Source organism: Rhagoletis zephyria, unplaced genomic scaffold (genome assembly GCF_001687245.7).
Source record: "Rhagoletis zephyria isolate East Lansing unplaced genomic scaffold, Rhagoletis_zephyria_1.1 Rzeph_scaffold_00140, whole genome shotgun sequence".
NCBI classification, from domain to species: domain Eukaryota; kingdom Metazoa; phylum Arthropoda; class Insecta; order Diptera; family Tephritidae; genus Rhagoletis; species Rhagoletis zephyria.
Window position 1 is genome coordinate 279,177 of NW_016157224.1, and position 72,089 is coordinate 351,265.

The following is a 72,089-nucleotide window of genomic DNA, read 5'->3' on the forward strand; positions in this document are numbered from 1 at the left end:
TTCTCAAATTTCGTCTTTCTATCTTTATTAGCTTAAGGAAAATAATAGCTTTATTCATAAAAAATGAAGTAGCTTCACAAAAGTTTTATAAATTGAAAAATGTATAAAAACGTCACTTTATAAAGCTTTTTAAACCTACTTTATTTTTTATGAATAAGGCCATACAATTTTTAAATTTTTTATTTCTATAAGATTTTCTCTTTCATTTAGTACCCTACTGTTATTATACGAGTAATTTGGTTTCTTCCAAAAACTGTTGCAAAATGTTTTTGATGTTACACTCAACCCTGTAAAAGGGCATGTTTTTCCCTTCTTGTCCTTGTCTAGCTCACGCATTTCATAATATTGTCGTTTTAAACAACCATCTGATTTGCAGGGCAACCATCACCCTTGACAACGCTAGAAAAAGGTCAAAAAAATTGGCCTTTTTGAGTATCTTTTTACACTATAATGAAAAATTTAATCGTAATATTAACCTCAACCTGCCTTATCGATCACATGTTATATGCATAATGGTCAAAATATCGATAATGATGTTTAACTAGTAGGTAGCGATAACCAGACATTGAACAAAGTTAATATTAAGATTAAGATTATATTAACTTTAGCCTTAATCTAAATCATAAAATAATCTTAATCTTAATCTTAATCTTAATCTTATTCTTGAACGTAATCTTAATCTTAGTCGGCCGCTTTTTGGTTTCATTACAATTTTGAAAAATTTTTCAAATCGGTCCAGCTCACGTAAATCTTAATATTTTTCCGAAATATTTTGGCGGAGGTTTTAAAATATATCACGCTTAACAATTTCGATAGAAAAACAGTACCATTTTTTTTTCTTTTTTTTTCTTTTTTTTTGTGTATGGTGAGCGATGCACCCTAATGTACAGATGCATGTATTTATATCACCACCAAAGTTTTGATTGCATGCAATGTGCTATGAAATGTTAATGCCTTATAAGGAGTTAATCCGCGAAATTTTTGGAAATCGTTTAAACTCGCTAGGTGGCGCTAAAGTCAAGTTGTTTTTAACACCCCTTTTAACATTTTTCTACTCACGGTAATTTTTTCAAAAAAACTTTCATTTTTTGCATACCCTATTCGCTTCTGCCCATTATGCATTTCCAGCATTGTAATTATTTGTTCCAGCATAGCAATTGTTGCGAAGGTCACGCCTCGCGCAATTCCAGACAGCGCAGCCATGAACATCAGCAGTCGAGTCAATTCAGTTACATAGTTGCGCTCGTACATAGTTAGTGTAACTTAAAATGCTCAGTGCTTTGATTTTTTACTGATGACCACCTACTGACAACACTAAAATCAATGTTCGCCTTTCATCACTGCGAATTCCCGCCTGTTGTTGGGTTTGTTGGACCCCTCAACGCCTCGGCGAGCGGTCTTCCACTGTGGCTTGATTGCATGATTGGCTTTTGAACACGTTTCGCGATGTTGGACATCAGTGTGGTGGTGTAGTGCATTTTCGGGTGGCACTATTGTTGTTGTCACTGCTGATAGAGTCGCAACACAAACGAAGCGTCAGTAATTGCTTAATTTGATTACGTGCCCACATATAAAAAGGAGCACAGGAAATTGCACCATACACGCATCCGCAGCGGTGCACCATGGTGAGAGTTAAACTATAACAATTTACCCAACGCGCGTCATCGAGGCTGATGGCGCCTAGCATGCGCCTAAACATTTCAAATGCTTCTTCCATTTAGTGGAGGTTGGGTTACATGCCAATTGACTGTTGGCCTATTGGGGTTTGAGAACAATTTCAACAACTTAATACATATTTTGTGTTATAACATTTTCGCACATGTCGCGCATGTAAAATACCGCGCTTGGCGGAAGTAGCACTGCGACCAAAAAGCAGCTGCATGTGCGTTTTCCATGGATATGAGTAGCATGCAAGATTTGCAAAAACACAATCACTATCGCTAGTAATAACTATGTTACGTTTAATTGCATGTCTGAGCTGCGCTCTACACAGTCCGACAGCGCCTGGCAGCGCTCGATTACAAGACGTTCAAATGCAATCACGCTCCAATTGGCAGCGCGACGAAGCGCGCATAAAATATCTTAATTAACCGAGGAAGTGCGGCCACAAACATATGCCAACAACATAAACTGACCGCGTGAGTGCCACCCACTGTAACGGCGAGCAGAGGAGAGGGAGAAATTTACGCGACATCGCTCTCCATGTGCCTCGCACACCCATAGCGGATTGTTGCATTCGCTTCGCAGCCAACTTTTCGACTTTGGCATTTAATAGACAGCGCGACTAACGAAATTACAAATTGCTGCAGCTCCACTGGCGGCCCAGACAAGCAACCAGACGAGCATTAAAGTGACGGTGGCAGTAGCGGACAGCAGCAACAGCGAAGTGCTACAAAATTGCATGTCTGGCGCTCGCCCAGAAGCCGGCGATAACAGCAAGAACATGAACAGCAAGAACAGCAAAAGCAGCAAAAGCAAGAACGCTGACAGGAGTCAAAGGGAATCGCGTAAAAATAGGAAAAAGTGTATGAAGTTGCGCTGCAGGGGAGGTATGGAATGCAACAATGTATTGCGCGACGTAAGTAAGTGGGGTGGCTACTTTTTCAACGCTGCCAGGCGCCATACAAATGCACATATCCTACGAATTTAGGGATAGATATGTACATATGTGTGAGCGCTATTGTTTTTTTTTTTTTTGCTCTTTTTTTATGACTACCCCTGATTGCTACTTTGCCACAGCGATGGTGTTGACGATGGCGACTGGCTGGTGATGCTTTTCCAAGCAGGCTTACATGTCACTTGGCCATAAAAGGTTTATGTCTGACATGAAGCGAAAAACAATTTGCATATTTTTTTCCTTCCCACAGAGTATAACAACTTAATTTGGTTGTATGAATTTCGAAAGTAAGCGAATGAATTACTGAATGAATGAGCAACTGAATGCGTTGGCAAACATTAATTTTGTCGTTCACGCGGCATGCTTGCATGCCAACTTTTATAGCAATATTTTTCGCGCCAGTGTGTATATTTGATGAGTCTTCAAAGGACCATGTATGTGCGAATGCACATTTTAGCAAATATGGTTAGTCTGCTGGCACTTATGTACATACAGTGTTGGAACAAATATTAGGAACAAGCCAAATTCATTACTTCTTACTTAATTACTTTTTTTCTAATCGTCAATTTTACTTTTTGCTTTAAAGTACCATTATTGTACCTTTGTGATGCCATGATATTTTGAACGTTAGCCGACAGTTGCCTGGGGTTGGATATAAATTACGAGCCAATATATTTCAGTCTTAACCACATGAAAGCTGGAATGTGTAGTAGGAGCAGCCGTGTGATTCCACCTCATTATCCCCCAGTCTTACCGCGTTAATTTTAATCGGACAGTATAAGAACCCTCACTAAATCCAAGACCTGTGGCTTTGCAAGCATCAGTAGCTCCTTTGTCTGCCCCCGATCTGCTCTGGCCTAAATTTACCTTGCAATTGCGCATGTCCTACTTTTCGTCTATCATTCGCTGAACGACAGATGGCGCTCCCACCCGCTTCCTGTTCTTCGAAATCATTTCAAGCTTACATTTTCTCGCAAACACGTCAGCCGTGCAGTTTTGCGCAATGTCACTAATGCCTGGAAACAATATGTATATCATCGCTTGGCTCGCAATACCCCGTATCCGCCAAATGCAATACCACGTATGACGTTGCATAGACAACAATTTGTTTTGGTTACCCTGTCTCAATGGGTGCCTCCTCCGTTAATTTAATGGTAAGTAATTATAGTAGAAGCCCTATTTAGTAAGTTCGGTTGGACATCCTTTGAAAAGTTTTTATGAAATTAAATTTTATTGCTATTTTGGGAAATTTTCGGACCGCTTCATACGTGGTATAGCATTTGGCGGATACGGGGTATTGCGCGCCAAGCGGCGATACATAAGTCTAATTAGAAAATATTCTCACGCAATTTCGAGGGAGTTCAACCAACCCCTGGTCAAATTTGAATGCACCAACAGGAAGCTCATGACCTTTATTCTCACATGGCTGTCGGAATAGATGTTTACCTTGCTTCTTAAAGTCACACTCTTTGGCAGTGCTTGCAGCCACTTATAGGTGTCGGGCAGCAATGTCGACAGGTATTGTTTTCAACATGGCGATAAGCGCTAGAGTGGTCCACAATGCAGCGTCAATACCAATAGGGTAGCCCGGCTCTAGCTGCCTTTAGCGAGTTCTACCAGAAGACAACTGCATAAAATTGTTTCATAGAGCCGAGAAATTATTTTAGGTAAGAGACCACTTCTCCTACCAATGGCTCCCCTGCAGTAATTTATGGCAACTAATGCCTCTCTTACTCTTTCCTAAATGAGGGATCTCCATACCCGTGGGACTGAATGGTGGTAGTAACCACTCCGTAGGACCTAGGTTCGATCCCGGGTTTCGTCAACTTCTAAATTAGAAAATAGTTGACTCTAACAGTGGCCGCTGGCATGGACACCGACACTCCAGCTCTGAATGTTTTCAACGCGGAACCCACTGGTGGTGGCAGAGGAAGAGGTTCCCACTGTGATGGAAAGACCAAGCTTCACTTGACATTTCCAATTGGCGTCAGTTAACATAGAGGAGAATCGACTGGCGTGCTTTGTTTAACTAGGCAAAATCGCAATGGCAAACGAGTATATCTTTAGCTAAAATCTCGTAGCAAAAGTCCCCCATCTAGGATTACGCTCAAGTAATTTACCCTATTGTAAAGCTGCAGGCGAACATCCTTTATCGCGGAAAGAGTTGCTTGTGGAGCTTATTTTCCCTAGTGAATAAACTAGCTCTGTCTGTACATAGGGTGTCCATAAAGTTATCCTTAATTTTATATAAGCGCCACGTAGTCCGCATCGCTAATACCTTAATCTATCTAATTAGCAATCGTATGCGGGGTGTTATCAACATTACTTTCCTTTGTGGGGTCACTTCTTATTGTTTTGTACGTGCTTTTGTCTTCTATTAATTTATTCATTTTGAGGCTAACATTGTTGGTAAATTTGTGAACAAGGAGACGACATCGAACGACACTAATATATCTTCATCACACACACATATATTGGCTAGTTTATCTTTTAGGGCTGAATAAATTACTTTCCTTTATTATAAGCACGGTAACCTTTAGATAAACGATCTCGGGGTAACCTGTTTTTTACTTACAGTTCCTTAATCACTGCATCCGTGGGCAGCTAAAATTTGTTAAGTACATATTTTATTCAATTCGAAACTAGTAATCATTCGATCACGGATTTTGTGATTCGGGACCTCGTCTATCTGCTTCTCCAGAATTTTCAGCAGCAGCAAAGACAGAAGTCCTTAAGTAGAACATGATACCTCTTTCAGGCCCAATTCCCAATGCCCAATACGAGTTTTTAGAAAGGACCGAGTTCTCTTCTGGTGCATCAGGGAGAGATATACGTAGATTCTTACAGTAACTACTTATCCTAGCTCGTAACTCTAAAGGGTCGCGCTTCGTTCAGAGTAAATTGTGTCCGATCTTATAACTTTCCAAGTACTCGCATCAGTTAAGGTTTTAAATCGATCTTAACAGCTATCTGACACTTTAGCCCTGTGGAAAAAATTATTGGAGAAAATAAATTTGCAGCCCTATTCTTGTGGCTTGGCATTACATTGAGTAAGGAAATGATTCGTTATGAATGGAATATTTGCGAATTGAACTTAAAATATTTGCGTAATTTCCATCGCAAGCCAGGGTAGAGAAGATGACACACCACGCTGGCGGGTGTCCGTATTGACTCTTCTTCTCTTCTATAAATTTGTTACCGTACATATTTTTGAACAAAAAGTAAATCTAAATAATTTGCAAAATTAGTCTTTGTTTCTATTATATTTTCCAACACTGTATGTATATAAGAGTGAATGAGCTTTCGTGTTATTTTGGTACGGCGCGCATTAAAAAAAAATGGAAAGGCGGCGAAAGTGTTAACATTAAAGACTACAATTTCCATTCCTGGCGCCATTGAACCTCACTACTTTTATACCAAAACTATGTACACACATTTGTATTGAAATTTATGTAAGCACTATGTTTTTCTCTTTGCACAGCCCATTTACATAATTGCAAGGAATATTTAATAGACGAGTATACGGTGCCTTTTCAAACTATTTTTATTCCTTCAAGGACCGTATGATAGCCAATTATGTGTATGGCTGCTGGCTCGCTTTGTTTTTCTTCTTGTATATTTTTTTCCATATCCTACAGTCTATCCTTTTTTCTTGCCAACCAATTTCAAAGAGTTATGTACTTAGTTTAGAGTGAGGTAGTTTGTTTATTGCATCAAGCATCTCAACTCTTTACGATAGCTTGTTAGTACTATTTTTTGGCTTAGCATTTCAATACAATGGTTGCGTGAGAGCTTTTAGCCTTCTAACCCACAGAGTTAACCCGTGAACTGGCCTCCTAAAAAAATTCTCAAAGGATCTTTGGATTCGCCTATGGATAAATATGAAAACGTAGTCGGGGAACGATTAGATAATCAGAGTGTAGCTGATATCTGCTTTTTAAGAGTTCAATCTCCTTCATATCGAAATGATGATAGAAGTGCTGAACACATTTTCAATGTATTTCCGTTTGAGATAGGGCATTCTTCATTCAAATTCTGAAGTAGGGTGTTCTTGAAAAATTTTATGAGATAGGGCGTTTTCGAACTGGCTAGTAGCAGTATATCGCTAAGACCTCCTCGTTATCAAAACTTTCCTTAGCCTTTCGAAATTCAGAAAATAGCTTTCAAGATAGTTGCCAGAACGAACAACATTTGTCTTTGGAAGACAGTTGCCAGAATTTCCTTGTCAGTAATTATGGACCAAAGCAAGAAAGAAAAATGTCGCTGTAAGACTCTAACTGTCAAAACAATTGCTATTTGTTCAAGTTTCCAATTTTCATGGTTTTTTTGATAGTCAAAAAAAAAATCTTCTATTAAAAAAAAAAATAATAATTATATTATAATGCGTCTAAGCCCACCAAAAGCGAGGTAAACTCTAAACCATTTACCTTAAATGTATGAAAATACATGCTAAATTAGCTATAGATAAATATACATACATACGCACCTGTAACATCCTCTTCAGCGACCTAGTTTAGTACTATTAGGCATTGCGAAAACATATATTTATGTAGGTATTTAGTTCCAACAACTTTTTCTCTAACCATCTGCCATTTAACTTAAACGCTTCAGCTAAATTACTCTCAGTCTCGAGAAAATGGCAAAAAAATAACTTTCTACGCCGCTTCAAATTACTACGTATTTCAGAACATCAACCACCTCGAAAACTAAAAAAAAAAATAAAAAAAAAATGGTATCAAAAAACCCGCCGAAATTCTCTAAAGTTTATGTAGCTTTTTGCGTTACGTGCGGCAGCCACAGCTTCACCTATGGCATACAAAATATTGCACTGGACCACTGGCATTATTTCCGCAACTCAATTTCCTCCTCTTCCTTCTTCATTTCCGCTAGCACAATTGTTGCATTTGACTTACTTCCAACCGAGCTGCTCACGCCATGTTAATCGCTCAAACAAGCTGAAAACTTAAAGCCGCAGCAAAAACTTTCTGGTCAACGTTGCGAGCTTTTTTTTGTTGGTGCTATTTCTATGGCGCTAGGATGATTGTGGCGCGCTATAGTTGCACATTGTGAAATGTGGTTGATTGAAACTCCTTGAAATGCAATTTATTTGCTGTCATTGCCGTTGCACGTGAACGAGCGATGGGACATCGTAGTATTGTCAAGTGCTGGAGAAGTGGTAGTTGGCTCAAACTTCAGGTGACTGATGTGGTAGCCTTTGACAAATGCCATATTTTCTTCAATATACCTGTATTAGCACCTATGTACATACAAGTAGCTGCGTTCAAAAGTGGCCCAAATGGAAAGCAGCTTGCCAACTTAACTTTCGCCACCACGAATTTGTAGCTTGCCGTGACTTCCCTTGCTTTCAATTCAAAAGTTGTTAAGCCGGAGAACAGATGCAAGCAGTGTACTAGTTAGTGGTAAAATGTGAAACACGTACTACCAGCAATCCTCTAACCCACCTTCGATGGCCTTTCACAGTGAATGCCGCTGAAAAAGCTTAGCATGCTGGCAACTTTACGCTTCATTGGTGAAAGTTTTGGTATGCGTGATTGGTTCAAGCGGCAAAACTAAATTTTCTTTCGCTTGTAACGGGTGATTTTTTTGAGGTTAGGATTTTCATGCATTAGTATTTGACAGATCACGTGGGATTTCAGACATGGTGTCAAAGAGAAAGATGCTCAGTATGCTTTGACATTTCATCATGAATAGACTTACTAACGAGCAACGCTTGCAAATCATTGAATTTTATTACCAAAATCAGTGTTCGGTTCGCTTTACGTCCGATTTATGGTCTACATAATCGACCAAGTGAGCAAACAATTAATGCGATTGTGACCAAGTTTCGCACTCAGTTTACTTTATTGGACATTAAACCAACCACACGAATGCGTACAGTGCGTACAGAAGAGAATATTGCGTCTGTTTCTGAGAGTGTTGCTGAAGACCGTGAAATGTCGATTCGTCGCCGTTCGCAGCAATTGGGTTTGCGAAACACATTTCGAACCGAACACTGATTTTGGTAATAAAATTCAATGATTTGCAAGCGTTGCTCGTTAGTAAGTCTATTCATGATGAAATGTCAAAGCATACTGAGCATCTTTCTCTTTGACACCATGTCTGAAATCCCACGTGATCTGTCAAATACTAATGCATGAAAATCCTAACCTCAAAAAAATCACCCGTTATATACGCACATAGCCACACACAAAGCGGAGAATGAATTGACTAACCGAGTTTGCTGTCAATAGTTATTAGTCAGTACTTGAAATTATTACATCGCCTTTTACTATTTATCAGCCATTCCTTCTCAAAATACATAGCTCTATAAAATCACTTTTATACTCACATTTAGTTATATAAATCGCACTTCATTTACTTGCAGAAAATTTAAACTTCAATCGAAGCTTGTTATCCTGATGAAAGTGTGTATGTAGTTGTGAACTATTCCTACCTCGAGTGAACTGCGTGTTTATACTCACTTAACCCTAATGGCTAGGAAAATTTTCGCATTCATGTGTACGCTCATACTCCTTCAAAAAAAACAACAGGCGCTCCAAAATACTTGTGCATACAGGTTTTGCACTGGATACAAATATGTATATGTTTGTAAGTTCATACGTTCGAAAGTGAAAATGCAACCGCAGGCGATTCCTTGCGAACATATTTACACATACTCGTACTTATATATGTACATTAGACTGCATCACCAAAAAAAGTTGCAGTTTTTCCGTCGGGACCGATTTGAAAACACCTCCAAAAATGGAGTTTTTTATGAATAAAAATGGTTTCTTAAAGAACTTTTTGAAAACAGTCCCCTCAGATGACAAAACAGATTAAGCTTAAAAAATCTCCATAAAAATATTTAAAAATCTTTTCAACGGAATCGTAAGAACGAGATTTTTGATGCTGTTTTTTTACTTTTTTCAAAGATTGATTTAGACTTAAGGGATCTCAGTGGAAACGTATTTTCACACTGTTTTTATTTCTGTCCAAAAAAAGTCATTCGTATCCCAATTTTTTATTTTTCAAATACCAACACATCTTAATTCAGCTTTGAATAACGTTCGTTCATCCTACCTTTCTCTGTCATCCTTTGAATGAGTTTATTAGCAAAGAAATAAAAACGATGAAAAAAAACCTTTCCAGTGACACCTCTTAAGTCTAAATTGGAAGAGTTTAGGCTGTGTCATTAAAGTTTTTCTTATACCAACCTTTGAAAAAAGTTAAAAAAACAGCGTCAAAAATCTCATTATTACGATTCCGTTAAAACTTTTTTTTAATTTTTTTTAGATATTTTTATGCAATTTTTTTAAGCTAAAACCGTTTTGACATTTGAGGGCATTTTTTCAAAAAAGAAATTTAAGAAATTATTTTTATTCATATAAAATTCAATATTTAGAGGTACTTTCAAATCGGTCCAGCTCACTTAAATCTTAATATTTTTCCGAAATATTTTGGTGGACGTCTTAAAATATAATACATTTTATAATTCCAATGGAAAAATAGCACCGATTTTTTTTTGTATGGGGAGTGATGCAGTCTAATGTACATACATAAATAATTCTGTATTTTTAAACAGCTCACCGTCACTATATGTTTTTTCCTAGCTTTTTTAGCTGACAGTTAGCTTGTGCAGCACATCCTGTACCAGGACGAATAGTTCATCCTTTTTCTCATCTTATTTTGTTAGTTTCCTTTATTATTTTCTTTACTTTTTTAATTTCTCTCCTTTTTTCTGACATTAACTTTGTACTTATCTTACATCCTTTGTGTAATGTTGCAACAATGCTTCGCTTAAGTTAACAAGCACCTCTATTCATTGAAGCGTCCTGCCATGATGATTCGTGTCTTTTGGCATCAAGTGGCTGAAAATGAGCTTTCAAGCTTATCGTTTGTCATATTTCACGGAACACTTAACTTAACTCCGGTTGAAGTTTCCAACAATGCAGCCCAGTAATAGTGTTTGCACAGTGTGGTCGAAAAGCAGAAATATTTATATTTTATTTTCAGAAAATCGTAAGTGAAACTGGTATTTAATATTACTGAAATAAAATAAATCTTGTTTTACGATAGTTCATTTGTATATCATTACAATGGTATATCATTACAACGGTATATCATTTATAGAAATTGGACATGAAATAAAAAAGTTATAGAAAAAAAGTGGTTAGTATCAGTATTTTTCTGCATGAACAGTTATTTAAATATCAATCTCTCGTAATCTTAATACTAATCTTAATCTTAATCTTGATGTTTATCTTAATCTCAATCGTTATCTTTATTAGTATCTTAATCTTAATATTATTCTTAATCTTAATCTTAGACTTCGTCTTAATCTTACTCTTAATATTAATCTTGTTCTTAATCGTAATCTTAACTTTTACCTTAATCTAAATCTTAATCTTATTCTTAATCTTAGTCTTTAACCTTATCTCAATCTTAATTTTAATCCTAATCTCAATGTTAATCTCAGTCGCAATCTTAATCTTCATCTTAATCTTAACCTTAACCTTAGTCTTATTATTATTTTTAATCTTAATCTTATTCTTAGCCGCAATCTTAATCTTACTCTTAATCTTTATTTTAATCTTAATCTTAATCGTGCGCAACCACCCCCGCCATCCTCACTCTTCTTCTGTAACTTTTTCGTTTCATTGGAGTGGGAATTAGACCCCAATGATTGTGTAGCTTTTTCGTTACATCGATGTTTTCAATTACACCTAACCGAGTGCAAAAATATTTCACTTCAAAAAATGATCTTCTAATTAGTGTTCAAATGTGTAATACATGAAAAAGTACAGATTAAGAAAAATTTAAGCCTGAATGATTAAATAAAAACAACTAATTTGGCGTTCATATACTTTGGCCGATTTATAATCAAAGATGGGTATAAGAATCAAAAATTGTGTATACTATATATTGTTTATCAATGAATTATATTCTTATAAATCATGTGTTTAGAGTCAACGGTTATTGGGAAAAATACACCAAAGTAATTTCAAAATTTCAAAATTACATTTCGCGACTGAAAAATAATGGCGTTTTCGTTTCTACAAAAAATTTTGCCTTTTCATTGCCCGGTTCTTAGTATTTGAGCGTAGAGGGTAATGAGAAGGTAACCAGGAAAATCCAGGCTTTATTCATAATTTGGTAATGAGCGATGAAGCCCATTTCCTATTAAATGGGTATGTCAACAAGCTAAACTGCAGGATTTTGGGCTACGGAAAATCCAAGAGCAGTGCATCAGCGAGAATTACACCCACTCAAGTGTACTGTTTGGTACGGAGTATCCTCCGAAAGGATAATTGACCCATATTTTTTTGAAAATGAAAGTGGTGTCTCGATCTCAATCAACGGTGCTGCACATCGGACGATGTTGGAAAATTTTATTAGGCCAGCTGTGGAAAACCATCCAAAGTTGTGGTTTCAACAAGATGGAGCCACAGCACATACTGCACGTGGCTCAATGGCTTTGTTAAGGGACATTTTCGGCGAACGCATTATTTCGCGAACAAGCGATTTTAACTGGTCTCCACGTTCACCAGATTTAACAGCTCGTGACAGTTTTCTTTGGGGATATTTGAAAGAAAGAGTGTACGTTAACAAACCAAGAACCATTCTCCAACTCCAAACCAACATTCGAAATGAAATCATGGTCAATTCTGCGAAAAGTTATGGAAAATATGCTAAAAACAGCACGTATGTGTGAAGCAGAAAATGCACATCACTTACAGGATATCATTTTTCAAAGCTAATTGCAAAAAATTCCCCAATAATATACTGTATTTAAAAATAAAAAATAAAAAATTATAATAATAATAATCGCATAAATAAAAAAGTTATAAACCATTTAAACCATATAGCTCATTCGGCGCCACCCTGTATATTGCCATTGAGCCATAATTACTCTTTGACCTTAAAAAATTTGGTCAAAAATAGTGTTGCTCGAAAAAGCATGCAAAATCCAACGGATATATTCCAAAAACAAAATTTTTTTTGTATTTTTTATTATACTAATATTATAGATTTTGAGACGACAAACACGATTCCTCTGTTTAAAAAACGATAAAAAGGTCAACCTATCAATTTTAAAAATGCATTGTATATTGCATTTTTTATGATTTGCATGCAGCTGTGCATCCTTCACACAATTTTATGTCCCTCGAACAACAAGTTTTAGTGCTATTCAAGGCCTTTAATTTAACCCTTTCACTACCATGGGGATCATGCATACCAAAGGAGATTTAAAAAATCGACAAAAATGCAATTCGCATTTTATTTGAATAAGATAATGTCTCATTGGTAGTTATAAGTATTTTCTTTTCATAATAAGCTATTTTCGGTTCGTTTAATGAACGCGTAATTTTTTGTAGGAATTAATTGGCATCAACCACTGTTGAATGTGCACGTGTTTTTGAAAAGTACATCGATTTACGAGTGAAAATAAATGTTTCGAGACCTCAAAGTAATGTTGTGTGTGGGGTTGAACTACGTGTCAATCAGTGGCGGACCCACGGGGGGGTATTTTAATACATAGCCGCCATATTATACATACATATGCGCCATATTAAAACCCACCCCGTGCGTCCGCCACTGACTGACACATAGTTTAACACCCAAAACACCCCCGATGGATCCGCCACTGGTAAAAATATAACTGTTTTATCAAGTTAGTACGCAACAATATGTAAAAAAATATGCTTATATGTGTGTTTTTTCAAATAGGGGTAATATATCCCAATGGTATGGTTTAAGCCGTATAAATGGGATATACATACATATTATCCCATTGGTGTACATTTAAAGTTTATTTTTAAATTTTTATGACGTCTGTTATAAGTGCGAATATTCTTTACCAGGAAAATATTCACAAAAAATCTCTACTAAACGAATACGTGGTTCCATTTGCAGAACAGTTCCTTGCGCAAGGTGGAGCTGACATAAAAGTCAAAAGAACACCTACAACAAAAGTTCCTTGGTCAAAAAGCACAAACAAAATTTTATGTGGGGGATCATGTGCCAATAAAATAATACCGACGTATATTCATATATGTTCAAGGTGCAAAGAGCCATTCATTTTTGAATGCTTTGGTAAATTTTATAAATAAAATACCAAAATTATCTTTCACTATTGTCAAATAAATATTACCGATGGGATATTTAGTCCCAATTAATATTATGTACACAGCCCAATGGGACATATGTATAATCCCAGGACATATTTTTCTTCTGAAGGACATTCAATTTATTTTTTTAATTTTTTTTTTTTCTTATTTGATATTAAATCTACCCGAAAAAATGCCTAAAATTGCGTAAGTACGCTGCTTATAGTATGGTAGTGAAAGGGTTAAGCCAAGGTAGAAGTCTCTAGGCCCTTTGAGAGTTAAACTATTATGATTCTGAAGTTAAACTTCGGAATTTCATTCGACATTTTACGCATTTTGTTCTAATTTCGGAGTAAAAACTAGTACAGAGCCATTCCATTATGACTGGTGGGGCATTTTATTCCACAATGTGATCAATTGTGAATTTTAGCTATGTCGTTGGAACTTATACAAAAGCGAAAGATATTTTTTAACATAGGACGATAACTAATGTATAAAATTGATTTAACAAAAATTCCAAATGATTTCTTAGTTTTATGAAACTATCATTTAAATGAATGTGACTGGTGGGACACTGAATACAACTCTAATTTACCCTTGTGCACTCAAAGATGAATTTTAGCCAAAACACACTTAAAAAAGTGGTTTTTGCGTTGTAGAATATGAACTATACGCTTTCATTTTCGACAAAATCTAGGCTTATAACGGGTGATTTTTTTGAGGTTAGGATTTTCATGCATTAGTATTTGACAGATCACGTGGGATTTCAGACATGGTGTCAAAGAGAAAGATGCTCAGTATGCTTTGACATTTCATCATGAATAGACTTACTAACGAGCAACGCTTGCAAATCATTGAATTTTATTACCAAAATCAGTGTTCGGTTCGAAATGTGTTTCGCAAACCCAATTGCTGCGAACGGCGACGAATCGACATTTCACGGTCTTCAGCAACACTCTCAGAAACAGACGCAATATTCTCTTCTGTACGCACTGTACGCATTCGTGTGGTTGGTTTAATGTCCAATAAAGTAAACTGAGTGCGAAACTTGGTCACAATCGCATTAATTGTTTGCTCACTTGGTCGATTATGTAGACCATAAATCGGACGTAAAGCGAACCGAACACTGATTTTGGTAATAAAATTCAATGATTTGCAAGCGTTGCTCGTTAGTAAGTCTATTCATGATGAAATGTCAAAGCATACTGAGCATCTTTCTCTTTGACACCATGTCTGAAATCCCACGTGATCTGTCAAATACTAATGCATGAAAATCCTAACCTCAAAAAAATCACCCGTTATAAACATCATAGAATTATTAAAAAATATTTAAATTTGTGACTGGTGGGACATCTCCTTGTGACTGGTGTAATGTAATTATGCATGAAATAAATGAAATGAAATTTCCCCTATTTCCCCCACCCCTCCCTATATCCGCCCTGCTAGGTGTTGATTCCATATGCAGACAGGTCTTACTGTATTTGGTCTCATATTGCGTTCGTGGGCGCTCTTACTTTCGTTGACCACCCAGGGGTGCCCAAACCAACGCAGTCTTTCTATTTTTATCCACGACCTCTAGTCGACTTTGTATTGACTGAGTATTACACAGCCTTTACCCAAGCCGGAAGTTACTGGTGGTATTTGTCCTTCACAGCTTTAAAGCTAAAACTGCCAAAAGTACCGAGTGTCCCAATTCGCGAGGATCTCTATGTGTTGCCAGGATATACTTAATTTTTCCGTCGTTCACCTATATACCAACCTCTTTTTCCAAGCTGCTGCTGTGCTCACGAGCCTGGTGCTGAGGCCGGCGGTGTCCGTTTTATCTGCATACGCCAGCGACAACTTGCTTTCGCTGTATACGGTATCGGAGCGATTTAAATTGGCAGCTCGTATTACATTTTCCACTATTAGTAGCGCCTGTATTAAATTTCCTTTGGTCTCTAGTATCTTTTCCAGAATTTGACGCGCATTAAAAATATGGTCAATAGTGGATTTTCCAGCACTGATTCATGAAGGTCTTAAGCCGTTTACACAATATCGTCGATATGACCTCATACGCAATGCTGAGAAGGCTTTGCCCGTGGCAATTGTGGTTTTGGGCAAAGTACACTGAGATTCCAATTTTCAGACTAAATTTCCTTTCACAGTTGGCATGTGCTTGGCTAACGAAATCTGCTTTATTTTAACTATGTAAGTACGTAAATCAGATATTTAAAAACAAATCATGCTATACATATGAACATTTTTCACTTGAAAATGTTTAATACATTTCGTCAAATTCACATTTAAATTTTTTTTATGTTATAGTTATTTATGTACCACACACCATCATCGCCATTTTAGCTTTTGCAAGCAAAATCAGAACACTTGCCATTTTTCCCAGGGTACTTTTTTGCTGTGACGAAATAACCATTTAATCCAATGGGTCTAACTTTATGTCTGACAATAAAATGCCCATTATGCGCGGCAGTATAGTATGTAGTACATTTACGAGTGCTTACAATTTATTATTGCAAGTCACAACATAAAAATTTATTGAATAATCATAGATTTAAACATTTCAATGAAGATGTAGGAAGCAAGTACTTCAGGGAGTGTGACAGGGAGTGAGAACTTGAAAGCGAAATGTGCACTTGTTTACAAACACACACACATTAACTTGAGCATTAATCATAAGTAAATAGCAACGCTTTCAAAAAATGTTGCATATATCAAGGCGCCTATGCTATAAACTCGCACTATAACTTTTGTTGCCATCGGCTAAACCCTGCCGGAAAGTCAACTACTTTAAAATCAACTTAATAACTTCTTTTTTATTAACTTATTTGGGAAAAAGGAAGATTTTTGTTTCTCGTAAGCAACTGACTTTATTCGCATTATAATATCCTAAGTTCAAGTCAATTGTCCGACTCTGCATATGATTAAGCCACTTTCAAATGCATTTTGCTTCAAAGTAATTTATTTCAAACTACTTTTTCTATTGGTTTATTTTTGAGGCTGCCAGCTTTATTTCGACAGAGTATCCCAGTGTGAAGTCGGCCGCTGTGGTGTAGTGGTAAGCAGTGCGCGCTTCCACTCCGCAACGCCTGGGTTCAAAGCAAAGTCGCAAAAAAAATATAGAAAAAAGGTTTTTTCTTAACAGCGGTCGTCCCTCGGCAGGCAATGGCAAACCTCCGAGTGTATTTCTGCCATGAAAAACAGCTTCTCATAAAAATACAATCGCCGTTCGGAGTCGGCGTAAATCTGTAAGTCCCTCCGCTTTGTGTGACAACATCAAGGCGCACACCACAAATCGGAGGAGAAGCTCGGCCAAACACTAACATATGTGTAAGCGCCAATCTATTATTATTATTATCCCAGTGGGAAAAGTAGTAATGCATTACATGCGTGATAAATAAAGTAATTATAAGCCTTAGATTCTATTGCTGTTTTATATGTAATCAGCATTCTAATGTGCAAAAAAATAAAAAAATAATCATATTAAGTTGTATGCATAGCTCGTTTACTAGGTAATGCATAATTTAATGCCCTACTTTTTAGGCATCGCCGCGTTGAAAAAAATTTATTTTCGAATGTGAAAACAGCTGTTCTACTGATAATACTTTCGATTACCATACCTTACATTTTCCCACTGGGATGGTACTTGTGCATGCATGTATGTATGTATGTGTATGGGTGATTCCCGTCACTCTGCGTCAAAGTAAACTAAAAAACAAACAAAACTTCCCTGGAAACGTTGAAAGAACAATAAGTGTATGTATGTATATTAGGGTGGTCCTTAAAAATATCAACATCCAAACATTTGTATTGTTCTACGTACAAAATAAAGGCGGTTGTTTCAAAAGTTTTAAAAAATGTTTGGTAATATATGCTTTTACGATGAACTTAGCGTCTCAAGTACATTAATACTTATGCAAAAATTTTAAATTTTTTTAATTCGCAAAATTTATTCTTGAAATCTGATAAAATTAACGTATTATTGAAACTTGTACATTATAGATTCATAAAATCGCTGATTTCCAGCTGGTGAAAGTCACAATTGTGTAAAATTTTTGCGATGTAAAAAATATACACATTTTTCACACCCCGGAAGCGACCCGATGGGACAAACATTTTAAAATTTTAAAATTTTTGTAATGTCTTTATTTTGTATTTAGAACAAAATAGAAAGGTGTTTCATGAGGTCACCCTTATGTGTGTATGAGCGCCCTCGTTTGTGTCCGCGTCTTTTGAAATTGGAATGTACTCGTAAATGTATGTGCGAAAATGGCCACCTGAGAAATCAGACGAAGTGACTATTGCAAATTATATAACGAAGAATTGATGATGTTGGCATTGGTGTTTCCCCTTGGAACACTAACGATTTCAATGATTTGGGCGGTAGTGTTGTTAAGCGTTCTGTAGCTGGCATTCACATTTTTTAAGTAAAGGAGCTAGCTTGCTTTTGTTGTCCCCATAAGAGCCATTGTCGGTGTTTTCGGTTATGCCGCATGATGTGCCAGCATTACTGCTGATTCACTGTTTCGGATTTCTATGGAAATGAACTGAAATTGAATACAATTTTGCAATCAAGCAAGGAACACAATATATAGCTATTCATAAATATCTATTGTTTGGAGCTTTTGAAACTGAATAGGTTTTCCACGATCCTTCATATATTAGTAGTTTGTTTGTTTACTATGGACACGTTTATTTTAGTGAGAAAGTCACCAGATGTGCAAATCGGACTGGAATGAATCCACTTCCGCCACTTTAACTTTAAAGCAACAGATGTGGACGCTCATTAGGAATAGCGAATTTAAATTCCATTTTATTTTAAACATATTGACACGCAAATACACATAGTAAAAATTAAGCAAATGCTTCCAATAACCATCCACACTGAATACCTGGGGCAGGAGCTATGTACAGCGTGGCGACGAATAAGTGTTACCTAGGTTTTTGAGAAATAAAAGGGTCCTTTATAGATTTTGCGAAAAAAGTATTTTATTGTTAATTTTCCGCAGATTTTACTTTAGTTGTATTAAATAGTTTTTAAATTTTAATACTTATTTATATTTGCCAGCAGTGTAAACTTTGAGAGAAAAGTTCATTTGGCACGCAGGTCTTCGTCAGTTAATTTATTCCATATCTTCTGTAACCATAGGCAAATTTTGTCCATTTTGAGTGCCTTATACTCCCCATTTTCTCCAACGTAAGGCCTCATACCCAAAAATCGAATAGACTCGGAACTGGTGACTAGGACGGCCATTCATTCGACCAACCTTATACAGTTTTTATCTTTTTTGTATTTTTTTATACAAAGCCTAAGAAAAAATACACCTGAAAATGACTTGCGTGCCAAATGAACTTTTCTCTCAAAGTTTAAACTGCTGGCAAATGTAAATAGGGATTAAAATTTAATAACTAATTAATACAACTAAAGTAAAATCTGTGGAAAANCTCGTGCAATAAGCGTTTTTGTGAAGTTCTAAAAATTACAACTACAACATTTGAACATAGCCCCCATACCTTAAGGTAAGACGTATTCTACGTCAAAACCGGGGTAACAGTTATTCGTCGCCACGCTGTATATACCGCCGCTAATAACACAAACAGCTATGCTTCCGAGTTGGCAATTCAGGGACAATGAAAAGTCCAAACCCTTTGCTGCGTTCATATCCTTGGTGTAAATATGCATACTTGTATAAATGTTTGTGTAATTCTACCTCTTTTACATACATACATACATTTGTATGTCATGTCCACTTCGCCCATTAAATTACGATAAGATTAATCTTTATTGCCGTTTTGCGGTCGACTTGGACATTGAGGGTTCATAGCAATTCACCCACACCTCTAGTGGTCATTTTTTATTCCATGTATGTGAACTTCCTCTCTTATAATGTATGCGCTGTAATCAGCTCCGAGGACAGTAACAAAGGCAGCAGTGTCGCTATAAATTTGCAAATTTGTGATAAAAAAATGTTTAAAAATGCATTTTAGTTGGGCAGAAAACTACAGAAATCTAAATTAAATAAAAAAAAACACACTTTAATTGGTGATATATGCTTTTACGATGACCTTAGCGTCCCACAGTGGGACAAAAAAGGTTGCTATGGACAAATCATTTTTGAAAGCCCAAATATGAACCGATTTCTAGTTTCTTTTTTTTTTTTAAAGAGATAATTAAATCTTGCGTCTATCTATCCGTGGCGATTTTTTGAAAAAGCTCTACATAGCTTTTTTTTATTAATATTGAAAAGTGAAAGAAAAAAAATTTTACGTTTGAATGCTTCCCATTGTTTGGAAAATACTTGAAATTAATTTCAAATGCCTGCAATTATTTAAAAAACTATTCATAAATATTTTTCCATAGGAAACATTTAATTAAAAAATATTTTTAATACTGATATATATTTTGAAAGCCGTTTTTTTCTAATCGAAAAACTCGAGAACAGCTGTACCGATATTTTTGAAATTTTGGACCTTGACTCTAGACCCTCAAAGGAGGATAATAGAAGAAGAATAATTTCGATACATCAAGGGGGCGTGGCACCTCCCATACACATTCTAATGTGAGAAATTCAGTTTTTATGGGAGGTGCCACGCCCCCCTTTTTAAATAACTACCATTTTTTCCATGAGTTTGGCGTTGATATTATATATCTCTATACTAAGTTCCAGCACTTTACGATGAATACTTCCAGAGATATGTTGTGTGAAAACTTCAGTTTGTATGGGAGGTGCTACGCCCTCTTGATATATCGAAATTGCTTTTGATCTATTACCATCCTTGGATAGTCTGGAGTCGATGCCTAAAATTTCAAGAATATCGGTACAGCTGTTTTCGAGTTTTTCGAACAGAAAAAACGAAATAAACCCGGCTTTCAAAATATGTATTTGTATAAATAACAAATGAAATACATTTTTTAATTAAATCTATCCTATGGACAAATTTTTATGAATAATTTTTTAAATAATTGCAGACATTTGAAATTAATTTCAAGTATTTTCCAAAAAAGGGGAAGCATTTAAACGTGAAATTTGTTTTCTTTCATTTTTGAACATAAATAAATAAAAAAACCCAGATCTTTTTTAAAAAATCGCCAGGAACAGATCGACACGAAATTCAATTATCTTTTATTAAAAAAAAAATTTAAATCGGTTCATATTTGGGCTCTCAAAATTAGTTTGTCCACAGCAACTTTTTTTGCCCCACTGTGCGTCCCAACTACATCAATACTGATGTTTAAACTTAGCAATAGTAATCAAAGTAAGTAGTTTTGATTAGAATTATTTTAGAGTGTTTTTGTTGCCCCAATGCTCAAAAGTACTTAGAAAAAGAAAGGCTATAATCAATCTCTGGAAAGTTTTTAGTTAATTTCATTCGCTGATTTCTGAGTACAGAACTGCAGTCGATTTCTGAAATAAAATCAGAAGCAAAATATTTCTAGATAAGGGCAAATAAAGTTGTCACCATACTAAAGAAAGATGCAAACATTTGAAAAGGGAATTTGTACCACTTCTTGTAACCGCAATTCTAGGTACCTTGGTACCGCTGTCAATACATTCAGCAATTCAACAATCCCGGCATTGCATATTTCACGGGACATTTTTTTATTATCAGCTTATAGAACGGTAACACATTTTTTTTTGGTTACAAGAGTGCGGGGAATGCAAAAATGGTTTAAAAATTGGCAGGAGATTTATTTACGCGGATTAGGCCTGTTCGCTTCTAACTAAGAAAGAAGATGGGCCGAAGCCCTATGATGTGCAAAAGTTCCAGATAAAAACTCTGTCAAGAACGAGTTAAATTGCCGAAACAAATTTTTTCCTTAGAAATTCGTATGCTGTATAATGGACGACGAAACGCATATTTTAGCGGGCGTCTCTCCTCTTACCGGCAAGGAATTTCATAAAAACGATTTTGGAGTAAATTTTGCTGAAAAATTCAGAGCAAAAAATATAACAAAATGTTCAAGGAAATCCTTTCCGAAGATACTACTTCCATTCTAAGGCTAACATACCTTATTCTTGTTCTTTCTTGGCGCTGTGATCGCCTAAGCGATTTTAATCGAGTCTTAAACTGACGCTAATTGAAAATACCAAATGAAGCCAAGTCATTCTCAGCCTGGTCTTTCCAACGCGGGGTGCCTTCCTCTTCCTCTGTTACCAGCATGGCGACCCGCATTAAATACTTTCAGATCTACAGCACTTCCGTACATTCGAACGACTGTTTTTTCCAAGATTTGGCGTATTGGGAATACCTGGTCTATGGTGGATTTGCCAGGTCTAAAGCCACACTGATAAGGTCCAATCAGTTCGTTGACAGGCTTCAGCTTTCACACAATACACTCGATAAGACCTTGTAACCTATGCTTAGAAGGCTGATTCCGCGGTAAATTTTCGCGTATGGTGGGATCGCCTATCTTGTGGATTGCGCAGAGCCTACTTATACTCCAGTCGGCGGGCATGCGATCATCTAACCATATTGTGCATAAGAGTTGATGCATGAACCTTATCAGCTCCACGCCATCGTACCTGAATAGCTCAGCTGGCAGGCTGTCAGCTCCAGCAGCTTTGTTGCTTTTCAGCCGCGTTACTGCTATTCGTACCTCGTCATAGTTTGGCGGTGGAACATCGACTCCGTCATCATCGGCTGGGAGCTCGGCTTCGTCTTCTCCACAACTTTCCGTGCTGCTACCATTCAGTAGGGGGGAAGTGTTCCCTCTATGATTTAAATACCCTCTGGACGGCAGTCACTAGTTCGCCGTTGGTTTTATCACAAGAGTTCGCCCTGGTCTTAAAACCTTCCTTAAGTCGCCTAACGGTCTGGTAAAATTTTCGGTCTTTTTTCCTGTCGGCCAGCATTTCAAGCTCTTCGCACTGACGTGTTTCGGCCTCTCTTTTCTTATTGTGGCAAATACGCCTCGCTTCATTCTTGAGCTCCCTATGATGGTGCCACGTGGCACCTTTTTTCTCTGCAGCTTCTTGACAATCCTCATCGTGGCAGTTGTTCTTTCAAGCTCGCTGAAATACGACTACTTCTTCGTCGGCGCTACTTAATAACCGGGAAATGTGGTTCCACTGCTCGTACATGTCGGTTTGTTGAAGAGTGTTCCCTGAGAGCAGGTATGAGAGTCGAGTAGCGAATGCATTGGCCGCCAGTTGTGGTTGCAGCTTTTCGACGTTAAGCTTTCCTTGCATTATTGGGCGCATATTTCTTGCTACACAGAGATGGGTGCGTATCTTGGCAGCAGCAAGATAGTGCTGCAAATCGATATTTGGGCCTCGGAGCCTACGTGCATCTAAAATACTGGAAGCGTGCCTTCCGTGTTTCATAACATGATCGATTTAGTTTCTCTTATCTTTTTATGCCGGAACATACTACCATGTTTCGGGCCCCGGCGAAGTCGATCAGCCAAAGGGGTGCCAAAGATCCCTTACTTTCTCACCTTGGCAATGAAATCGCCAAACACGATTTGGATATCGTGTCGGGGACAGCGCTCATATATACGCTCCAAGGGCTCATAGAAAAGACGCCTCGCCATTCTCTTCCGTCGGGCATGGGCGGATTGTGGCTGGACGTTCGTCCACCGGGGTGAACGCCAGAGCTCGGCGATGGAGTTTTTCTCTGACCACAAATGCAACACCAAATTTGCGCTCCTTTACGTGGCAACTGTAGTAGACGTCGCAAGACTCTACGCTTACCTTGCCTTGCCTCGTCCATTGCATTTCTTGGATGGCATCAACCAGCCGGTTAGAGGCACCTTCCTCATTAAGGGTCCAGATATTCTAGGTGCATAACCTCAAATCACAGTCACTTAAACGTTTGCCGTGGTCGTCGTCGGAAGGGGGTCTAATCTGGGGCTAGTTGTTCGTTTTCATTGGGTGGGGTTTTAACGTGGTGTGATCCAAACCCAGCGCACGCGAAATTTTACGCCTTCTCACTTTAGCTCGCTCCCAAACGGGTTTTTCGTCGCTACCTAGAGGATACGTGGTAATAAATATCCGGAACTACGATTTGAACCGTATGAAATTAAATTCATTTTCTTAGAACATTTCTTTCTCACTTTATATACTAGTTGTAAATGTTAGCTACGCGTTTGGAGATGCCAGAGTAGTTTTGCTTTCTAAGGTTCTCCCTAATGAATAAGGAGCTCATGGCAACTAATAATAATAATAATAACAAGTAAGAAAGTCTAAGTTCGGGCGGAGCCGAACATTAAATACCCGGCGCAAGTATTAAATATATGTTTTCCACCTTTCCGAAAGCTACCGCTACATGATAAGCTGGGGTGTATACATTTTTAGTAAATTAGCGTCCTTAAATTTCGAAATATTGAAATTTCAAGCATTTCTGAAATTTACCGTTATATGAAAAGCGGCCTCAATTTTAGTCCGATTTCAACAATTTTCAACGGTTTGCTTTTATGTGGCAAGCACAATAACCATACCGAGCTTGGTACAAATTGCTAGAACGGTTAGCGAGATACATATATGTGATCACAAGTGGGCGGTGCTACGCCCGTTTTCCAAAATTTTGTAATAAACGTATTTCTTGGTAAAGAATTGTTGCAATCATCAATTTTGAGTAAACTATCTTCAGTAGTTACTAAAATATTGCAGTTTTCGTTTTTCTGAAAATTACCGTTATATGGGAGGTAGGCGTGGTTATTGTCCGATTTTTAAAATTTTCAGCCATTTAGTATGCTGTACAAACGCCAACAACTGTCCCAAGTTTACACGAAATTGGTGTAGCGGTTACCAAGATATACACATGTAACCATAAGTGGGCGTGGCTACGCCCATTTTCCAAAAATTTATAATATTCATGTTTTCCGTCTGAAACTCATTGTAAGTATCAATTTTGAGTGAATTATCTTCAGTAGTTACTAAAATATCGCAGTTTTCGTATTTCTTAAAATTACCGTTATATGGGAGGTAGGCGTGGTTATTATCCGATTTCGCCCATTTTCAATACCATCCGTCCCACGCCCAAAAGAAGTTCACGTACCAAGTTTCGTTAAGATATCTCAATGTTTACTCGAGTTATCGTGTGCACAGATGGACAGACGGACGGACGGACGGACGGACAGACAGTCACCGCTTAATCGATTTCTCTTTTCATTCTGATCATTTATGTATACATTTGTCTATATCTATCTCGATTCGTTTTGCCTGTTACAAACAACCGTTATGTGAACAAAGTTATAATACCCTTGTGCACAAGTGCGCTCGGGTATAATAATGGCGCATACACTTTGGCTAAGTATCTGCCAAGCTTCTCCTCCAATTAGTGGTGTGCGTCTTGATGTTGTTACACCAATGGAGCGACCTACTCCCTAAAGTGCAATAAAATAATGACACAAGCGTATATTTACAGGAAATTTTATCACTAGACTCTAATTAGCAAATTTATTTTAATAATCTTATTTTTTGTATCACAAAATTATTTGGCTTTAGATTAGAATAGGAAAAAAGTTTCAACTACATTTTTAAACCTCATCTTATATAATATAAGTATATTTTTTTAATGCTTGTGGGAGTGTAACCTTGGCACAAATCTTGAACTTGGTTCAATAAAAAATCGTATTCTTTTCTTACTTTTACTACAAACTTTAGTGCAGCCGTTCCATCGAAAGTAGATAACATTTTTATCTACACACTTCCATTTATGTAATCCTATTGCCAAAACTGCAAATCTCCATTAGCGAATAATTACTATGCAGGAATAATCGTTGCAACATTGTTGCCACCACTGCGGCATACCAACGCGTACCGATGCCAGTTTCCACGCGCTGAAAAGTGCTCACCGCACGTCCGCGTCCAGTATTGCAAAGCGATTTTTCACAGCAGGAAGTGCAGGCATATAATTTTGTCCTCTCGCCGATCACAATGCAGCCAGCCTCACAATTGACGGCACAGCGTCGATCCAAGGACCACATTTTTGGCGCGCTGGTGGAATTCTCAGTGCTGGTTGTGTAGGAAAAGCGTTTCACCTGCGAGGGGGGAATATGGAATGTTAATAAAATGGGAGTTGGAAAACTTCTCTGATCGATTACTCTAAAGCGCATACGTATACATATACACATGTGCATATATATGTTCCAAACTTACCATACAAATAAACTCCTCGCCCTTGCATTTGCGTATGAAATTCGAAAGATTACGTGTCGTTACATCCACGCACGCCTCTCCATGGTCCATGGTGTCGCATTCGTAGCAGGAGAGATCATTGATACGCTCGGTGGCAGCTTGTGTACGATGCACTGTATTCGAAATCGATTGTCCATCAGCTGTAAGAAAATGTGCCAAAACTGAGCGTGTATTGATTTTTTCCTGTGCTTTAACCCAATTAGGCAGTTACCTGACTGCAGCGCGGCCAGCGCGACATAAAATAAATATACTGCTATTGGCTGTTTGTGCGGCATCTTTGTGCGATTTCATAAGATTTAGAAGATATGCTTTTAAATGCGATTTATCGTCTTTAAGTGAATTTTTCTTGAAGAGCCCTTTTCTGGCTTTTGTAATATTTACATACCAACGATGACGGCGATGAACTTGTGTTATATAGAGAAAGTGAATAGAATTAGCGAATGTCAAAGGAGTTGTCAACACGTCAAGGACATGCGCAATGCCTACTCAATGCTTGTTCTGGGATTGCTATTGCAGCTACTAGTTAAAGGCACTCGTTGCTCTTTCTACCTGTTTAAAAATCCGTTACGCTTCAAAATTCAAATTTAAATTTATTCCGCTCAAAGGAAGAATTTGAAAACAATTTTTTTTTAAGTTTTATTTTTATTGCATAAGGGCAAAAAAGGGTAACTTGACCCCAATTGTTCTCCTCCAACTAAAATTCTGTATCCGCTCCTGATTTTCAACGAAAAAACTCGACCGTCATAAAGAGTTGTTAGTAAATTCATCCCAAGAAGTATTTGTAATTTATGTCTTTTTGTAGTTTTATTTTCTCTCCCTCTCTCTCTCTCTCTAAACCCCGCTACCAAAGTGATTTTTGACACTTATAAGTAAGTTATTACTTGCAGCTGAACAGGGGGTTCTACAAGTCTTCATGTAGAGGTGGAAACTTTATGGTTTCCATTGGCTGAATACGCCTACCCGTTCTCTGAATACATCTCTAATGCTCATTGTACAGCTGTCAGCGGCAGGTAGAATACAGCTCCATTCCCACAGAAGCTGACTATTTACTCCACCCATTGCACAACGGCCTAAGGAGGCTTGAGCATAGATCTGTAGGCACTTGAGTTCATATAAAACGGCAACTCAAATTTATTTCAAACGAGAAAACGAATTACAAACGATGAATAATTATAACTGACTAAAATGAAAAAAATGTGTATCGACCAACATGACGTTGAATTTGAATTTTTAAAATTAGCACACTGAGCAACTATGTCTCGCTTGTGTACTTGTGTACAGTAGCCATAGATCCACCCGTAAAGAGCTTGAGACGAACAGTTTTCCCGGTCAATAAGTAAACTCATAGGAAATGCAATGTCTACCTCCTCTGATCTCTACCAACCCTAAACCTGGTCCACAGCTCCCTCTCAATTTATTTTGCGAAATCGCAGGTTACATTTTCTCGAGATGTTCATGTGCCTCATAATTAGTACTTTCCGAATTTAGAAGAAAATATTATATGTACGAGTATTAGATATTCATTCACATACTATTTTACGCTGGATAGCAATATGGCCAGTCTCCCAGAACTTTCGAAATTCGAGACATTCGCACAGGAAGTACTTGTGAATTGTATCTCTCCCTTGTCTAAACAATTTCCTGACATCCTTGTGATCATTAGGGCAGAGTTCTTGTCAGTAGATTTATGTTCCTCTTAGTGTTTACCATATCGATGGTCGGAGCATTAGAGACACTACAAATATGTCCAGTTTTATAAGTTCTTACGCTGAACTGATTCTCCTCTTTGAGAGCAAAAGTCTTAAGGAGAGTTTTACTCCTGGACCCAGTTTTACAAGTCTCACAGTTGCTCCCTTCCTCGCGCAACCTTACGCTTCTTTAGTTTCGAAAGCACCACTAATCTCTGGGTTGCTTTTTAGAGGTGGCACTAAACATTGAAACCCGAAAAGTGCGGGGCTTGTCTATCGGCTCATCGCACTAAAACCCCATTCCTGCTCCGGATCACTCGCTCCGTGGAACTAGCGTTAGGTATTATTTCGCGGAAAGACAACGGCCTATTGCCTTTCAATGAAATTCTGCGGAGTTGTTTCGCACACCCGCAATTTAGTTAAAATGATGTTTGCCATATATGGACCAGTTTTCCCCTGACTGAAGCAACGTAGAAAAACATCCCTTTAGATTGCCAACTGCGAACAAATGAAAAAACAGTGTTCGGCGTCTTCAATAATGTCATTTGCACAGAAGGTGCAGTAAGGATTCGTTTGAATTTATACAAATAACATTTAAAACACTCATGTCCCCTCAGTATTTGGATTAGGTAGAAGTCCACTTCACCTTGTGAACTTTCTAGCCATCTTTGTAAAGAAAGAATTAGGCGATATGTCAAGCGTGCCTTACCTGAAGTGTTCCACCGACTCTGCCACATGTGCAAACAATTTTGTTTCGCCGCATTAAGGGCCGCCATATTTACTGGGATTTCAGCCACCTCCCTCGCCAAAATGTGTATATATATATATCACAAGCGCTGCTTCTTCCGACGTTTTTCGGAATGCGCACTGAGTCGGTACACTGATCTTGCCTCTCTTGCGTGTGAAACTTTTTCGAGCGCAACTTACCAGATAGGTGCGCCGCACAGGGAAAGACTTCACACCACGCTTGCGTGCAGCTGCTTGCAGCTGCTTGCATTATTGCCGGGATCCCTCCGCTTTCACCATTTGTCTTGATAGCGCCGCTTCAACTTTTTCTGGTTTCCCTACTGCGCCGTAAGTTTTAGCCTATCGTCAAACATAGTGCCTAGGTATTCGCGGGCAGCTTTTGAGGCGATTTCATGTCTTCCCACTCGCTCTCTTCGTTGCTTGAAAGGGTGTAATATACGTAGCCTCTTCAGTAGGGAACTTCGAAGTTGTGGCCGAAGTCTCCGTCATCTAATAATAAAATTTCTCTGTTTAATCCCAACTCCGTTCGAACTAGAGGCTGTGGGTCAGAGCAAAACCAGCACCCGCCGTAAAACCGTAGACCGTGTCAACTGACACGACCTATCTTATGGGATTCTCGTGTTAACGAAAACTCACCACCGCACGACGATGACGTTGTCGTTGCTTCTCTCTCTCGCTATCAACAGCAATTTTATATGTTGATACGGACGGCAAATGCAGTAGGGCGCTCCGTCGGTGGCTGGTTGAGCTCTCATCATAGAGCGCTCTGTCCTTCAGAGTGTATCTGACGTCACCTTGAGCGTCAAGTTGACTGCTGCTATTATACATATATGTATGCCCTAACAGCCAAAAAGAGGTCAGCGAAATTTTTTTCAAGGGGGTTAGGGGTCGATATGTTGAACCACCAACGTTCCTTGAATTTTGTATTCTTGAGTATCTTTAAAAACGTACATTTACTAGATTTAGCGGCTTCGAATTGCCTGGCTTGATGGCCGAGGGGCCTGCCTTGATTGCCTTAAAACTATGAACTGGAGCTGTTGGTAAATCTTACAAAAAACTTCAGCGGTTAAGGGCATACAACTCGAAGGAATAACGCGAGGCAAAATTTTCGCTGTACGGCGGACCGTGTCAACGATTCCAAGTTTGAAGTTGGCCAATCACGGAATTTGTTTACCGACTGGGTTGATTTACGTTCCACAACTAACCGGAAGCTTGTTCCATAGATAAATTATTTCGATCTTTTTGTAAAATTTTGATGCATTATATTTATCGCATCTATTACAAAAATACAACGCAAGATATAATTGATTCGCTTCCTCGCCACATAGCGAATCAGCTTCGTTACGCAGTTTCCTAGTACAACCTTAAATACTGCAGCGCCTGCCGACTCTGAATTGGATATAGCTCCCCGACGTTAAACATCAGATCAACAATATGAGTGGGACGCAGCATACGCCAAGGCATGAATTGCATTGTCTTCTTGTCGCAGTGAGTGTCATGTTCTATCTCCGCCGGCAGCGGCACCTCGTTGAAGAGCAGACGCCCATCAACGGCGCGTTGCAAAGTACAGGGTAGGCCAATTTGATCGGCTAGCGCCTTGAAAAGAATGGCGCGCTCAAACTGGCAACCAGTGCGCACCATGCCAATCGGTATGAAATTGCAATGCAGCATCCTTGCCAAATCCATAAAATGGCACTTCACAGTGTTGTTACAGCATTCTTCGGTGGTATTAAGGTCGAGTCGTTTCAAATCGCTACTCAGAGCGGCCTCCACAACTTCGGCTATAACTTTGGCGCGTCTTGCCAAGTTATCGAAATCTATGCCACGACTAATTTTCGCTGGATTTTGTAGCAAACCATATTTCTGAAAATACGTGTATGCCGTCGGTTATTTATTTACATACATACTTATAGGAATGTTTGTGATATCTATTTGTTAAATCTAAACTCAAAACTCACCTCCAGTTCCTGGTTCACATTATCAAGTATACGCGGCAGCTCACTATCGCCTGGTTTACGGCAGTAACACCAGGTGACGCCAGTGCGCTCCTCGACAGGAAAGCACTCGATTGGCACCTCAATAACCAGTTCTGGTGGATTAACGGTGCGCTCAAAATTAACCACCAAAATTGGATGCATCGGTGAAACATCCGCTTTTAGAATATGTTGGAAAATTCGGAAATCATCAAACTTTTTCTTGGATACCAGAAAATCATTGCCAGCAGTGCTGTCGGTAAACCCTAGATGATTGCGTATGCAAAACTTGAGACTAGGAGACTTGGAGAGTATGGCCTCAATGGCGGGTCCCCAAGTAGATACACACATAGCAAGCTTTTGATGCATAATAAGACTAGGTTGAAAAAAAATGTGCAGGTTGTTACTGCATTGCGTATGAAGCGATAATATTTCAAACTCACACTTCCAGAACACCCGCCTCGATATATTCGTGTATCATCTCGGGAAAGCGTGTAGTTTGCATAATAAAATTTGTCACTGAAGTTTTTACGAGATTCGAGAGCGACTTGAGGCCACGTATCATGGACGCAGCAATATGGTGTGAGAGCAAAAACGTCCTTATCTGCTCCTCGTCGACCAGCGTGCAGAGGCAACGGAAAATATTGTTCACCAATATAGCTGTCGCGAAGGAGTTCTGTCAGAAAGAGGGAAATGACAACAACAACGTATGAGGAGCCAAAAGTAAAGAAACTCACCTTTAGCATGAGTGCAATATTCGTGGCGAGCAGCGCGTATTCACCTAAAACCACACGATACTCTTCGTTCTGGGCCAGTTGCTCGATGATGTTGAGCAGCGAAAGCATGAAATCAATGGAGAGATCGGTCGGCTGCTGTCCAAATATTTTGCCCAGGACTTGAGGAATTTGCTCCGACAACAGCTGTGGCGCAGTATCATGGAAAGCGAACTGCAATAGGTTGCTTATCAACGTTGCAGCTTGCTCGCGTGTGCGTATATCAATGCCAGGCTGTGATATAATAGCTAGACAATACCAATAAGAGAAGAATCAATCAGGGGATTCACAAGACGTGTTAACCGTCGTAAAATCTTAATTATCCATATCCTTATCCTTATCCTTATCCTTATCCTTATCCTTATCCTTATCCTTATCCTTATCCTTATCCTTATCCTTATCCTTATCCTTATCCTTATCCTTATCCTTATCCTTATCCTTATCCTTATCCTTATCCTTATCCTTATCCTTATCCTTATCCTTATCCTTATCCTTATCCTTATCCTTATCCTTATCCTTATCCTTATCCTTATCCTTATCCTTATCCTTATCCTTATCCTTATCCTTATCCTTATCCTTATCCTTATCCTTATCCTTATCCTTATCCTTATCCTTATCCTTATCCTTATCCTTATCCTTATCCTTATCCTTATCCTTATCCTTATCCTTATCCTTATCCTTATCCTTATCCTTATCCTTATCCTTATCCTTATCCTTATCCTTATCCTTATCCTTATCCTTATCCTTATCCTTATCCTTATCCTTATCCTTATCCTTATCCTTATCCTTATCCTTATCCTTATCCTTATCCTTATCCTTATCCTTATCCTTATCCTTATCCTTATCCTTATCCTTATCCTTATCCTTATCCTTATCCTTATCCTTATCCTTATCCTTATCCTTATCCTTATCCTTATCCTTATCCTTATCCTTATCCTTATCCTTGTCCTTGTTCTTATCCGTATCTTAATTCTGTATACTTGTCCATATCCTTAGCCTTATCAATTTCCTTACCTTTACCCTCAATATCACCATTCTCATCCTTATGCCTAACCATTTCCTTACCCTCATCCTTATCTTTACTCTTACTCCTATCATTATCCCCATTCTATTCCGTATCCTTATCTTAATCTCATCCATATCCGTATGCCATACACATATAAATTCAAGCAAACATACCGACAAGCCGCTCAATCACGCCCGCTTCATACCGCTGCACTATGCGATTAGCCGCAGCGGTATGCTTCATCATCCGATTCAAGCCAGCTATGACATGCGGCGCCGGACCAGGCGGATCTACTTGCAGCAAGCAATCCAATAAGAAGTCGGTCACACTGGCGTTGAAGAGGCGCTGCAAGAATTGTTCATACTTAGCATTCTCCGCGAAGATCCACATCACTTTGCATTTAACACTCGCCGAATAATCTAGCAGGTGCTCATTCACATTCTGTATGATGCGATCGAAGAGGTTGTGCTCGAAAAAGAGTTGTGCCATCTTCTCGGTACGCATTGCAGTGGCCAATGCTTCGATCGCTTCGCTGCCATGGTCGGTAGTGGCGTGATTGCAAAAGAGTTGTGTTAACTGCTGCAGCGTGAATATGCAACGCCCAACATCGGCAAAAGCAGAGCTGTCACTTGTGTCGACCACCAGATCTTTAATTATCTTCAAAGCAGCGCTACGTATTTCCGTGTAGTCGTTGGAGAGATCGCAGAGCACACGATCAATGGGAAAAAGTGGCAATGTGCTTAATTCCTGCAGGCTTTGCGCGTCCAGTAGCAGCAGCATTTTATGTATGGCGTCGAAAGATTGCCACAAAATGTCGGGATTCTCAGTTTTAGCAACTATGACGAAGAACTTTTCCAAGAATTCGTTTTGTTTTGGCATTTCATTTGCCACCTGTGGATCATCGAGGCATTTGTTGATAATCACCGTCAAGTACTCCATACAAAAATCGTCCACTTCCTGCATATACACTTCCAGGCATGTGGTAAGTATGGACATCGTCTGCTCTGGCTCTAAATCTTGCAAAACATTCATGCTCTCGACTATGCTGCAGGCCAGATACATCGCAAATCGTCGTATCATTATCGCTTCAGAAGTCATATAAAATTTCTTCGCCAATAGCAAATCGAGTAGATTCAGTTTTCTAAGTTCCACAATATTTTCGTCCTGCTTGCGTGCAAACTCCGTTATGTTCTTGAAAACTGTAACAAGCACCGAATCTTCTTGGGAGTGCAGCAGCAGCAGCGCCGTTTCAATGGCTTCTATCGGCACAATTACCTCCTTGAACGACTCATTCTCCTTCTTAGCGCGATCCAGATGCTCAGTCCGTGTGTCATAGATGATCTTCGATTTTTTCTTTGACATTATCTACATTGGGACAACAGCTTTTGTAAAAAATTAAAAAAGCAAAACGTTTAGTTATAAATAAACTATTTCCACGAATCAACCGAAATGAAGTTAAAAATGATTATTGAAAAGTTTTATTGATATTTCCAACACTACACAACAATACTTGCGTAAATCTCTTTAGAGAAGCGAAGTTTGAAAAAATCATTTGCAGGACGATAAAAAGTTCAGAAATTTTGTTGATTGAAAAAAAAATCTCATATTCATATATGAGGCCACAGAGCAGAAGTGGCCTAACCTAAATTTTTTTTATTATTTGCCTAATTAAAATAGTCTCAAATGTAATCAATTTTAAAATAAACATTCCTTATTCCTTATTATTTTACGGTGCATCACTACATCCAACTAGTAAAAACCCAGTCAACGACATAGTTAGAACTTTACTTTTCAGAAAATTTACTAATTATCACGTTACGATCTACTACGTTTTTCCCAAAACCCAAAAAAAGGGTTGTCTTACTTTGTAAACCTCTTCTTTTCATAAAAGAAATAAATTCAGATATTTTCTTTCTTTGGATTATGACCTTTTTCCGGAAAGTGGGCGATGTTCAAAAAATCTTCTATGGAATTTAATTTTCTGTACGTCTTTTACTCCCATTTAGGCCTGCCGTAGTTCTAACCCTGGTCAAGGACTATTACCACAACATATCCCAAACTCAAGAAGATTTACGCGCCAGTCGTTCCGTCAGAGCCGTCGAGAGAAAACTCGGGCCCCAGACTAAAAAATCACGGCCCCTATACATAAATTGTATTAATTTAAACGCATATTTATATTTTCTTTAATTTATAGTCAGAAACAATTAGCACGAATCGGAATACTATATGTATAATCAAAGTCTATAACGAAGGAGCAATTACATTGTAAAAAAAAAAAACTAATAACAAGTTATGGTTCTGATATATGTATTCGAAATTTTATATGGACATTAAGGCATTCGATAACGAGTCCGCTTTTTTAATTTAAATTGTGTTGAAGAGAGAGAAAACAGTTGTCATTTCATTCAATCAATTCCAAAAAACAAAAAAAGTATTTATTCGATCACGGATGTCGTGTTTCGGACCCTGTTTTAACTTATGAGCACAGATATGCGTTTCCTCTTATAGGAGGTACAGGTACCTAGTGTGGCAGTTTCACATGAGGAAATATTTTCTAGCGTTCGCCGGTTACTAGAGTGAAGAGAGAAGGAGACAAAACTAAAAAAGCGAGAGGAGAAACTAGGCCTTAATGGCAATCACAAAAATTAAACACGATAATAAAATTGGTTATTAAGTTATTTGTATTTTTATTTATTTTTTGTTGTTATATAAATGAGATGGTTAGGTAACAATTTCAATAGATATAACTGTAATTATCGCAAGACATCAGACAAGACAATATATCTTTATACATATTTATGAGGGTAGCATAAAAGAAATTTGCCATATATGAATACATATATATGCATGTAGATGTAAATATATTATAGTAATATATGTAAATATGGTATGTATGTATATAGTATACTTATAAGAATTGTATTAAAAATGCCGAGTATTCGAAGTATTTTTTCTGGATTGATATTGATGATTAATATTAATAAAGAACTTGTGTAGTATATAAGTGTGTATATTGAAAATATATGAATATATGTATGTATGTAAGTATATATATGTATGAAAGAAATATATCATAAACTTTAAACTTAATCATCTAAATGCGTACAACGCGAAACAAAGGCGGTCAAAGGAATTACAGATAAAATTTGTGTACAATGCATACATATGTGTATATACACATGTAATCAGTTAAAACAGATAAATATAGTTAGCATTAAATGTTTGCGTAGTTAAATTTAATTATAAAATATGTAAATGTAGATAAAGTCGCGTCGACATTACTTCATAATATAGTGAAATGCAATACATGCGAATGCAATAAGTACTTTTGATGAGATACACACTTGCAGTCGAGATGTGGCACAATGGCATACATATGTATGTATGCACATAAACCTATGGTCGAAATAATAGAAACACGACATTCTGACCAGCATTGACTATTTTTCTTTCGCTTATTTAATGTTTATTATTTTCCAACAAAGAATTCCAACATACCTTCTATGAAAGAAAGTGCGTAACACCGCCGGAAAAAAACAAATTATCAAAAATGAACGCGATCTGATTAATTAGTTTAAAATCTTAATTAAACATTGTTTAACGCCGAATTTCCATTAGGCATTAAAATTACAAAAAAATTGTAGGTATTTGAAAAGTTACATGTGGAAATGAATTTAATGGCTATTTTTTAACGTAATGACAAAAACATATATTAATGCCCAAGTTTGTCATTACAATTTTTTCCATTTACAGCCAATTTCACTTAAGCAATTTAAGTGAAAAAAATGATTTTAATTTTTTGAATTTTATATGGGAGTTGACAGAAAATAAAAAATTAGTTTCCATTTAAATTGCTGGTGAAACTGGCTGTTAATACCTGTGGAAATCCAGCATAATTTTTGTTTTTGTTAGATATCTATCTATACCTTTAAGGAAAAATAATAAACGAAAGTAAAATGCAAAGTCTAAACTTGTCAAAATGTCGTGTTTCTATTATTTTGGCCATAGGCATATGTATGTACATATGTAAATATTGTATATGAATATTATTTAATGTAAATATTCCAAGGCACACATACAAAGATTTTTTGTTCTCCTTTCTTTTTTTATTTTGAATGAATGATGAGCAGCTTCAACTGAGATGATTCAACGTCGCTTTAAAGCGAAAAGGCACTGACTGGTTTTGTTTGATTACATAAATGATTTTTGTTTTGTTCATTTCGTGTTACTTAAAACTAAATGAAAGTTTTGAATGTTGTTTTATCTTATGAATTGTGTACATGGATTTTGTGCGCTCGTTGGTGTGTCCTTCACAGTTAAATTTTTTCTTATAAATAATAGGTTTGCGCCACAAGCAACAAGAAAAACTCGAGCAAAGTTCAAACTGTCAGCTGTATATCAAAGAAACTCAAAAACTTACTGGTGCAACGCGTATGTGTAACTCGAAGTGACTTCGAGTAGCTTGTGGAACAAACCAATTTTTTTATTATTTTTGCAAGTTTAAAAAAAAACAAAAAAAAAACAATAATCCAATGGATTTCGAGCAAATAGTAATCACAATAAAATTTTTAGTCCCAATATATGTATATAAAAAAATAAAAAATAGTTTCAAATAGTATGCATTGTTCTTGGCCTTTTTTTTTGCTGGTTGAATGGATTAGCGTTTCTTGACCTTCAGCTTGAGCGCAGTCGTGTGCAAATCCCATTCGTATTTTTGAAATGCCTCCACCGACTCGGCAAGACTCAGTTCCTTTTCAGGCAAAATATTTTGCAATTTAATTATTTTAATTGCTTTGTGAACATCCCAACCGATGAATTCAAGTGATTGGAGACAGCGTGTTGGTTCGACGATCTGAAAGACATACATGTGTACATATACATAAATGTATGGTTAATAACGTTTTAATAATATATATGTATGTGTTGTGTACATAGCACGAAAATGTTACCTTGTCATTGCCCCCTTCGCACAATAAGGCGAGGATAATGAAAAGCCAACATTTTTTATAGAAAAGAAAACGCCGTTATACAATGCAATAAACGCAAATTTCTTGTGGCACTAAAAGCTATACTACTTCTATACTATATTCGAAATCTTCACTGCCAGATTTTTCATTATAATCCCCACCATATACAAAGTATTTACAATCATAACACTTTCTACTCACATCTTTGCCCAGCACTTTCACCATGATGCGCACCTCGTCCGAATCTACGCCACGTTCACACCCCTTCGGCTTCTTATCGGAGAATTCCAGCAAATCCTCGCAGCTCACAGAGTTCGAGTCTTTTAGGCGTGCAGCGGCCGCTGCAAAGTATTCGGCTTCGGTTTGCGGGCGTGTTGCTGCCACACTTGATGCAGAGCGCGCAACCACGCGCGGTGTGGCGCCGCCGCTGCTGCTGTTATTACTACCGCTACTGGATATGGCGTTAACACTGGATGCCCTCTTATCCATAGCCATGTCAACAGATTCGCGCACTTTTTTGAAAAGCGCATTGCCCGCCAATTCGTTGTCGGCTGTTAGGCTACCCTTGCTGCCTTTCTCACGCAAAACGGCAGGTTCGACGGCTGGAGTTGTAATCACTTTTGGTGCCAGGGCGGTTTCTGCAACAGCCGTCACAGCTACTGCAGCCGCGGCGGAAACCATAGTGGGTGTGCTTTTTATTGTTGCAGTCGCTGCTGTTGGTGTTGTTGCTGTTATCAAAGGAGCCGGTGGACTCATTGATTTTGTCACCACTGCCGTTAGCGTTGGCTTCGTCGATGCAACAGCTGCAGTTGTAACTGTCGTTTTCATTGCTACTGCGGCCTGCTGCAGCTTGAGATTCCTTTCAATGTCCAGATTGCGCAACTCGTCTTCGTTCACATACAAACCAGATATTTTGTTTGCATCAAATTCCACTGCCTTGCCCTTGTTGTATTGCTCCTTTTGAATGGAAAAATTGTAAAAACCATCTGTAACATCGGGTGACTGCAACACATTGCCTTTATCGTAGTCCGCTTCCAGTATGGATTCGAAGTGCAGCGACGCTGAATCGGTGGCATTAGTGCCACCGCTCTGCCCGTCCACTTTGTCTAGATTTTGGTAGGTGTGGCCATCGTCCAGATGGCGTTGTGACTCATGATGCGTTGTCGCTGCAGTTTTCGTATTCACTGGTGTTGAGTGGCACTTTGAAGCGGCCGATTGTGACTGCGGCGACTGCCCTGCTGCCAACACAAGTTGTATCACACCATTGCTAAGTGTAAGCGCTGTGACCGGCTTCAAGCCATCCTCCGTGGGTGTGGTCTCGGTCACCATGTTGAGCGTTCGCTGCAGCCCATTGACTGGTATAATTAGCGGATATTTGCGTACATGCCGCTTTGCATTTGTCTTAATGTGTTTTTTACCTTCGCGCGGCGGCAAAGGTATCGGATTCGTGGTGTCGCCAGTTGGCGTGCTTGTTGTTGCATTTGCGCTGGCATCTTCGGGAAACTTGTAAAATGTATTTGTCAAGTAGCTGGGGCTTTCACAGGGTGAAGAGCCACCGTTTGTCTCACCATTACTTGTCGGCGATGTTGCATTATGTTCAGCGCACTCATCGGCGGCGGCGCCACCATTAGCGGCACGCGCGCCAGGTAGACAGTCTAATTTTTTGGTGCGCCCGGCAGCGCCGCGCGTCGGCAGTGTCATTGGACGCGGCGCATTGTGCAATGGCACCACAACCTGATCGCCATTGTCGCGGCAGGTGATGCCGCGCGTCGGCTCATTGCGCTCGTGCAAATGCATGGAGCGACGCGGCAGCGTTTTTGCGGTAGTCAATTCGAATTCATTTGTGTCGAAATGCCGCAGAAGGGTAGCAGCGGGACTAAGGCCCATGCTAACGCCGATGCCCATGGAAGACTTGCGCTCAATAAGGCTGTTGTAGGCTTCACGACCCTCCTCGCCGATGATGGCCTGCAAAGAAATAAGCATAGGAATTTGGGGTCGGGTGAAGGGGAAAGAAATTAAACACACGAACAAAATAAAAGAAAAAAATATGAAATGAATCATCGGAGAAACTAATACAAATATAAAGCACATATGTATGTATGTACATATGTAAATACATGGGAAAAAAGTTTATGAACCAAATTAACAAAAACAAGATTGACCAATACATTAATGGTTTAACACATGGAAGTCCAAAACAAAAAACTGGGCATTGAACTTCGGAAAAGCAGTGGATATGACTTCGTATGAATTTCCTATTCACTCTTGATTTCAATTTTACTTCGCAAAGAAATTAACTATTGTTTTTCTCCCTCGTATTCGATTATCGGTTCCCTGGCCGCTGCAGTGTATGTAAAGCGGCAATTTTGGCCATTCCGGGGGTAGGCTTACAGACCTGCAGAAAAGACAGAACTAATCTTTTCTAAGAGTCAGGCAACATTATAAAATTCAACGTATGTGGATGTCTGCTCACCGGGATATAAGGAGTAATTGTAAAGCTGAGGAATTGGCAAGGAAGGGTATGGCCACCCACATCCTCCTATCAAAGGAAAGGCCTTCAAAAAATTTTGTTAGAGATCGCAAAGCTCATCCGAGAAAACTAGGAATTTTGATCACCGATTTACCGCTCCCACGACAATCGGGCATACGTAACTGTAACGACCCAGATTTATATCTGGCCAATACTATCACTACACAGCATTGCCCAAAACTCAGTTGAAAATATTTATTATATTTATCAAAAAAAAAAATAAGTGTGGTTTTCTCAAGATATTGTGGATATACAGGGTGATAATAGATAAATAACCGGTACAAAGTTTAGCATCTGCTGCCACAGATGTATTGTACGTTAGGCAAATAATTTTTGTTTTGTTAGATTCCATTTTTTTTTTAGTTGTTTCGTCAAGGAAAGCGTCAATGTGAAATTGTTGGTTTGCTTCGGGCTGCGAAAATTACAGTATCGAAACGAGATTCGGAGGTATCCATGAGAAAATAGTACGTGAGACTCGGATTAACCGTGAATCGGTGCAGTAAATAGCTAAGAAGGACTTGGATCGTTAGGCGTACAAGCTCCAAAAAGTGCAGCTCCTCACGGACGAGAAAACAAGGGCGTGCAAATCCAAAGATGTCGAGCTCTTAAGCATCGGGCCGCAAGTCAACGATGCGTACACACTATCTTTACCGGCGAGTAGCTGTTCACTGTGGAACAGGCGCACAACCATTAAAACGACAGGATCTAGTCCAGAGGGACTTCTGGTGCCTCAGCCATTGTCGAACGCCGTCAAAATCCGTAGTTGGGTTTTGTCTGGAGCGGAATTTAAGCCAGCGGCAAAACTCCATGGTTTTCGTGGATCATGGAGTCAAGATCAACCAAGAGGTGAACCGCCGCGACATTCTCAAATCCCTGGTACTTCCGTGGACCCACAAAGCTAGAATGACGCAGAACTGGTGCAGAACACTTTTTTCCAGACTTCATCTCCTCTACGGAATAGCCACCATACGCGCCGGATGTTGACGCAATGGACTACAGTGTGTTGTCTAGTTTTGAGGACAGAGCACGTGCTAAGCACGGAGGTACTGAAGGAATCGCTGTCCGCAGAAAACCTGCGTCGCTTCGTCGAAAATTTTAAATCACGTTTGGAGTTCCAAGAAGGCCCACTTTGAAACCGGCTAAATATGTTTTTATTAAATATCCATTTTACTGTTATTTGTTTTTTTTTTTGATGGACTGTTTGCGTTAAAAAAAAACTTAAGATAAAAAAGAACACGTTATTTATTATCACCCTGTATTCATGGTAATTTATAAGATGCTCTTAACTAACTATATACATTATCACGTTTTGCATTGAGAAAATATTAAAGTACAATAATTTTAAATAAATAATTTTTCATTGTTGGAAAGCTATTTCTTTGAAAAATTAACCCATTCAACTCCAATGTTTTTAAAAAATAATCGGAATTGGAAAAATAAGTATCTAAAATTTGATCGGAAGTGAAAAACGACGGAAGTCTATAAACACAGATAGTCCACTTCAGCGTGCTCGCCTGGACATACCCCTCTCTAATGCACTCCGTAATGGAGTTGCTCCAGGCTGCTTTGGTGTTCGCTCACATAAACAAACAACAGTGTTTTCTTGTATAGAAATACAATAATCTTTATTTATTTGTTATTTCATTTTAGTTTTGGTTTTCTTCTTTTTGTTTTCTTCTTTTATTGTTTTGTTTTTGTTGTTAATGTTTTTGTAGATGTCAAATTGCAAACTGGAACCGAACACTTTTTAAACTGCATACGAATTTTTCGAACAATTTTACTTCAATCATTTAATGCATTTGTTTCGTGAATAAAATTGTATCACTCTAATTTCATTTTAACATTTCAATTAATGCCGAAGTTCAGCAATTGTTATTTTTATTTTTATTCAACTCAACGATCCAACTCTTTTTTTTTTTTTGGTTTTAATAGTTATGTATTTTGTTGTTTTGTTTTTTTTGTATAATATATATAATATTTGAATGTACATATTAGGGTGCATCACTCTCCATAAAACGAAAAAAATCGGTATTGTTTTTCCATCGTAATTATAAAATTTATTATATTTTAAGACTTCCGTACAAAATATTTTGAAAAAATATTAAGATTTACATGCGCTGGGCCCATTCGGAAATTCCTTAAAAAAAATTCCTTTGTAAAAAAATTTTTCATTTTAAATTTAAAATCGATCCAGCTCATGCAAATCTTTAAAAAAATTTTACGAAATTTGTTGGCGGTAGTCTTCAAATATAAAAAATTTGATAATTCCGGTTGAAAACCCGCACGTTTTTTTTTTTTGGTAAGGCACCCTATATATGTATGTATGTATATTAGTTTGATTATGTATTCACGATTTTTAGATTTTTGATACATGTAATAGAAAATACTGCTGATTTTTATAAATTTATAATTTTTTATTTTTATTTTTTATTATTTTTTTTTGTATTTTTTGTCTTCCTTTTATTTTTAGTACTTGTAGTTCTTTATTACCCTTTATGAAACTGCATAAATGCAAACGGCCATGTAATGCATGCAAATACAATACAGTACTGTAGTTATATGTAGATACAGATTTTGCTTTTATTGCTTCTATATAAAATTAAGAGGTTTATCTTTGCGTATTTTTAAGAATAGAAAATTTACGTTTTAGTCGATTAGTATTAGAAATAGACTTTTGGCTATCAGCTGGCAGAGATTTTTTTTTTAATTTTTTCCCGTTTTTTTTTTTTTATTTTTTTTTTTGTCGCCAAGAAACCAAGATACGCGTACGTGTATGTATGTAAGTATATAGGTTTATACGTATGTAAGTGCATCGCTTAAGAATTACTTATTAGAATTTAGATTTGAACGCAAATTGGCAAATGTCGAAAATAAGTTTAAAGAATTTTAAATTCAAAAAATGGAAAAATTGCAATCAAATGTATATTATTTACATATTTATGTAAGTATGCAGAATCCATTTGATCCTCATAGTTCGTTAGAATAAATATCTCGCTTAAGTATGCTTACGAATGCGGCTACGTTAGGGATTTATACTTGTATATGTATGTAAGTTTAATTTTTGCTTAATGATACATATATGTAAGTACATTTTAAAATGCATATGCAAAGCATGCAGAGATAGTTGTACGTACTTATGTAATTATAAGCTAACAAACTTTTCAAAAGAGCTTGAGACCTAACATATCTCGCCTAATCAAAAGTTGCGAGCCATTAACGTTTTAAATCCTACACTAAAAACGCTTAAAACGCGCTCAAGAGATCAATTATTTGTTTGTTAGTGTGAGTTTTGTTTTTACATATTTTACTGTTTTGTGGACTGGTATGCAGGGATTGTTTAAAGTTTCAAGATTACGTACGATTTTTTCCATATTTTTGCTTTATATTATTTAGAATTAAGCTACTTTTATGGCGTAAAACTTAGTCATTTCGTTTGAGAACTTCTAAAAGTTAATAGAAATTCGAAAGTTTCGTCGTTTTTTAAATAAAATACCATAGTAAACGGGCTACATACGAGGATAAGCATTAAAAGCTGATTGATTAAAAATAGCATAAAATACTTAGGTTTTATTAAAATGATTTGTGTTTCGTTTTCGAGCTACAGACACTCAGCCTTTTTAAATACCGCAGATGCTTCCTAGAAATACTCTTGATATGACCTCGAATTATAGAACTTCCTAAGGATTTTCCGTAAGAAAACAGATGTTTACCGTGCAAACAATACGACAATACCCCTAATGAGTAATAAACACAGGGTGTTTCAGAGCGCTCAGAGACTTCAAAAATGCAAAACATTATTACATATCGTTACCTGAAATAAAAGTTAAGTAACTAACATCTTTACAATCCCCTACTTCGTTTTATACAAAAAATTTAAGTAACTGCTGTCAAATTGAGAAATTCCAGAAAGCAGTTGCATGAGGAGTCATACCTAGCAAGTGTCCTTCGATAAATTTCTGGCAATCTTTCTCGATAAGTAAATGCAACCGCGAGTCGCATTACCGGTTATTTGTTATATCTCTTGGTTATTTCCAATTTAAATATTAATTTAATATTAATAACTTAGCAATTTAAATACGAAAAATAATTAGTTACAAACATTTTTGATATTATATTCAAAATGATTCTTGATTAGTCATACGGTAACACTCGAATGGTTTGACAGCACTTTCAACAAATTATATATATTTTCGAAATTAAGTTGCGCTCTTTCAGTTGCAGTCAGACGTTTCAACTTTTATTTTTATAATTGAAAAAGGTCTCTTTCTCAATTTGACGGCGAATCGCATGGAAAAGTATATAAGAGGGTCACGTCTGAAACACTCATAAAATTCAAAACGTCGTTTAATTACAGAACCGCGTATCAACAAAAACTCTCATATTTCAAAATGGGCCTCGTTTTTATAAAGCAATCGCATTTTTGGCTAGTATATTTCAGGACGAATGGATAAGGCTTGAGCCAAGAGCTTGTATGAGTAAATCCAAATTTTGCAAAAAATTTCAGTTACGCAGTTTAGTACTTTAAACGACGAAATGTACCGTTGGATCAGAGAAGTCAAACATCATCAAAGTTCATCATATTATTAATTAAGTTAAGTGCATTAAAGAAACCAGAGCTCTACGAAAACATTCTTCATCTTTTGATCTTCAGCATTGACAGCTCTCCATTTGTTTTGTTTTGTTTTGATATTAATTTATTATTTTTTTTTTTTAATGTAGCATATTCTATAGCAAAAATCCTACAAATCGGATTTGCAAACTTCATAAAAAGTTGGCAGAACATACCAATATTTGGTGACCAAAAAAAAAAAAACCAACAAAAGTTGACCTCCTTAGCAATCAGATATGAGCTATGTTTTTAGCAATATTTTGTCGTATGTTTTGAGGAGCCTGTGCGTCATTTTTACTCGAATAAATACTTCCTGTAATCTTTCTTCTTCTCTCTTTGTGATTATTAAGTCTTTTACTAGATGCATCGTAGGCCGTTTCGTGAAATTTAAGAAAATGTTGTCACCGAGTTCGAATTGCTACGAACTAAGGCGAATTCATATAAGGTGGCGTTGCTAGAACAGCTACTTTAATTCGCCTCGGTACACAGATGTCAAAACTTTTTATGAGTAAAAGATTAAACATACGGCAGCGTTGATCCGGATTAACTCGGACTTAATCGGGGTCAACTGCAGTTAATTCACGAATTGATCCGGATCAACGCTGCCGTCTGTTTATGCTTTTAGTGCGAAAGTGAGTGTTGTGAGTGAGCGAAGAATAGCTCAAATTTGGGATGTAAGTTTTTTGTTTTTGTACTAGCGCTACCACCTTATATGAATTCGCCTTGCTACAAACGGCTGCATTCGAAGTAAATATTGAGTTCGTAATAGTTCGGATTCAATAAGGCATTTTCGAAGATTTTTTTGGAAAAAATCTAACTACGACGGTTGCAACAATAGTGCTCCCTTTACATGATTCAATAATAATAATTATTGAATCATGCTCCCTTTATACTTGTTGAAATCGCTTTCAATCTGAATTGTGTTCAAAAGTTTACTGTTTTTATGTAGCTTCTCGCTCTTGCGTTACCTACTCTTATAAAAGCCAAAATGTAAATGCAAAAGTAATAATATTCTTCATAAAAATTCCATTAAGCTATTGATTGTTGCGCATAAAAAGTCTGCATAAAAATTTATTTTGCAAATAGGGAACTTTTCACTTTTGTATTTCTGTTTGGTAAATATGTGATGTAAATTCGCATATTTGTGAATTATTGTTTCTGTTTTTGCGTGTGAAACCGCGCAATGAAGATGTGAAATTGAGAAAAACAAAAGGCATTACGAGAAAATATTTCACGCAAATATGATATATGTATGTAAGTACATATGTATGAATGTGTGTGTTTTGAGTGGTGCAGAAAATAATTACTCTCGATAAGGCACTCCCTATGTTAAGAATTATCTGCGCTGTAAATATTTTGTCAATAAAACTTTGGGCATCAATTCCCACAACAGACATTATACCGACCGATCGACCGGCTAACGCGCACATCGATAACGCCAATTGCAAACTTTTTATTATTTCTTCATTAAAAATATTTCAATTCTTCATAAACTTGTTGCGATTTCGAACTTCTAACAGCAATTATACAAACGTGTATTCGTAAATCTGAAAAGCAACGGCTTAGTTGCTCTCCCAGCATTTGCGAAGCCACAAATTGCTCTGCTTACAACAATAAAATTCAGCTTATTCCTAATTCAATTCTGCCATTTTGCTTCAATCAATTCTTGTCTCTTCGTCGGCGCATCTCAGCGCTAATGCTCGTCCAATACATTACCAAAAAGTAAATTGAAAAAATATTTCAGCATTCTTCTTAGTTATGGAGCTGGACTTGGTGGAACATGAGGTATGAACTCGGTGCGAAAAGCGAATTCATCGCTATCGCTGGAAGAACTGTCACTGGTGTAAATCGGATCGCCGGGTCCTCCGCCGACGCCAACGCCAACGCCAACGCCACTGCCTAGGCCGAGACCCATTCCGGCAGTAGCGCTGCTAACGCGCATGCTACCCAAAAATGCATTACGTGACTGCTGCTTGGACGATGATTTGCCTTGTTGACGTTGCTGCTGTTGCCGCCACAATAGCTCGTTCTGCTTCACCGTTGAGGCGTGTATCTTCTCTGGCCATTGGAATTCCAATTGTTGTTTACCGCTACCCAAAGACGTTTGTGCAACGGTCACAGCGTTGCCGGCTGGCATTGCGGGCGCAGCAGCATTCAATAGTGGCAATGGCGGTAGCGGCAGCGATTTGGGTGGCGATGGATGTGCGCGATTGCGCTCCTCTGGCGAAGAGTTGGCGAAATTAGAAGTGGGACTTTTACCTGTCAAACGGCTGACGTCGAATTCGTGGAAGACCGCATTGCGCGCGCTGATACCGGTAAGAGGACTAAAGTTACGCTCTCCGGCGCTGCCCATGACCGTGTTGCTAACACCGCCACCAGTGTACGGTGGCGCTGAAGATGTAGCCGAGGATGAACCTGATCCAGAGCCTCCACAACCGCCACCGCTGGTACTCAAACCTATGCCAAGACTCCCGTTGCCACCACGCATCTTACCGCCATTCAAGTCAAAGCCTTTCATAGCAGCCCCGACTCCGCCGTAATTGTTGCCAGGTCCGCGTCCGCCACCAAAATCGTAAATTCGATCTTCGTAGGCAAATTGCTCTTCCAACTGTCGACTGTAGTGGTGCGACATGCCGCGCGTACCATAATTGTAATGCGGCGCCGATTTAATGCTGACATTCGAGCCGTATAATTTTTTCTGTGACGTCGTAGTCAACTCTGACGCATCGTCCGCGTCATCTTGCCAACCGGGCGTTAGTAGCTTATGTACCGCACCGCTTCCAGCGACGCTACCGCCACTAACCGGCCGGCGGCGGCGATAAAGCGATGAGACGCGCGCGCGTATGTCGCACTCAGAACGCGCAATGCTCGGATTACAATCACTAACCGGGTCATCATCGCTTGATGTGCTTGAGTCTAAAATGATGGGGTTATAGCTAAGGCGACGCAAGGTGCGCGCGCGTATCGAACGCGGCTTATAAGAGGAAGCGCTACGCGTATGCGGTTTGTTCGTTGTTCGGCTGCCTATAGCCAAATGCGTTGAGCGGCGTTTCAAGCGCTGTTGAGGCTCGGACTGCACCGGCGAGATGGGGTTCATGGGATTGTCGGTGAAAGACATGGAGCGCTGGCGGTGGCCGCTTTGGTTACACTGCTCAGCATCGGCAATGCCTAAGCAGCTTGCGCCCTTCAGCGGATTGCTGCAGTAAACAGAGGTGCTGCTGGCGTTGAGCGCGGACGTTTTACTTGGAGAAGCGCAGCTGCCGTATTTTGCGGCACCGAAACGCTCAGCGGCAATCAGTATACTATCATCCTTCTGGACCATGTAGCTACTGCTGCTGGCGCTGGGCGCCATTATTGCCGTCTCTTTGGGACTATAGTAGTTCTCTTGTGGACTGTAGCTAGATTTTTGGCTGCTGCGGCGCGAAAGCGATATGTTGGTGTCACGCGAAGCAAAGCCAGTGTCAGGTGTGCTGGAGCGCTTGTCCTCGGCCGTTTTCTGGTCTTGCATTAAATCACCAAGCACTGCCTGGGCCTGCGCATGGTTTTGTGTATTGATGTACTGCAAATGCTTGTCCAAATGGCTGGTGGCAGCATTGAAATCGAACATAGTCTGCACGCCATTGCTGTAGTTGTAAATGGCAGATTTGAGGCTGCCTGTGGCGCTGCTTATTTCGTCCTCAATAGAGGAAACGATATTGGAAAACTGCTCGTTTAGTAGCGTCTCATCCGAGTCGGTTTTATCCAACTCTGTGTATGTATGCATGAAGTCCAGATTTAGGGCCTTCAAGGTGTTTTCGATATCCATTATGTTCTCACTAATGCTCTTTTGATTACGCGCCGAGCGCTGTGATTGCGCGTCAAGCGCAGCTAGCGGTGGTGTCACAGTTTGCATTACCGATGGCGGTGGATCCAAACTCAGTGGACGACTTAGAATTTCGCGAGATTTTTCAAAGCAAAAATCCGAGCTTTCCTTATCAAAAATCGGTATACGTAAATCGGGACCATTGACATTTTTAATTTCGCTTAAGGAGCGAAATCGCTACTTTCATTAACCATTGAAAATGAATTTTTAAACAAAAATTGTGAAACCAATTATAAATGAGGAACGGACAACCAAACCAATTATAAATGAGGAACGAACAACCAAACCAAAGAAAATTTAAACCACATTAAATTGGGAGAGAAGTAAATATGGAGTTATTAGCAACAAATCACAATGGAAAGCGCAGACATTATGAGAAGGTATTGCTTCGAAGCTCTGGCAGAAAGAGTAGTGTTGTGGATAATGTGCAAATTAACGTACTTCAAACTTCTCATAAATATATTTTTGTAAAGGCGTTAAGTCCACCGAACTCTGTCCATTTTAAAAAGGCACAGTTTTCGTAGCAATCCTACTCTTTTCATTATACTTCTAAACAAGCATTATCCATTTGCTTGTGATTAAAACTGCATTAAAAACTCCTTAACATACCTGCAAATCTGGTATACTTTCCAATTCCTCGGTGAAGTTTTTCTTTTTCGAGTACGGCGAAAGTGACTTTTGCGCAGCAGCATTAGCGCTTGAACTACCACCTGCAGTGGGTGAACCATTACTTCCAGACGCTTTGTCACTTCCACCTCCGCTTGTCAAATGCGGAAAACGGAAACTGAATTTACGTTTAGGACTTTGTGTGTTGGACGTTTGATCGGACACTAAATCGTTCATTGATCTGAAAATAAAAAAAGGGATACATAAAAAAAATCATTCTTACTTTTTGTTTGTGCAACCGATGGCTACTAACCTTGCACTTATTTCATTTGCAATTTCGATTGCTTGATTCAATATGCGTTCATCTTTCACCGATATAGGCTTGACAGTACCTGCTGACTTCTTTTTCGAAGATGTGCCAAATTTGTTACCGTTCGTGTCGCCCGAACTAGCACTTTTGCCTACCAACTTCGAAGAAATTTCTGTGAACTCATTCTTTTTGTTCGTATGCTCGAAATCTGATGGCTTTGGCGGTGCAACACTAACGCTAGCGCTCATTGAACCAAACATAGAGTTTATTTCATCCAAAAGTGAAGGGCCAAAGTCCAACTTATCGGCTGTAATTTCATCATCAGAGATTTCATGATATTCGTGTTGATCCTCAGTACTGCCACCATTCTTTCCGGCTTCACGCCATTGTTGTGCCGCAGCTATGTCCCCTTGGAAGCTATGACTATCCAAGCCATAATTGTTGTTTTGCATGGCAAATGCTCCACCCACCAAAACTTCATCATCACCTTTATGTGTGAAGGGATTGGTGAAGGATTTTGAATGCGGCTGCTGGCCGGGAAATTCAAAAGACGGCTGGCCACCATTACCGGTATTGAAATGCTTGGGTGTGTTTTCAGTGGATGATATAAATGTGGGATTCATTGAGGTGCCATGACCCTCCTCGGGGAAATAACCACTTGCGGTTTGTAATGAATCGGGGCTGGTCGGTGTGGGTGGCAGTAAAAGTGGCGTTTGTTCGATATCCTCCGAGGGTTTGTAAGGTGTTACAATTTGTCGTGGAACATGATTATACTGCCGAAAATAAAAGTGAACGTTAAAAATGAAGCAGAAAATTAAAATAAAATAAAAATCGTTACATTTTGTGAATTGCCAAGAAAAGCGATATCACCAAATGAGTCACCATCTATGCCAACATGCCCAGTATGCTTAAAATCGTTTTGCGGTTTCGAAATCATTTCCGTGCGCAGTTTCCGCTTGCTAATGCGTTCAGTAGTGCGGCAAAACGAGTCTCTACAAAGACGAAACAGATATTTTAATTAGATTTTGATAAATACCACACTATAGCTTTAAATATTCACCTGTTTGCCGTGGGTAAACCCTCTAAGTACGCCACCGTGTTAGAGGGATTGAAGAAACCTGTCTTACCGGACGTAAGTACACCCTTCCAGAAGGGTGTACCCGTGTTTCGATCTAGTACAGTTATAATATCGCCCTGGCGATACAACAGGTGGTCTTTTTTAGGTTCTAAACAATGTACAACCGCTTTTAATTGCTCAGGCTTCATATCGGGCAGTAACTCGTAAATCTCACTGAACTTAGGACGCTTGGCAGGATCGTCTTGCCAGCATTTCATCATTAGTGTATAATATTCTTGAGGGCAGCAATCCGGTTGCTCAAGGCGCTACAAATTTGGTATGGAAGGAAAATGTAAGTATATTTTTTTTTCGGAGGTTGAAAATCACGCTTTGGGCTACTGACCTGATAATTTGGTGCATCTATTGCTTCAAGTATTTGTAGCCCAGTAAGTGCAGCCCATGGTTGAAAACCGTAAGAAAACATTTCCCAAAGACAAACGCCATAAGCCCATACATCAGACGCATTGGTGAAGCGCAAGTAGTTGATGCATTCCGGTGCACACCTGGAATTGGGTAGCAACAGAATTTAAAAGGTATGTTTAACCATTATTTACAAGTCATCAATGCTCCTACCAAGCTATTGGAAGCTTTAGATTAACGTTAAAGTTTGTTTTATAATAATCTTTGCCCACACCCAAAGCTCGTGACAGCCCAAAATCGGAAATTTTGACTTTATCTTTGCTGAAGACTAAAATATTGCGCGCGGCTAGATCTCTGAAATATAGAATCAGGGGAAAATTTTATAAAGGAAACATACAAAACAGCAACTAGTATACGCACCTGTGTATGAGTCGCTTGTTTTCCAGATAACTCATACCATTACAAATTTGCATTGCAAATTCGCAAAGTGTTGGAATGGTAAGAAAGCTGACACGCAAGCCAGGATCTTTTAAACATTCCAGCAGGGAGCGCAAATGGGCCAACTCTGTAACCAACATCAATGAATCCGTAGCCAATACAACTCCATATAAACGCACAATATTTTCATGCTCAATGGAATGCATTATAGCGGCTTCCTTGAGAAATTCCATAGGGTTTGATTGCATGCGCTCGCGGCATAAGCATTTTATAGCCACTTGAATCTGAAAAGTAGGCAAAATCATCATTTTTACTAGTCTAAGATTTTTAAATGCATACACTTACCCTCTCTGTGCCATTGGTCCACACACCTTGTTGCACTATGCCGAATTCACCAGTACCCAATTGCTTATTCACCGTTATAGAATCGGCTGGTATAATGTGCTTATTATTTGGCGCCTTGCTGGGCGAGTTGGCGGTGTGCGCCGCTGAAGGCGACTCCGCTGCGCTGTGTAATGACGCGTTCGAAAGCGTGGAAGTGCCATCGCTGCTGTCCCGCTTGACAATTGTCGCCGGTGCCTGTAGTAGCCGCTTAATTTTGCTCAGATAACCATGTGGAAAGTGCTTTTCATAGAATTTACGCAATCGGCGTATTTCGGGGCGCGATAGTCCAATATGCTTGAGGTCTTCATCAGTTGCATATTTAACGTGGGCAGCATTTGTGATTTTCAGTTCGTTTCTGCAAAGGAAAATATGATAATTTGTTTGTCTATAATTTAAGAATGCGTGGGATATGATTTCTAAACTCACTTTATTGCATTATAATAATGTTGCAGCTCTGCTTCGGTTAGGAATTCATACAAATCAATTTGCGGACATTCTAGAAAGAAATAGGAAATAAATCTATTTTTATATAAAATTTCTTAAACTAGGGCATAGAGTGATATCGAACAATGCTCATTTCCACAAAGCAGCCAGTCGTGTTTCTATATTGAATGCAAGTTTGATTAACCATACAAATGGCAACAACAAAATTTTGTTTTTTTTCTTAGCCAAGGCAGCAGAGCAAAGAAGAAAAGATAGCCTCTTGGTCAAACGCCCGCGTGCATACGTCCCATCTGTCCATGGTGACAAGTAATTTCTTTTTTTCTCTTATTTTATTATCATTTGCTGCATGCCGCATGTGGGTGTGAAGTGGGAGCGCACAACAAAAGTATTGTTACAGTGCAGTCTAGCATATGTTAGGCCGGCTGTCATGGCTACGGTGAATGCTTGACTTCTTGGTGTTGCTGCTGTTGCCAATGCTGCTTGCTACGAAAGTTGCTCTGGCCTAGTTTGACAGCAATGTCATACACACACACATTTTACGGTTTGTTGCTTGCTCTGGGAATGACTTAAAAATAGCCAACGGCACTTATTTCGAAACATTTCATGGAATCGCATTGCGAACAAAAGTGGAAGCAAGCCCTTGCAGACTTGTTTGCTTTCCGTTTGTCCGTCCCGTCTTCAGCCAGTGAACGCGTATACATACATAGATTGCGAACATAATTACTTATCGCACTTGAAACGCGCTGACTCAACCCTCTGCCATCCGGTCTGTGGGTAGGTTGGTTGTAGTTGTTTTTCTCATTCGACATGGACTTTGACGATTGCAACTGGCATTACACTCCACTTCGCAGGCAGTTTACCCTGAACTGTTGTCCGTGAATTTGGCAAAATCGATTTGATTTTTTTTTTGCACGAAATGTGCGGCTGCAGAATATACGCCATAGCTTTTTAACGCTATTGCTGAAGGGGGTTGGCGACGAAAGTGGAGAGGGTTTTAATGTGGGCATCATATTTCAAACGGCTGCTTTGTAATTTGGAATGTACTTTCATTTTTTTTTTTTTTGCTTGGGAAGCATTTTTACTCCGTCATTTTTGCATATATGAAATATTTCCTTTGTTATTCTGCTCCATTTAAGCTCTGCTTACCCATTGTTGCGGCTGCGTCTGAGTTTGTTGTTGCTGTTGCATTTAAGGAAGCTCTGTTTGCTGCTGGTTTCGGCGACGAACACTTCCCTCCTCCGGATCCACAAGCGAAGCTGTTACCAAAAGTGTAGCGCAGCGACGTTCGCTGCCGAGACAGAAAACTCTGCTTCCGTTTTGTCCACTGCTATCGCTACAAACACCAACGCAGTGCAAAAGGTCCCAAACATTCCCTAAGCCTCAGCTTCACCTTGCTTTTGATTTATATGAAGCACAAATTCAATTTGCAATTTAATATACACATTTTCTCAACTAATACACCAGTTGTAAGAAAATTTTATCAATTTTTTCCGGGGCGCACTTGAAACACGAAGCTGAAGCAGACAAATGAATAGAGATGTGCTGAGCTGTCTGTACACAACACTTGGTATCCTATACAAGAAAAAAATTCAGTACCAAATACTTCCTTCTCGGTACCCAAGACGATTCGATGCATTAATAGCGTAGTTAATCAGAAGCGCAAACCCGCTGGCACGTAAAACCATGTTAGATGATGTTGCCAATTCGTAAGCTTGCAGCCTTGCGGCCAACTAGATTTACTCAGACGTACGGGAGCACAAAGCGTGTTGGCCGAGCACGAGCAACTCGGCGCCCTTCCCCCTTCCTCGTCACTCCCTCTCCCCAACAATTATTGATGGTTATCAAAAATATCAATTTTTGGCATTCGCATACGCAGAAAACTTGCAAATTCATAAATATAATTAATAAATAATAATAAATTCATAATAAAATTACACAGAATTCTATAGGTATTATGACATTTTTACACACATATATGTACATATATATGTACCTATATTCGAAGTAATGGCAGTGAGACACTTTGACCAGTTTCACCTATTTTGTTAATTGATTGTTTTTCGAATGATTATATATAAAAGTCTGATTCATAATTCAATAAACACAATATATGTACAAAAATCGTCATTTCAAATTTGGCACAAAAATTGCAAAAATTCGGCAGGTTTTCCCAACAACAAACTTTGAATTCAGAATTTTTATGGAGATTCCAAGTTTTCAATTTCATGCATTTTTTCCATACAAAGTATGTTCGAAAATTTTTTAATGGATGAAAATGTATAAAGCGAAGCGCACATTGGCGCGATTCTGTCGTTGCGAATCCGCAAGCCCAAAAATTACCCATACATTTTAATGCGCTAGCGCACACTTGCACGATTCCGTCGCTGCGAATTTTTCGAACATTCAATGTTCCTCTCTATTAACGCGTTCGAAACGCGGCTTGCAGCGTTTTGAAGGCGTCAAAGAAGAAGAAGAAAGGTGTCACAGCAATAAAGGCAAAGAAAAAAAAACGTGTAATGTACAAAAACTAATAAAAACGTTCGTAATAATAGTATTTTGTACGATTTGGGCACGCCGAGTGCGAAAATACACGAAATAAAGGGAAAATTGAGTGAATTGTACATCGGAAATCGACGCGAAAAAATCGCTCAAGTGTGCGCACGTTTGCGGATTCGAAGTTAACAGCCGAATTCGCAACGTATTCGCAACGATGGAATCGCGCTAATGTGCGCTTCGCTTAAAACCGTCAGAAAAAGAAAATTAAAAATTATCGGGATATTGCAGAAACTTGCACTTTTGTTTAGTGGACTATAAAACTGCAAACTTAAAATCTTTCTAAACCATCTGAATTAAAAGTTGTTGTTGCGAAAGCTTACTTTTCTTACTGCGTATTCACAATAGAATTCAGCGGTTTGTAAATATTTTTCACGGCTCTTATTTTAAATTTGAGTGCTTTTTTAATCTATAATGTGGTATGTGATTCTTCGATATATAGTGGCCTTTTATTTTAAATTTCTGTATCTTATGATTGTGCCAAAACAGGATAAATTGTGCCAAAAGTGCCTGTGTAAATGAAAGTGCCAAAAATTACACTATTGTGCCTACTTTTCCATCACTGTTCTGAACACGCCAGCGCTGAATCAGTTTGGGACAACGAACAGGTTTATGGGTCCAATTGGTATTTGGTGTACCCACATCGACTCGGTTTTCTAAACCGGTGAAAATTCATGATGCAATAATACAAGGTGTATCGGTTGGCAGCTTCTCGCTCTAATTCCGCCATATCCGCCTTAGCAGAAACAGTAGCTTTGTTTCTCAACTGATAATTATCACAAATTATCACTAATTTCTGCTGGAAAGCGTTTCTTAACCCAAAAAACTAGCAGCTCCCTCTCGATCTTACGCTCTTCTTTTTTGGCTCTCCTGCTAATTTCTGCGGGTAAAATTTTTACTAGCAGAAACTAGCAGCTGTCAAAATGGATATTCAAAAATTCGCGCCAAATACTTTCAATAGTCAAATACACCGATCAGCTGATACTTGCTAGTTTCTGCTAGTTTTGCGTTTCTTTACTTTTTCGTTATTTCGCTCTCTGTGAGCGTAATTCTTTCAATTTCCTCATTCTTCTTCTTCCTGATAATTATCTGCTAGAAAAGAAAAGAAACAAAGCCAGTGTTACTTCTTTAACAATACTTTGCCAAATGATATATTTGATTCTTTTTTTACTTTCTCAGTATACACATTTTGTTTTCTCAAAAAGGTATTTTATCTTATCTAATTTCATTTCATTACGAATATACTAAAAAATGCAAACTTTGCTTAGAAGAAAATTTGAACTTTTATTTTTTTCCCCAAAACGGGGTTTAATTTCTTTACTTTTTCTTATTCTACTGAGCTAAGGTAGTGCAAAATCGAGCTGTCGCAACTGTCACCACCTTGTATTGCATCATGCATCATGGTGAAAACTGGCAGCTGTGTTTTTGTATTTTCTTTTCTTACGTTTGACATTTAAAATGTAAATAAACAAATTTCACACGTTTTTAGCCCTCAATAAATATTTAACTGGCGGTGCGCTGTAAAAGCTAGCTTGTCGCCAAAATAGTTAAAAATTCTACACCTGAAAATGTCTAAGGACTACATCTCGCGTAAATTGGAGCGTAAACAACGGCGGTGTGAGGCAATAATCCACGCCGACTGTGGGATTGAGAATAGTGAGCTGCCCACACGCTTTCTTGCTATTTTGAACGCCGGTCTCTCCACGGGACTCACGGAAGAGGCTATGCTTTATGCCACCCTTCAACATGGCTCCGTTCAACAGGTGCTAATGTTGCCTAATAAATCATACTGCTTTCTAGAATGCAGCAATGTGAATGAAGCGGAACAAATCTACAACAATTTACATGGCAAATCCAATTTGGAGCAACGTGGAGGAGTTATATATTTGTCATTCGTTAAAAGCTTGCCTGCATGCACTGAGGAAAATGTGTGGTCTAAGCCATTGCCGGACGGTTTGGTATTATTGCCAGATTTTGTGACTGAATCTGAAGAAGAAATCTTGCTGAAGGCTATTGCGACAGAAGAAACTAAAGAAGAGAGTGATTTGAAACATCGGCGTGTTAAACATTTTGGATATGAATTTATTTATGGCGAAAATAACGTAGACCCAACTAAACCATTAAATGTAAATATCCCTAAAGATTGCGAATTTCTATGGTCGCGTTTGAAATCGGAGGTGGCTATGCTAGGTTTACCAGCTTGGGATTGGGAGGCGCCAGAACAATTGACTGTTAATATTTATCAACCTGGACAAGGTATTCCACCACATGTGGATACACACAGCGCATTTCTTGAGCCAATACTTTCTTTATCGCTATGTAGTGATGTAGTTATGGATTTTCGGCGCGGCATTGATCGGCGCCCGCTCAAATTGTTACGCCGCTCAATGCTGGTGTTGTCTGGTGCATCAAGATACGACTGGACACATGGCATTACTCCGCGCACTTTGGATGTCGTGCCTACTGAAAGCGGTTTAACAGTGACGAAGCGGAGCCAACGCATCTCTCTCACATTCCGACGACTGCGGCGAGGTCCATGCGACTGTGCATTTCCAACGCTGTGTGATACACGCTTGAATGTACGCAACGACACAAAACCAGTCATATCAGACGCAGTAGCTGTACGATTAGAAGAGTTAAACGTACACAGCGTTTATGAGCGTATAGCGCCTCATTTCAGCGAAACCCGCCATACTCCTTGGCCGCGTGTGACCGAGTTTCTTCGAAGCTTTCCAACAGGATCCATACTGCTCGATATTGGCTGTGGTAATGGAAAATATCTACAATGCAATAGCAATGCCTTAACAATTGGTTGCGATCGCAGTGGTGGCTTGCTTACTGCGTGCCTTGAACGGGCTAAAGTCTCCAATAAAAACAATGCCGCTTTCCCAAACGTTTTTCGCTGTGATTGCTTACAGGTGCCCGTACGCACACAATCGATCGATGGTTGCATCAGCATTGCAGTGATACACCATTTGGCTTCCGCAGAACGCCGTTTAGCCGCTGTGTTAGAAATGACGCGAGTCCTGCGTCCAGGTGGACGTGCACTCATATATGTTTGGGCTAAAGATCAACGTGCCAATAATAATAAATCTGCATATCTATTGCAGAATAAAGCGGTGAACAAAAACAAAGTCACTGTGGAGCAACAGCGACAGCGTGCGACAGCGGAGTTGCAGCGGCAACAACTGGAACAAAAGTTGGAAGAGTTGGTGCCTGGTGCACCACAACTGCCCGTACACACAAATCGCACCGATTTTATGCAACAAGATGTGCTCGTACCTTGGAAGTTAAAAACTGGACAAGATGCCGGAAAGAGAAATGCAGATGATCAGCAAAGAACTACGCAAGCAAGTACCTACCTGCGTTACTACCATGTCTTTGAGGCAGGCGAGCTGGAGGCAATGTTAGCGCAAGTGCCAGAGGTCGAACTACTCCAAAGCTACTATGATCAAGGCAACCATTGTGCGATTTTCGCGAAGCGGTGAAAGCGAATGCAAACAATTAAATATATGTATTTTATTTTTTTTAGTTAAAATTTAATTCCCATTTATTATATGATATTTGTTATCTACTATCCCCTTGGAGGGGCGCTGAATTATATGTACATAAATATTACTATTCCATAAGCAAAAATAATTATAATTATTCAATAAACATCTAGATATTTGGGAAATAGTTGTATTTGCAATTGACATTTGATTAATTACTTAAAATCGTTTTTCGATACTTGTGACATTTGTGTAATCGTTACTTCTAAACTTTTGCCAAAAGTCTCGTAAGTATTCTTTTCTAAAATTAACTATCAACTATATATTAGATCTTAAAGCTGTAGCTACTTCCCTTAATTGTTAAATAATATATTCTTTGCAATCAATTCAAAGTAAAATAGATATGTATGTACACATTTTCACGTATACATATGTATGCATTTATAAAAATACTAGTTTCGTTTTATGTTTTGGCTCGGATGAACTTAGTCAACTTTTCAACTAATATGAAGGGGTAAATTGGTATTATTTATGGTATTTTTTCATTAAGACACTAATTTCCTTGAAACCCCAATACAATGTATCTGTACAACGGCGTCATCATTACCATGGGTAATGAGTGACTCTTCCTCGTTCCCATGACAAAGGGTCTAAGCAACTGGTACGACCTAGATTTACAAATGTACTTATATGTCCAAGTTCAGGTTTCAGTAAATGGTTGCAAAAATTAAATGATCATAAATAGTAAATAAATAATTTGATTTTACTTTTAGCGTTACAAGAATTATTTCAAATAACACTGGATCACAAATTATAATTTTGTTTTTGTTCTCCAGACGCCACTATCCAATTTGTATGTAGAATCGCTCGCTGATTCCAAAAATCGGAGTTAACTTTTTTCTTTATGGATGCGTTTTCGAGATCTTTGCAATTTACCGTAATTCAGCTAAAAAAAAAGGAGTGGTTCCTCTTAATCACGTATATCTTACGAACCAACTGTGAATAACTCAGTGAGAGGGGAGACCAGTATGTTTGCATGTATGTATATAAACAAAAATATTTATTGGTTCAAAAATGGTGGGTAGGCACTGTGGCCAATGGCAAAGTTCGTTTGCCACCTCTGCATGGTTGTAAGTCATGCAGAGTCCGCAAAATGCTCCGGAAGCAGTGTCCGGAGGATGCATCAGACTAGGCCGAGCATACTTTGAAGTGCCATCTTATTGAAACTTAAGAAAGTTCAATTACTTGGCAGTTGAGAAGTGCATGTGCAAAAATTTCCTAAATTGCATAAAGGAAATTTTTGCACATGCAGCAGTACATAGCATGTATTTAGGCGCCTGGTGTTAGCAGACGCGCCTAAACAAACTGAATAATCGTAATACGAGATACACCAAATAAAGCAAACAAAATTCTCCATAAACCATATATATATTAGGGTGGGTCAATTAAAAAAGTTGATTCATATCCTTGCGATTCTGGTACTATGGACCATAACAAACATTTTCGCCCAAGGAACCATACCTCTAAAATCATTTTCGAGCCTGCCAAAATTTTTTGGTAGATATTTTCAAAAATACCAAATAAACGACCTCTTAGATGCATTTCAAAGACAAAAAAATATTATTGAAAATGTGTATACGGGGGTTTTTTGGGTCAGAGAATCCATTTTTCGCATTAATTTTTAATTTTGATCGCAAAAAAATAAAAAAAAATAAAAAAATAAAGCAAAATAAAGAAATAAAGTAAATTTCAAATATAGAAAAGTTATCCATAGAAAAAATATCGATTTGCGGAAACACCGGGCAATTCTGCATAGGAATTGGGTAGTGGCATCTATAGAACATTTTTGGTGTAAACCAGTGTAATTATTTAAAAATTTTTGGAATTTAAGTTCCTACAATTTTTTGGGATATGAAAACCATTTTCTTTCACAGAATATAATTGATTAAAAGAATCAATTACATTTTATGCCATTTTTAATTAATTGTACATATATAATTGTAAATATGTAGATTATTTTATATACAAACAGACATAATTTTTTATTAAAAGGTAAAAATACACAATATTTTTACATGGACTCTGTTGGACATGGGTAAAGCTATTTGAATAATTTTAGAATAATCTGTTGTTGTTACTTTTATGTGCTTTATAGGACATAATGTACGAATATACCTACATTATTAACTTACATACGTTGTATGTACATACAGGTTTATAGATGGGAGATATATATGTACATAATAAAAATTACATTTACACAAATATTGTTTTATTTTTTGATCCGTTTATTTTGAAAGTGTTATAAGTCAATTCCACCTCTCGTGCTCAAATGGTTGGTTACTACTAACTGAATGCATCTGTAAATCGTTCTGCCGTCATAAACTAATAGGAAACACTTGTCGCTTTTCATTTCATTTCATTTTGAATGATGAAGTTTAACGAATAACACACGCGTTAAGATGGAGCTAAATGATCAGTGTAGTTAAACGGCATGAAATGACTTATGCCACTTTCGAAATAAACGGCTGGTTTTTATTTCTTTTTTTTTGTCAATATTTCGTTGAACAATCAAGTAACGGGTTTGTTGTTGTTTAAAATTCATATACAACAAAATGAAAAAAAAAATAAAATAAAATGAAAAATAAAAAAATAAAATTTTTTCCTAGAATGAGATCTCCTTTGATGACACCGGCGAAAGTTTAAGGGAATATTATTTGAGAAGCTTGAAGTGCTGTACAACAAGAAAAGCGACAAGGTGGTGAAGGACTTCGCTCCACTTGGCTTTTTGAATTGACACAGAAAAAAATCGGTAAATAGAAATAAAATGAGGTAATATAAAATATAATAATTAATAAAAAATAATAGTATCAAATTAAATGGAATGAATCGAAATAAAATAATTGAAATTAAATATCTAACTTTAATTAAATTAAATTCGCAAACAATCTACATACATACATATGTATTAAATGAAAAAAAAAAAATAAACACAAGATTTTTTTTAATCTATAAGTGGACAATTTTGGAATGACAATTATACTATAATTGGTTATAAAAATTAATATTTACATATCGTTACCTTAATATAGAAAGGTCCTATCAGACATTTGTGCTGCGCTACAAATTAGTTTTCAAACTGTATACAAACTAAAATTATTCAGTTGCGATTTTCTGACGGATTTTTAATAAACATAGAAACTAATTGTTCGACCTAATAGTTTATTTTATATTCGATTTAGCCTTTAGTGAGTAATCTACTGAGTTTTGTGCAGAGCAGAATTTCAAAAGAAAATGAGTTAGGATCTTTCTATATTTATTAAGGTAACGATATATCAATACATACATATGTACATATATACATACATATATGAGCTTTGAGAACACAGTTATAAATGAGCCGCATATTACACATAAATAGTACGATTAGATCGCTAGCTTAGAGTGAAAAGTTGCTAGCCGTACTTTTTATGAAAACTCATATTTTGATATAGGAAGCAAGGGATATTAAAAATGCATCGCTTCGAAAAGGATTAAGGTACTTGTTTTATTTTTTCTCATTTTATATTCAATGAAAGGCAAATTTGCAAATCCGAAAGAGGCACCGAAAATGAGACAAAACCAAAATAATACGAAATCTTTTATTAAAGATCGAATCTTTCTAATTCGTATGGAGTTTTACTTGGTTTTAAAGGAAGGACGAAGTTTTTTTCCTCTCCTGTGAAATTAAAAAAAAAATGGACCTAGCAACTTTGCACTCTAAGCTACCGATATGTATTAATTATTTTCAATTATATATCTACGTAATTATTAATACATAATATACGGTGTTTACACCAATGCAAACCGATAGTTTTAATTGCCAGACAGTTTTCTACTCGTGTGACGAAAACGAAAATACATATCGCAAACATTTCTCACTATTGTAGTAAAAAAAAAATACAATAACAATTAAATTGCAGATATTTCAAGAAAAGTATGAGTGAGTTTTTAAAATTATATGAACTAATATCATTTCTCGGCAAAGATTTTTTCTTAGGATTTGTAAACTTTAAGGCTTCATTTACTTGAGGTGTTGACAAAATTTATTATATAAAAGTATTTGTAGGGGGAGGGGCGGGGAGCTGTTATGTAGATATTGTAATTGTATTTATGTACATATTTTAAGGCTTTGCTGCATTGGTCTGCTTCTAGATTATTCTCTTTTCCATAGTCAGCTGTAGAAGTCAAAACGATATTTCCATATGTACTTACATAAATATGTATGTACTTTAAAGATTTGTTTTCTCATTCTACATTCAAATATAAACATGTATATAAATCTGAATATACTTGTGTGTATGTGTTTGCTGGTAGGCATGTAAATATATAGAATAGGCATATGTATATGTACATTAGGGCGGGCCAATTTTTCCGGCCGAAGAAACCATGGGTTTGCCAAACTGCGAAAATAAGAGTCTTTTACTTACAATTTTGCTGTAGTGTCGTAAATTTTGTATAAAAACGTCGTACAAGGTTTTTCTTTTTTTTGTTATAAGAAATAGTACCAGGTTGAGCGCGCTTTGCCCGGAGTGCATATACTTTTTACAGTTTTCAAGATTTGGATAGCTTTAAAAAAATTTTTTGGAAATAAACAAAAAAAAAATAGGATTTCGATATCTACTAAGTAACTTCCTTATTCTAAAATTTAGGTGGCAAACCTCCTCCAAAATACGCTGGAAAGGTACATATTTTGGGCGTATATGTACTATGTATACATAAAAAAAATTTTATTGAAATTAACAAAATAAAAATTTGTATTACATAGAAGCGTGGCAACCCTGATGAAAAATATTTTCTGACTAAAGTTATCAGCAATACCTTTCATTTGATATCCATATTGCGATGTTTTGATAAATTATGTAGAATCGAAAAAAGTGGCAACCTTACACTATTATCCTAAGAGATAACATTTTGTATATAGGAAAAGCATTGTTTAAGGACCTTCTCTTGATACCCATAAATAGTAATGTTTAAACTTTTTTTCTAAACAAAAAATTAAATAAATATGCGATTCAAAATAGGGGGAAACCCTATTAAAAATATTTCCAAATTAGGGATCTATAAATTACATTCCATATGATACCCATATTATGATGTTTTAATTAATTTTTAACTAATTTCGAATAGGTGGAAACCTTACACTAGTCTTCTCGGAGATAATGCCTATTCAGATAACCTTAGAATCTAAAACATTATCTGTGTACAAAGTTTCATCAGAATCGTTAGAGCAGTTTCCGAGAACCCTATGGATATATGTATATATATATACATATATATAAGAATTGCTCGTTTAATATAATAAGATATTTATAAGAAATATATTTATGGATTTATCTTTAATGAGACTTTTGATGCTGTTTTTTTAACTTTTTTCAAAGATTGGTTTGAGAAAAACTTGAATAACTGGTCCAAAGCTATTCCGATTTAGATATGTTATGAGGTATCAGTGGAAAGGTATTTTCCCACTCTTCATTTCGGTGCAAAAAAGACTAATTTAAGCACTTCTTTATGACACTATTTACAGCAAAATGCTAAGTAAAAGAAACCTATGTTGGCAATTTGGCAAACTCCAAATTAATTTTAGACCCATAGTTGCTTTGGCGAATTTGCTCAGAATTACACGTAGAATTCTCCTATGCTATACGCCTATAGTCGAAAATATCCCATCTCCCATACAAATTGACCCGCCCTAATATACATGTATACATACATATATCCTTTATATTCGTATTTTGCTAAAAATCAAATCCATTTGTTGGTGTCTGTCTGTAAGTAGATAGTTTTTTTTTGTTTGTTTTTGATCAATTTTGAATACATATTTACATCTGTATATGTACATACATATGTATAAGTCTAAACTAGCTACGATGTTTTAGGATGTATGAATTATCATATAGCACAGATATGTAAATATCGCTCATTTACTAAAAAAAAAACAAGACTTTAGCTTGATTTTTTTACACTAAACAGAAATATTTTAATTAAGTACATATGTAATGCCCAATTCTGCAGCAGTTCCTCAGAAATGCCGTATTTGAGTTGTGACAATCTTTTACTAAATGAGCGATAGATATATAAAACATGTGCCTAATAGAGGATAGTAAAGCTAATACCACATTTTTTTAATTTTCTTTTTTTTTGTACCATACATAAAAATTATACGTTTTTCATATATAAACGTCATGGTAAGTTTCGCTAATTTAGTATGTACTATGTATGTATATAGATAATAAGTATTTAAATATACAAGCACTTATACAAAAATATCTTGTGAAATCGATTTTGGCGCAGGGTTCTACTTGGCTTCTAATACTATAATTTCAATTTGAAATAATTTAGTGCTTGCGGCGAGAAATTCTAGCTATCTCTAAAAACATATCTAACTATTAGTTTGTGAACATTGTATGTGTGTAGAAGTAGTTATTTGAGTAAGATACTTTTTATTTTATTTATCCTTAATGGTTGAGCTTGGAGTTTGGCATACCTTTTGAACCCTGAACTTTCTATTATTTCCTTTATAATTACGAATATTGTAGGTATGTCTATACATACTTAAATTTAATTTATGTACAATTGTTCTTAATTAAATTTATTTTTTTAACTAATAAACCTTTGGGATTTCTAAGACTATCTCCTAAAATTTTTTTTTGTGTTTACATTTATGTAATCGACTTCATTGGTTTATGTCTTCGAAATTCTTTTATGTGCAAAACTTATTTTATTTCCACCTACAATGACATACATAAATGAACCTATTTATATATACTCAAGTATAAAAGGAATCGTTTTTTGTCATAATCTAGTTTCCATAAATAGGGTGTCCTAGACCACCCGTCCACCCGCTCTAAAATGGAAGGAAACTTTTTTTATTGAAAAAATACTACTACTACCGACTTCCGATTCCGCCAAGATGTTGGTTAAACTTTTTTGTTTACCACTGATTTGCATTATGCGGACAAAAATTCATAAGTTTTGTCGGAAACTTTTTTTATAGAATGGACTTCCGGTTAAAATAATGGACTTTCGGTCTATTTAACCATCCATTTCCCGTCGAAACCGAACACCAATAAATTTAGTACCATCTCAAAAGCATGTAAGAAAATATTGCCCAGTGAAATATGCAACACCAGAATTTCTACAAAATTTCATAGCTGAATTTCTGAATAAATTAGAACCAAGGTACCTATTTTTAACCTCAGAATCCGAATCTGTAGTAAAAACATGTATGTCTAATTAAAAAAAAAATTAGTTCCAGTCAATTTAACCCAATTTCGGTCGAAACCGGTAGTCAGTATACCACCAAATTATAGAGCATTTCCGATTTGGTAGGACATAGTTTTGCATTTTTCAATAAAAAAAACATTCCCCTTCATTTTAGAGGTGGTGGACGAGTGGTCTAGGACACCTTGTATAAGTACTTGTGATTGCAATCATTTACTCGCATCTCCTCTACACAATTCTGATATGCTCCTTGGTTTGCTTTTATTGTGTCTCCCTTATTTTAACTACGAAAGTCTATACTTATCCAAAGTGCATGCAAAGTAAATGCGTTCGTTACTTTTCCAGTTCAGTGATTGAATTCCCTAGACTTGATGAAATTCGAACCCACGATGGGTTCAACATACGGGTATAATAAATAGCCGAAATGGTCAAAATAAAGAAAATAAAAATATTAAACGATATAAAATATTGTTAACATTAGTGCGGGTCGAAATTTTTAATTTCCTTTAATTCCTTTTTAACAGTGAAAAGATGTTGTTTCATGAGGTCAATTACAAGCCTGTAAAATATTTTCCCTTTATTTTGAAGTGTGTTTGCGGATTATTGTAAATTTAAGGACATTTTTGGTAGATAAAATTCGAACAGCTATACTTTCCATGACCGTGAGACAATTTTATTCGTATAAACGAATATGGGAGCTGCGAACTCGAATGATTGAGAAAATCATAGCTTGATATACACTCCTATATCTATGCATAAAAAGAGATATTTTTAAATGGATATTTTTGTTATAATTTTATAATTTAACTATAATGTTTTTGTTGTAATCTGACGGGATTCCATCATAACGTCATCGTAGGGGATGCCCTAGAATTTTCCCAAATTTCTCTGAGTACTGGTATGAAGAGAGGCTCACCGCTGATGCACAGAAATTCCCAGCATAAAGATGCACGTGACAGCCAACTGCGACGAGAGATATAATAAGCCTTCCAAAAGAGACACTTATTTAGAATATTAACAGGTGTCCTCACAAGACACTACACACTGGGCAAGCAAATGAATAAACTCGGGAAATGTCGAATGGTCTCAGTTGGCTATCCATCCGGCCTTACTCGCTTTTTCAATACAAAAAAGTCATCTGCATCTCCGCGAACACGACGACGAAAATCGACGCAACATCACACAGCCACTGAATCGGATAGGCTAATGCATGGATTGGCATTTAATCTGTTAATGAGCCCAGTCGCTACCACATCTTATTTTACAAACGACCTCTTCACTCGCCAGCTTAAAAACTCTCATTCAAATAACAATATACCTTTGATACGATCTAGTCGAAAAGGCATTGTATCTGCGACTGCTGTAAGATGATGCTGTTCGTGACAATTCTAGGCAGCCTAACAGATCTATGCAGGCTTAAAGTAACGCTGCTACAACAACGAAAACAACAACAACGAAAACATTAAACGGTCCAAATGCTGAAGGAAATGATTCTTTGTAATAATTTTTTCTTTCACTCTATATCTACCAGTAGTCTTAATTTTAGTGCATTTCCTAAGGATTCCCTGTCGTATTACAATCACACCTACACACAATATTTTAGTAATACAAAACACTAGACACATGCTATATATGAATATAAAAATTTATGCTTTAATACATACATATTTTAGATGAATTTATGTACATTAGAGTGTTCCAAAAATATCTTTTTGAGAAATTCGATATGCATATCTCAATTTTTGTTCTTTGGCCTACTTCGGTACATACATACATATTTGTATGTACATCAGGGTGCATCACCAAAAAAAGTTGCGGTTTTTCCAGCGGAACTACAAAATTTATTACATAACTATACGGAAAAATACCGAGATTTACCTGACCTAGACCCATTTAAAAATACCTCAAAAAATCTCATTTTGATTCCGTGAATAAATTTTTTAAGCTTTTTATATAGACCTTTGAACCTTGAACTCTTCAATCATCTGAGGTAATTGGAATAAAAAAATATTTTAGAAAACTCTTTGTATATTTAAAAACTAGATTTTGGGGGTATTTTCGAATGGGTTGGACGGAAATCTGAATATTGTTCCCAATTATTTTGACGGAAGTCTTATAATTCCGATGGAAAACAGTGCCAATTTTAGGTTTTGTTTGAAGAGTGATGCACTCTAATGTACATATATAAGGTTAATTTGCTGCAGAATCATGATAGCCCGTGCCGACTTGAAGTTTAACAATAAACTTGTACCGAGGAAACCTTTCAATAGAGCTCAACTGCTGTCAGTTTATGTTTTTAGTTTTTAACCGACTTCAAGAAAGAGGAGGTTATCAATTCATCGGAAAGGTGGTACCTCGGGGTGGTCTCAAACTAATTTAGTTGAGTTCCGATCGTTTGGTCATGAATAGACTAACGGTAAATTTTTATGTGAGCATTGAAATCGGTTATGTTTTTGTCTAACAGTTATTTGTTCAATATTGTATTGAAGGGGACAGATTTTAAAAGGACATAGTTTATTTTTTGAATCCACGTTGTACCACATATCCATCTAACCGAAGCGAGAGACCTGCAGCAGAAACACAAAACTTCATGTGCCCTCCAGTGGAAAACTCACCTCCTAGCCAACAGCATCTATTGATACTGCATGGATGCAGGACCAGCTGATGATCGTTATCCATTTTGCCACCTCAACCTTGATCCTCCAAGACCACTTTAGGGATATGCTATGGACATGATTTTTTGCTGTAAAAGCAAAAGCTCAGGCTGGCGTATGCTGATGATATCGACATCATCGGCAACAAAAATCGGGAAGTCTGTTCTGCATTTTCCAAGATGAATAAGAAAGCAAAACGAATGAGTAACGAATGGGACCGAATGACCGACTCGTCGGTACGTCCTCGGGTCCAGTGGTTGGTCGATATATGTAATTCTGGACCGCGTCCATGTATACGAAAAGGTGCCCCCTGAGGTGCCTGGGTGGAGGCTCCTACTCGAGCAAGGATCTGTCGGGGTGCTCACTCCACCAGAAATTGCCTGCTGAGCATTTTTTTGTGCTCCCTTACGTCGACCAATTGCATTGTATGTTACCAACAACGTTTCTTTGTCTTTGCCCCAGGGGCTGTCGGGAAGCGACTTTAGGAACTTGTTGCGGCTCTGTACTGCAGTTGTGTGCGCGGATAAGGAGAGTAGGCTGTCAAAGGTAACAGTAAAGTAAAAATTACTTCTCAACAGCGAAAGCTTAGAAATTTTAGCGAGAAGAGATAATGGGCCTCATGCATAAAAAGTGAGCTTAAGCTCCGACTCGTTTTTCAGTACAAATTCTTGAGCTTGAGCTCACCCTTTCAGTGCAAAAATTGAGTCTGAGCTTAAGCTCACTTTTTATGCATAAGGCCCAATGACTCTAGTCGACTTGTCGAATCGTTCGTGTATAAGAAGTGCATAGTGAAGTCGGCAACGGGTTATCGTCAGCCAACAGAATGAAAAAATTTTAAGAAAAAAAGGAATTGGTTTCATACCGTATTTCGCAAAAAATTGTTTTATTTTATGGGCCACCCTTATTTATATACTACATAGTGTATTCTACACCTTTTTTATATTAAAATACATCTATTTCGGTACATTAAAAATTTGTATGTAATAAAAAAACTAAGTACTAAAGAGTTTGGATTCGAAAAACAAACGAATGCAATTCGAAAACTTACACTTTAAACTCCCTAATTTTTCTTTTATGTAGTACATTTGTAGTGCATATTTTTATATACTGCCTTATCCTGAGTTTCGCCGGAAAAAATGTAACTGGAAATTTTTCATCTGCTCATAGTAAATAGTACATGGAAACCAACAGTGAAAAGTGAACCGGTTCGGGGAAAATGAAACTCATGATAAGGTTGAACGGGTTTTTTTTTATCATATTTGTCTTATATTATTAGATTTGTTTTTTGTTTTGTTTTTTGGTTGCTACCTTATTCGAAACTTTTCTTTACTTTAAAGAAAGATATAAGGGGCGTTCCATACCAAAATTTAAAATTTTTAGGATTGATGGATAAACTTAAATAATAAATAAATATGAAATTTGAGCTTGATTAATACATTTTTAAAAACATTACAACACAAAAACAAAAACAAATCGATTTAATAATTTTCCAAATATCTCGAAAAAATTTGAAATAATTACACATACACGCATAAAAATTCTCTATGAAAATAAATATTTAAAAAAATTTTTTTCTTGAAAAATTTTTCATATACAAATTGAAAATATGCCATCTCAAAAAAAATTTAAAAAATCACAATGGTAGCTCTGGGGTGCACTCTACAATAATTTGAGTTATGAATTTTTTTTTTACACCGAAGTTGAGTAAAATGAGAACATTACAAATTTACAAATTTGTTTAATTTTTTCTACAACTTTTTAAAAGTTGTTTAGAAGTTTTTTGAATCTGTAGTTTTGTAGCCCATAAAATTTTAGTATAATAAAGTGCAAGTTTTAAGCTACCGCAAAATTGCGTTGATTTTTAATACTTTTTATGCTGACGGCTTTTTGCATTTTTTTCTTATGGAAGAAACTTAAAAAAAAATTACGCCAGTTTTGCAATCGCGTAAAACTTTCATTTTATTATACTAAAATTTTAAGGGCTACAAAACTACATACTCAAAAAAGTTCTAAAAAAAAAATTTGTTAATTTGTAATGTAATCGTTTTACTCAACTTCGATGTAAAAAATTGATAACTCAAATTATTGTAGAGTGCATCCCGTAATACTATACTTAAATATTTCGCAATACTCAGAGCTACCTTTGTGATATTTTTTTATTTTTTTTGAGATGGCATATTTTTAAAAATTAATGGCCTTATTCATAAAAAATAAAGTAGTTTTAAAAAAGGTTTATAAACTGAAAAATGTATGAAAACGTCACTTTATAAATCTCTTTAAACCTACTTTATTTTTTAAGAATTTGGCCATAATTTTTTTACCAAAAAATTTGTATGTGAAAAATTTTTCACGAAATAAAATTAAAATTTTTGTTTTTCATAGAGAATTTTGATATGTGCATGCGATTTTTTTTTAATTTTTTCCTCGCCCCGTTCCCGAGATATTTGGAAAACTAAAAAATCGATTTGTTTTTGTTTTTGTGTGGAAAAGTTTTTAAAAATATATGAATCATGCTCAAATTTAATATTTTTTATTATTTGTGTTTGTCCATCAACCCCCAAAATTTGAAACAAATCAAACACATGAAGCGTGAACCCCGTCCATTTTGGTATGCAACGCCCCATAAACATATACAATAGTACTGATCATACGTATACATTAGACTATGTACAATAACGGCAATTTTTTTCGGTCCCACAGGAAAATTTCGTTGTCGGTAAAAAAAAAAAAATTATTGCGAAATTTTAACCCTCTATATTAACTTTTCAGGCAGCGTTAGAAAACATCTTTTTCTGCTCCTCTTTTAATAAACAGTGAAATATGCCAAATAAAAAACAACCCTGTGCCCAATTAAAGTTTAGTATAAAAGGCGCAAGTTTGAAGTTGATCTTAGGCATTTTTTGCTTGTTGAATATTTCGTTAATTTTTTCCATGCAGACAAATTGTCGAACATACTTTGTACGGAAGAAAATGAGTGATACTGTGAACAAAAAAATTGCCCAAAATCAAAATTGATTGTGCCACAACGTTGGTTTCTCATTTGCTATATTTAATTGTTTATTAAAAAAAAAAATGTAGCGGACAAAAATGTTACCATATTTTCTTGTGACCGACAACGAAATTTTCATTTTGGACCGAAAAAAAACATTCGCGTATATCTTTAAACTAATAAATAGGCATTGACATATCGAAATATTATAAATACGAGTATTTAGTCGTTACATATTTACTGTACTTTTAAATATTAAAGCTTGAAAGTTTTCAAGTGACTTGTTAAAGCTTTATGCCGATCTTCTATTGGCTCGGGTTACATTTTACAAACTAATGACTATTATAAGATTATGTATGTACTTTTGGGAATACCATTTGCTTTTTTTTTGTTCATATTTTTATGATATTTTAGTATTTACGAATAGTTCAGTCGATTTTGATAATTTTTTTTTTTTTTTTAAATTTAGTTTAGAGCTGAGGGTTACCACCCCCAACTGTGCCAATTATAGCCGAAACATTTGCAAGTGTATGAGCTTAAATCGTGAGCTTGAAGTTAGGAAGAATATAGGACAGATTATCGTATGTATGTTTGTTTTCCCATACAGAGACAGGCGCGTCAATTGTACTTATGCATAGTTTAACCAACTGATTGCAGCAACCAACCAACCAACTGCTTTTCCCTGCCGCCCATCCATCGCCCGATTGCGTCCTCTTATCAAAACACTTCTCCTACCTTCTGTGTCACCGTTGCTATTTTTTTTTTACTCTACTTAAATAAATGTTTCGGCTGCCATTTGTTACAAGCATTCCGTTGTTGTTGCTTGCGGCAGCGGCTTTTCGTGTGGTGGTGATGGTCCCGATACCGACACCATCGGCAGCGCCGCAATCTTGGGACGTGCATTTTTGAGCGTGTGCGCGTGCGACTTTGGACTTGGGTGCGGTGATGCGGATGCGGTTGAGGAACGTTGACGTACTAGCGTGCGTGAACGATTTGTAGCGACAATTTCTGGTGGCAGCGCGGAAGTGGCAACTACAGTCGTCGGCACAAGCACTAACTCCTCGACAGTGTCGGTGGAGCCACGCGATGTGGAGCTTCTGGTTGATATACCTGCAAAGGTATTTGGACGCTGTCGTTTCTCGCCGTTGGGTACATTGACGACATTGGCGGTGGTTGTTGTGTTGGCGGCACTACCATTGTGCAGCTTCTCCCTGATGTGTGAAGGTGGCGTCTCCAGCGAGATGCTACCCACAACCACATTCGTGGTGGACATTGAAGCTGCTGCAGCTGCTGAGGTGGATGGGTGATCGCAGTTGGTGTTGGCGGTGAGCACTGAGAGGGTACGTGACTCGCCACCGCATGCGGCACCGTCTGCGAAATTGTTGTTAGCGCTAGGACGGCATTCGCGTAATTCTATGGCGCTGCCATCACAATCGTCTTGCCGTTTATTCGCTGCATTC

General features: G+C 37.4%; 4 protein-coding genes across 6 annotated transcripts in view; 1 reads left to right on the top strand and 3 right to left on the bottom strand.

The window, feature by feature from the left end:
• Positions 1 to 25,110: 25,110 nt before the first annotated feature.
• On the bottom strand, positions 25,111 to 26,572 carry LOC108381718 (uncharacterized). The gene is made up of 3 exons (XM_017638130.1): positions 26,077 to 26,572; positions 25,827 to 26,005; positions 25,111 to 25,708 (listed from the first exon to the last, which is right to left on the bottom strand). Exons 1-3 carry the CDS (start codon positions 26,138 to 26,140, stop codon positions 25,382 to 25,384), a joined length of 570 nt encoding a protein of 189 aa, XP_017493619.1. The 5' UTR covers positions 26,141 to 26,572; the 3' UTR covers positions 25,111 to 25,381.
• A 2,974-nt stretch (positions 26,573 to 29,546) lies between these two features.
• Ack-like (activated Cdc42 kinase-like) lies at positions 29,547 to 53,225 on the bottom strand. Of its 3 annotated transcripts, XM_017638095.1 has the most exons (15): positions 52,826 to 53,225; positions 51,662 to 51,731; positions 51,197 to 51,590; positions 50,834 to 51,135; positions 50,627 to 50,767; positions 50,397 to 50,556; positions 49,997 to 50,319; positions 49,775 to 49,928; positions 48,940 to 49,709; positions 48,630 to 48,867; positions 32,226 to 33,417; positions 31,011 to 31,294; positions 30,717 to 30,949; positions 30,259 to 30,649; positions 29,547 to 30,163 (listed from the first exon to the last, which is right to left on the bottom strand). In XM_017638095.1, the coding sequence occupies exons 1-15, from the start codon at positions 52,827 to 52,829 to the stop codon at positions 29,654 to 29,656; spliced, it is 5,166 nt and encodes a 1,721-aa protein (XP_017493584.1). In that variant the 5' UTR covers positions 52,830 to 53,225; the 3' UTR covers positions 29,547 to 29,653. The 3 variants fall into 3 exon arrangements, with proteins under 3 accessions (XP_017493584.1, XP_017493599.1, XP_017493591.1); XM_017638110.1 differs by lacking the exons at positions 29,547 to 30,163; positions 30,259 to 30,649; positions 30,717 to 30,949; positions 31,011 to 31,294; positions 32,226 to 33,417 and adding exons at positions 36,513 to 36,904; positions 37,221 to 38,984; XM_017638102.1 differs by lacking the exons at positions 29,547 to 30,163; positions 30,259 to 30,649; positions 30,717 to 30,949; positions 31,011 to 31,294; positions 32,226 to 33,417 and adding an exon at positions 45,044 to 48,197.
• A 2,352-nt stretch (positions 53,226 to 55,577) lies between these two features.
• On the top strand, positions 55,578 to 58,712 carry LOC108381707 (alkylated DNA repair protein alkB homolog 8). The gene has a single exon (XM_017638120.1). It carries the CDS (start codon positions 55,801 to 55,803, stop codon positions 57,718 to 57,720), a length of 1,920 nt encoding a protein of 639 aa, XP_017493609.1. The 5' UTR covers positions 55,578 to 55,800; the 3' UTR covers positions 57,721 to 58,712.
• A 12,185-nt stretch (positions 58,713 to 70,897) lies between these two features.
• LOC108381730 (uncharacterized) overlaps positions 70,898 to 72,089 on the bottom strand; it is an 80,590-nt gene continuing 79,398 nt past the window's right edge. The window contains exon 7 of the mRNA XM_017638141.1: positions 70,898 to 72,089. This exon is cut by the window's right edge and continues 59 nt beyond it. Coding sequence (XP_017493630.1) covers positions 71,429 to 72,089 — 661 coding nt within the window. The 3' untranslated portion in view covers positions 70,898 to 71,428.

What these genes read in the sequence shown, in the direction of transcription:
- LOC108381718 (XM_017638130.1), bottom strand. Translation starts at nt 26,140, where the DNA reads ATGCCGCACAAACAGCCAATAGCAGTATATTTATTTTATGTCGCGCTG. An exon ending in GCTGGCCGCGCTGCAGTCAG is followed by an intron (nt 26,006 to 26,076) that starts GTAACTGCCTAA and finishes ATTTTCTTACAG; the next exon opens with CTGATGGACAATCGATTTCG. An exon ending in GCGAGGAGTTTATTTGTATG is followed by an intron (nt 25,709 to 25,826) that starts GTAAGTTTGGAA and finishes CCCCCCTCGCAG; the next exon opens with GTGAAACGCTTTTCCTACAC.
- LOC108381707 (XM_017638120.1), top strand. Translation starts at nt 55,801, where the DNA reads ATGTCTAAGGACTACATCTCGCGTAAATTGGAGCGTAAACAACGGCGG.
- Ack-like (XM_017638095.1), bottom strand. An exon ending in ATATTGCACTCATGCTAAAG is followed by an intron (nt 30,950 to 31,010) that starts GTGAGTTTCTTT and finishes TCTTTCTGACAG; the next exon opens with AACTCCTTCGCGACAGCTAT. An exon ending in GAGGCGGGTGTTCTGGAAGT is followed by an intron (nt 30,650 to 30,716) that starts GTGAGTTTGAAA and finishes TTTTCAACCTAG; the next exon opens with TCTTATTATGCATCAAAAGC.